The 71,813-nt window shown below is 44.3% G+C and overlaps 4 protein-coding genes and 1 pseudogene across 4 annotated transcripts; 1 reads left to right on the forward strand and 4 right to left on the reverse strand.

Annotated features, from left to right (window-relative positions):
* Positions 1-15,614: 15,614 nt before the first annotated feature.
* On the reverse strand, positions 15,615-16,558 carry LOC132583545 (olfactory receptor 5V1-like; annotated as a pseudogene).
* A 2,070-nt stretch (positions 16,559-18,628) lies between these two features.
* Positions 18,629-27,481, reverse strand: LOC132583547 (E3 ubiquitin-protein ligase TRIM41-like). Its single transcript, XM_060255172.1, has 3 exons — positions 27,037-27,481; positions 26,027-26,193; positions 18,629-18,641 (listed from the first exon to the last, which is right to left on the reverse strand). Exons 1-3 carry the CDS (start codon positions 27,478-27,480, stop codon positions 18,629-18,631), a joined length of 624 nt encoding a protein of 207 aa, XP_060111155.1. The 5' UTR covers position 27,481.
* Positions 27,482-39,914: 12,433 nt separating this feature from the next.
* On the reverse strand, positions 39,915-40,865 carry LOC132583548 (olfactory receptor 10AG1-like). Its single transcript, XM_060255173.1, has one exon. The coding sequence runs from the start codon at positions 40,863-40,865 to the stop codon at positions 39,915-39,917; it is 951 nt and encodes a 316-aa protein (XP_060111156.1).
* Positions 40,866-50,132: 9,267 nt separating this feature from the next.
* On the reverse strand, positions 50,133-51,092 carry LOC132583549 (olfactory receptor 6F1-like). Its single transcript, XM_060255174.1, has one exon. The coding sequence runs from the start codon at positions 51,090-51,092 to the stop codon at positions 50,133-50,135; it is 960 nt and encodes a 319-aa protein (XP_060111157.1).
* Positions 51,093-64,847: 13,755 nt separating this feature from the next.
* LOC132583550 (olfactory receptor 6C74-like) lies at positions 64,848-65,801 on the forward strand. Its single transcript, XM_060255176.1, has one exon. The coding sequence runs from the start codon at positions 64,848-64,850 to the stop codon at positions 65,799-65,801; it is 954 nt and encodes a 317-aa protein (XP_060111159.1).
* Positions 65,802-71,813: the final 6,012 nt, after the last annotated feature.

Genomic DNA, 71,813 nt, shown 5'->3' on the forward strand with positions numbered 1-71,813 from the left:
TGTTGGACTGGATGGGCCACTGGCCTGATCCAACATGGCTTCTCTTATGTAGACATTTGCCTAAGACAGATGAGCTACAGAAGCATAACAATAGCGGAAGAAGCATTTGTGAAGGATCAGATGTGTTTGTGAAAGACTTAGGTTACAATGGTTGGCAATCCACTGGGAGGATTGGGGAGGACAGGGACAGGTGTACCAGTGTCTCACCAGTACACAAATACAATGCCATTGCTGACCAAAAAAACCACCCTGAAGTGATGTCATGATGTCAAGACAGTGCTCTAGGATACACCAAAGTTCTGTTTTGAACTATATAGTTTGAGGAAAAGCTTAGAGGGGCCCTCAGATGTCATGATATAACTTCCCTTTTTCAGAGGAAGTGACATTGTACACTGGTGCACATGTTTGCACTCCCCCAACTCCCTGTTCCCCCCCCACACACACACACTGGTTTTTGTAGCAGGGGGAAACAGGGTAAATTGCTATCTGCCTAACATTTGTACAATTCAGCATCAAAAACCCATTAAGTATAAAATTACAAATATAAAAAGCAGCACAAAGTATATTGATCCTCCTTGTTTCGCAATGCATGTACTTGTGACAAAACTAGTAGTTCTACCACAAAAAAGCACAGTATGTACGTGTTTTGCACAACCAGAGGTAAACCTGCCGTGGGTCCTAACTGAAGGCCATTAGGAATATTGCTTTCTTCATATTCTGCTGTTTGTTTCTGCTAATCCCCACAGTCTTCCACAATTTCCCCAACCCATCCTCATAAAGAAATATCAGTGAAACATCCTTCATTCAAATACAAAGCTTAAAGACTAACGTTCAGCGGCCACAATCATCCCAGGGCCACTTCACTTTAAAAGATGCCTGCATGGATGGCACTGTCACATATTTCTTTATGTTGCTGCTTGTATTAAAGATTATTATATGCTTCTTATGTAAAACATTTGCAGTTGCTTTATGTCTATGTAGAATGATTCAAAATGTTTTTTTGAAAGATGGGGCATTAACTAGAAGTAGGCTCTATAACAGGGGTGGCCAGATTTGCTTGTCACATAGAAGAAATGTCAGATGTTTGAGAGCCGCAAGACATGAACATGAGGAAGAGAAAGTGATAGAGCAAGAGGGAGGGAATGAGGGAGGCAACTTTAAATGCGTTCTCCAAGCCCCGCATCTTGACTGGCTTGACTTGGAGAAGGGAATGCCTTCTGCAAGCTGGCCAACAGGGCGGTGGGGGCTTTGAGAGCCGCATGTAGCTCCTGAGTCGCAGTTTGACCACCCCTCCTATATAATTTAACCCTAAAATTATGTATTAGAATCAGTTTTGCTAAGCTGACCAAGTTCTTTGTGGTACTCAGATCAATGTTTACACTGGGCAGACTGGTATTATGGGTAACAGATTACACACAGCAATTGTGACAAATTCTTAGAGCAAGAGCTGAAATGATCCAGGCCTACCTGGAAACTATGGCTATTACCTTAATAGTACAGCCTCTTCTGGTTACTCAATAACGAGGTGAATGGTTCCTCAAATAACAAGGCTAAGGCACTCAGTACAGGTTGACATTAGTTAACTAGTGATAAACAGGATAACAGATTCTCTTCAGAGTTGATGGGCTCAGAAAGGCTAAAAAGGAAAAGGCATTTTCTTCACCACATCATAAATCTTTCTACTATGTGCCTGATTACTTGAAAGTCCACACTTGCACACATAATGTGAAGGTGGACAGAGATATCTTTTTAAAGAATGTGGAGGAGGAACACACTGGAAAGTGAGTGTCTCAATTCACAGCAACTCAGAAACTGTAATATAGATTGAACACAACTCAGCAGGCATGAAATGCACCCTAAGTTGCATATAAAATCCAACTTAAGATAAATTACAAGTTAAAATTTACAAATTATAACAAGATGGTAAAACATTAGAACATAAGAACATAAGAGAAGCCCTGTTGGATCAGGCCAGTGGCCCCTCCAGTCCAACACTCTGAGTCACATAAGAACATAAGAGAAGCCCTGTTGGATCAGGCCAGTGGCCCCTCCAGTCCAACACTCTGTGCCACATAAGAATATAAGAGAAGCCCTGTTGGATCAGGCCAGTGGCCCATCCAGTCCAACACTCTGTGTCACATAAGAACATAAGAGAAGCCCTGTTGGATCAGGCCAGTGGCCCCTCCAGTCCAACACTCTGTGCCACATAAGAACATAAGAGAAGCCCTGTTGGATCAGGCCAGTGGCCCATCCAGTCCAACACTCTGTGTCACATAAGAACAGAAGAGAAGCCCTGTTGGATCAGGCCAGTGGCCCCTCCAGTCCAACACTCTGTGTCACATAAGAACAGAAGAGAAGCCCTGTTGGATCAGGCCAGTGGCCCATCCAGTCCAACACTCTGTGCCACATAAGAACATAAGAGAAGCCCTGTTGGATCAGGCCAATGGCCCATCCAGTCCAGCACTCTGTGTCACATAAGAACAGAAGAGAAGCCCTGTTGGATCAGGCCAGTGGCCCCTCCAGTCCAGCACTCTGTGTCACATAAGAACAGAAGAGAAGCCCTGTTGGATCAGGCCAGTGGCCCATCCAGTCCAACACTCTGTGCCACATAAGAAGATAAGGAAGGAAGGGAAGGGAAGGGAGGAAGGAAGGAAGGAAGGAAGGAAGAAAGAAAGGAAGGAAGGAAGGAGGGAAGGAAGGAAGGAAGGAAGGAAGGAAGGAAGGAAGGAAGGAAGGAAGGAAGGAAGGAAGGAAGGAAGGAAGGAAGGAAGGGAAGGAAGGGAGGAGGGAGGGAAGAAAGGAAGGCCGCCCCCCCCCGCTTTCGGCCCCCTTACCTTCTTCCAGGGCGGCGACGAGTCCGGCGGCGGCGGCGGCGAGGCCGGCGCTGGCCGCTGGAGGGCAGCGGCGCAGCCAGGCAAGCCCGGGGATTGCTCGGCGCCTGGGCCGGAGGGCCCAGCCGCCAAGCAGGTGACGGGGGGCGGGCGGGGAGCAGGAGAGGGCGGGGATTGGGGGTGGCGGGCCTTGGAGGCCTCAACCGGCTGGCCGAAGCCTCCAAGGAGGTGAGCGGGACGCGGGTGGCGACCAGGAGAGGGCGGGGATTGGGGGTGGCAGGCCTTGGAGGCCTCGACCGGCCGGCCGAAGCCTCCAAGGAGGTGAGCGGGACGCAGGCGGCGGGCGGGGACCAGGAGAGGGCGGGGATTGGGGGTGGCGGGCCTTGGAGGCCTCGGCCGGCCGGCCGAAGCCTCCAAGGAGGTGAGCGGGACGAGGGCGGCGGGTGGGGAGCAGGAGAGGGCGGGGATTGGGGGTGGCGGGCCTTGGAGGCCTCGGCCGGCCGAAGCCTCCAAGGAGGTGAGCGGGACGCGGGCGGCGGGCGGGGACCAGGAGAGGGCGGGGATTGGGGGTGGCGGGCCTTGGAGGCCTCGACCGGCCGGCCGAAGCCTCCAAGGAGGTGAGCGGGACGCGGGCGGCGGGCGGGGACCAGGAGAGGGCGGGGATTGGGGGTGGCAGGCCTTGGAGGCCTCGACCGGCCGGCCGAAGCCTCCAAGGAGGTGAGCGGGATGCGGGCGGCGGGCGGGGACCAGGAGAGGGCGGGGATTGGGGGTGGCGGGCCTTGGAGGCCTCGACCGGCCGGCCAAAGCCTCCAAGGAGGTGAGCGGGAGGCGGGCGGCGGGCGGGGACCAGGAGAGGGCGGGGATTGGGGGTGGCGGGCCTTGGAGGCCTCGGCCGGCCGGCCGAAGCCTCCAAGGAGGTGAGCGGGATGCGGGACGCGGGCGGGGAGCAGGAGAGGGCGGGGATTGGGGTGGTGGAAGGAAGGAAGGCTTACCTCTAAAGGGCGTGGATGGCCTCCCTTCCGGCAGGCAGGCAGGCGGGCGGGAAGCGCGCAGCGGCGGCTGGTGCAGTGCTGCTGGCGGCGCTGCTGGCGGCGAGTGAGGGAGCCTGCACGTGCGCACGATGGTGTGGCGGGCCCTACGCATGCGCAGAGCCCGCCACCCCGCTGTGCGCACGCGCAGGGACGCTGGCTCCCTCACTCACCGCCTTCCCCGCCCGCAGCGGCCAGCTGGCTAAACCGGGACGTTTTAATGGTCCCGGTATAGCCAGGGCGGGAGGCGGGAAATGGGGGCCAGACCCAGGAAAGTCCCGGGCAACCGGGACGGTCTGGCCACCCTACAAGGAGGGGGATGAGTGGAAGATGGCGTTTAACACACCCATGGGACAGTTCGAGTACTTGGTGATGCCATTTGGACTACAAGGGGCACCCAGGGTCTTTATGAACTTTATAAATGAAGTGCTCAGGGAATACCTGAACAAGGGAGTGGTGGTGTACCTGGATGACATCATTATCTATTTGAAAGATCTACCATCCCATGTGCAGCTAGTCAGGAAAGTACTCTCCACCCTGTATCAGCACAAACTGTATGTGAAGCTGTCTAAATGTGAATTCCAGCAGACAGAACTTGATTTCCTGGGGTTCAGAGTGTCCGGGAGGGGTTTGGCGATGGACCCAGCTAAAATACAAGCGGTGTTAGACTGGGAACCCCCGAGAACACATAGACAGCTTCAATCCTTCCTCGGATTCACAAATTTTTACAGGGGGTTCATTCATGGGTTCGCACAAGTGATGCTGCCCCTGATGGACTTACTTAAGACTAAGGGGAAGGGGCCGGAAGCTAAAAAACCTGGTGCCCGGCTGCCGTGGTCACCCAAATTCCAGGCAGCCTTTGATGAACTAAAAAGACTGTTCACTAGTGAGCCGGTGCTCGCCCACCCGAATGAACTAAAGCCCTTCGTGGTCCAGTGCGACGCCTCCGATGAAGCCGTTGGAGCCATATTGATGCAGAGGGACAACGAGGGGAGGTTGAAACTGTGTGCTTATATCTCTTGAAAATTCTCACAAGAGCAGCGCAACTGGTCAGTCTGGGACAAAGAGGTGTTTGCAGTCACGTTCGCCTTAAAGACCTGGCGGTCCTGGCTAGAGGGGGCGAGAGTGCCATTCGAGATCTGGACTGACCATAAAAATCTAGAGGCACTCACGGGCTGACGGAAACTGACCACCAAACAAATTCGGTGGGCTGGATTCTTCGATTTCACCTTCCGGCACATCCCCGGCTCAAAAAATTTCTTGGCCGATGCCCTATCACGGCTGCCCCAACATGAGAGTCAGAGAGAAGAAGTCATAGACTCCATCATTTCTCCTTCAGCCGTCGCTGGGGGGGGGGGGGTGACCACTCGTTCTGGGAAGAAAACAGGATGAGAGGAACCTTGGGAGGGCAATAGACTAATTGAGAAAACTGAAAAGGAAGGGGAAGGGAGACCGAATTGTAAAAAGAGAGGGAGGCTTCTGGTACTATGAGGGGAAGCTGTATGTGCCCAAAGCCCTCCGCCAGGAAGTACTGCAGCACTGTCACTGTAGCAAGCTGGCTGGCCACTTCGGCTATGTAAAAACGTTACACCTAGTGAATCGCCAGTTTTGGTGGCCACAAATGAAGAAAGACATTTCCGAATTTGTAGGATCATGTCCCATTTGTACGGAGGCAAAACGGAGGGGAGGGGGAAACAGCCGGGGCTTCTCCAACCCACCCCCATAGCCACAAGACCATGGTCAGTGGTATCAATGGACTTTATAGTGGAGCTTCTGGCTTCACAAGGGAAAACGGTGATTTTGGTGGTGGTGGACACTTTTTCAAAGCAGGCGTATTTTATTCCTTGCAAACAACTCCCCACCTCCAAGAAACTGGCTTATTTGTTCTTTCAGCACATTGTTAGACTACATTCATTTCCAGACAAGGTCATTAGTGAGCGCGGGCTGTAGTTCGTTGTCAACCTCTGGCGGGTGTTTTGCAAGGTGGCGGGCATACAGCAGGGGCGAAGTTCCGCCTACCACCCACAGATGGACGGACAGACAGAGAGTGTGAACGGCCTTCTTGAGCAATATCTAAGATGCTACGTAAATTACCAGCAACCAAATTGGGTGGAGTTGCTCCCGTTTGCAGAATATGGATACAATAACAGCTTGCACAGTTCCACCAAAGCATCGCCGTTTCAGATAGTGAATGGCTATGAAGGGAAACCGTTCCCATTGCTACCCAGTCCTGAGGGAACAGTGCCACCTACCTCTTGCCAACAATGGTGGGAGGACATTAAAAAGAGCTGGGCAGTCATCCAGGAGAATTTAGAAGTGGCCAAGAAAGACTATAAAACCTATTTTGACAAAAAAACACTCCCCAGAGTGTGACTTCAAAGTGGGGGAGTGTGTGTTTCTATCCACCAAAAACCTGCCGCTGCTACAGACTTGCCAAAAGTTGGCATACAAATTTCTGGGTCCATTCAAGATAAAACGGGTGATAAATAAAGTGACTGTAGAATTGGAACTGCCTAAAATGTTTAGTAAAATTCACCCTGTTTTCCATTGCAGCCTTCTTCGCAGAGATCCTGGAATTACATCATGGCACCCCTGCCCTCAAGAGCCCACACCTATTCAAGTGAAGGGTCAGAGTCACCATGAGGTGCAGGAGGTGCTGGACTCAAAAATAAAAAGGGGGGTATTGCACTACTTAGTACGTTGGACATATTTCCCTCCAAGCTGTGATGAGTGGGTCAAGTCATCAGACCTTCGGGCCCTCCTCCTCCTCAAAAGATTTTACCTGCTGCACCCAGACAAACCCCGAGCAAGAGCTTAGGGGGGGGGCAGTATGTCAGACACTGGAAAATTACTCTGAGAAATATTTCGCTTAGTTAACTGAAATTAAATGCTTAGCTTAACTGACTCCATTTTCTAGCCTCTGTTACTAACCATGGGAAGGGACCTTGCATATCAAAGTAGAAGCATAGTTGTTACTAACATTGGTGTGAATTCCTGTCCCTGAAACTAACAAAAGCAACTTTCCTTTGAAGATAAAATGCCTCCGGGGAAGGGCGGTTTGGCCATTCCTGTGAGATCAAGGACCACTCGGAGATAAGAGAAAGTAACTGTGTGAAATGTATCACTTCAGGCATAGAATGCATGGGAATGTAGTTTTGTTTAGAAACCTTTGATGTGCAATTCCTTAAAGTAACTCCTCATGGCAAGACTGTATCAGTTCCAATCTTTCCACGCTCAGAAACTATGAACTCTCAATTAAAGCCTTAACTTTGTATCGAATGGAGTCTGGTTGATTTGAAGTTCCATTGTCTGACAGTCTTTCTCAATCGGATTGTTTGGAATAAATACATTATTCTCGGGAAAATGTTCATCTTAATTGCAGCTGTTCTCCCAAGCAATGAAAAATAAAGCTTATTCTACTTTATCATATCTTTATCCATTTTACGCCATAACTTTTCATAATTATTTTTAAACAGATCACTGTTCTTCATTGTTATTTCCACACCCAAATATTTTACTTTAGAGGTAACCTCACATCCCGTTAGGTTCTGCAGTTCTTTTTGTTTATTTACCTTGCATATTCTTACATAAAAGTTTTGATTTTTCTTTATTAACATAAAGTCCCGCCAATTCTCCAAAATTTTGTACTTTAGCTAACAACAAAGGTGTTACTTGTATAAGATTTTCATTTATAAACATTATATCATCTGCAAATGCTCTATATTTATAGGTAAAACCTTTAATTCTCATTCTTTCTATTTCTTCATCCTCTTGTATTTTCATCAGTAAGATTTCAAGAGTCATTGTAAACAACAATGGCGAAAGCGGACAACCTTGTCTTGTACCTTTGCTAATTTTCATTTCATCTGTGAGATCTGCATTTATACATAACTTTGCACGTTGTTCAGTATATATTGCCTTTATCATTCTTATAAAGTTTTCCCCCAACTTTATTTTTTCCATTACTGCAAACATAAAGTCCCAGTTCAGATTATCAAAAGCTTTCTCTGCATCCACAAAAAATAATGAAACTTCCTTCTCTGGATGTCTCTCATAATATTCTACAATATTTACAACAGTTCTAATATTGTCTCTTATTTGCCTTTTGGGAAGAAAACCCGCCCTTTGAGAGAGCCAGTTTTGTGTAGTGGTTAAGTGTGCGGACTCTTATCTGGGAGAACTGGGTTTGATTCCCCACTCCTCCACTTGCACCTGCTGGAATAACCTTGGATCAGCCATAGATCTGGCAGAAGTTGTCCTTGAAAGGGCAGCTGCTGTGAGTGCCCCTCTCCAGCCCCACCCACCTCACAGGGTGTCTGTTGTGGGGGAGGAAGGTAAAGGAGATTGTGAGCCCACTCTGAGACTCTTCGGAGTGGAGGGCGGGATATAATCCAATATCTTCTTCTTCTTCTTCTTGATCTTCCTTTATAAAATTCTGCCAGGATTCTTGTGTATATCTTATAATCATTATTTAATAATTTTTTAATCATTATTTAACAACTTTAGATAACAGCCTGATAGTGGTCAACACAGCAGCAGCTGCCATCGAGAAATGGCCAGCTCAGGGATTCCAGTGCTCCTGGGGAGGGGGAGGTATGGCGGTGGGGAACAGATGTTATAAGGAGGAGGACAGAGACATGTCAGTGCTCGGCCCCCCTCCAATCTGCGTCCCATCCCGAGGGTGACAGGTAGTAGGGCCAGGTGTAACCCGCCTCCGTCATTGGTGTTATGCAACACCAGGTCCATCAATAACAAAACCTCAATTCTTCGAGAGTTTATGCTCGAACAGAATATGGACCTGGCTTGCGTGACTGAGACCTGGATCCGGGAGGGTGATACAGTGGCCCTCTTGCAAACAGCTCCCCCAGGTTACTCAGTCTTCCACCAATCGCGGACTAGCCGGCGGGGGGGGAGGAGTGGCATTATTTGCACAGGAGGCTTACTCCTTCAGGGCGCTCCCGGCCCCAAAGATTGAGGGTATTGAATGTGCCGGTCTGGCGTGGGAGGCTAGAGAGGGGTTGGCGATCTGGCTGGTGTACCGTACACCTAACGCACCAGCCAACGCCTTACCCGTCCCTGCTTGAGGCGGCGACAGGCTGGGCTCTGGAGCACCCAAGACTGATAATCCTGGGTGACTTCAACGTCCATGCTGATGACCCGTCCTCCAGTCAGGCGATGGACCTAGTGTCTTCCATGGCGACACTGGGACTCTCTCAATTTGTTGTAACCCCCCACTCACCAGGCCGGACACATGTTAGACCTGATCTTTGTGGCTGGGGTTACAGTGAGCGATATAACCGCAGAGGCGGTGCCATGGTCGGATCACTTCGCCCTCAAGGCCATGTAGATATGCCTCCCCAAACCTGTTTAGGCGAGGAGCCGATTATGGCTCGCCCGTGGAGCCAAATGGACCCGGAACGGTTCCAGATGGCTCTTCGGGACCCCTGGCCCTCTGGCGACTCCCTCGATGGCCTGATTGAGACCTGGAATAGCAGCTCTCTAGGGCCATCGAGGAGATCGCACCTCGGCGCCCTCTGCGACCTCGGACTAAGCTGGCTCCGTGGTATACCCCGGAATTATGCCAGCTGAAAACAAGGCCTTAGACGGCTAGAGAGGCAATGGCAGCGTACTCGTGACGAAGCGACTAGAACATCTTATAGGAAGTTTATGAAGTCCTATGAGATGGCAATCAAGACCGCAAAGAAAACATACTTTGCGGCTAAGATTGCATCTGCAAATTCGCGCCCCGGCCCAATTATTTAGAATAATTCGGAACCTTACTACATTGCCACAGGGCAACTCAAAAGCTAAGGAATTGGAGATTGGCTGCGAGGCTTTTGCGAAATTTTTGCTGATAAGGTCCAATCGCTCCGCCACGACTGCCCTGCCAATTTAGATGCAGTAAGTGAACTCGAGGCCCAATGCGTGTCTTCTGATTTAACCCTGGATTGCTTCGACCCGCTCAGCTTGGAGGAGGTTGACAGAATTCTTGGCACTGCACGATCCACAACTTGTGATCTGGACCCATGCCCCTCCTGGCTAATTAAGGCCTGCCAGGAGGAATTAAGATATCCTATACGGGATATTATAAATTGATCCCTTTCAGAGGGTGCTTTTCAACACTCCTGAAAGAGGCATTGGTCCACCCTCTCCTGAAAAAAGCTTCATCAGACCCGACCGAATTGGCACACTATCGACCGGTCTTAAATTTGCCCTTTTTGGGCAAAATAATTGAGAGGGCTGTGGCATTGCAGTTACAGGATTTTTTGGAGAATGCTTCCACCTTAACCCATGCCAGTTCGGCTTTTGCCCGGGCCATGGGACGGAGACAGTCTTGGTCGCCCTCATGGATGACCTCCGACGACAACTGGATCGAGGCGGCTCGGCAGTATTGCTGCTGCTAGACCTATCGGCTGCGTTCAATATGGTCGACCATCGGCTGCTGACCCGCCGCCTCGCCGACGCAGGAATTCGGGGGCTAGCCTTACAGTGGCTCTCCTCCTTTCTTGAAGGTCAGGGACAAAGGGTGGCAATTGGGGGGGGAGCTGTCTCAGAGACACCACTTCACTGTGGGGTACCTCAGGGGGCAGTCCTCTCCCCTATGTTGTTTAACATCTTCATGCGCCCCCTTGCCCAGATTGCACGGAGGTATGGGCTGGGTTGTCATCAGTATGCAGATGACACCCAGCTCTATCTACTGATGGACGGCCGGGCTGGCGATGTCCTTATAAACCTGGACCGGGCGTTGCAAGCCGTGGCTGACTGGCTCAGGCTGAGCGGGCTGAGGTTGAATCCAGCGAAGACTGAGGTCCTTTGCGTGGGCCGCGGCGGACTGGGAGGGGAGATTACCCTACCGGCTTTTGACGGTGCGTCACTGATACCAGTGCGCAAAGTCAAGAGCCTGGGAGTGCTACTGGAATCCTCCTTATCAATGGAGGCCCAGATAGCTGCCACTGCTAGATCTGCCTTCTTTCATCTCAAGAGGGCGAGGCAGTTGGCTCCCTTCTTGGAGCGCAGTGACCTAGCAACTGTGATCCACGCAACGGTCACCTCGAGACTAGACTACTGCAATGCCCTCTACATGGGGCTGCCCTTATACCGAACACGGAAACTTCAGGTAGTCCAGAACGCGGCGGCCAGGCTGCTATTGGGACTACCACGGTGGGAACATGTGTGGCCTGGGCTGCGGGATCTGCATTGGCTGCCGGTTGTGTACCGTGTTCGCTATAAAGTGCTGGTCATCACCTTTAAAGCCTATATGGCCGAGACCTGCCTACCTAAGGGACCGCCTCTCCCCATATGTTCCCCAGAGAGCACTGAGATCCAGCTCTCAAAATCTTTTAACAATCCCTGGGGCCAAGAGAGGCTAGATTGAAGACAACCAGGGAGCAAGCCTTCTCAGCAATGGCCCCTCGATGGTGGAATCATCTTCCAGAGATGGTACGAGCCCTGCGGGACCTGAATCAATTCCGCAGGGCTTGCAAAAACATTTCTTTTCCAGCTTGCCTTTGAAACAGAACCTGGCTAAACTGATGTGTAGCCACCCAGCCATCTTGTGGATATTATGACTCATAGTAATTTAGCACCTATTTTATCTATTTTAACTAATTTATTATGTAATTGATTATATTTAAAATTGCTGTTTATACTGTATTGTTTTATTGAATCATGGAATTCCATGCCTGTGAACCGCCCTGAGCCCGCCTTTGGCGGGGGAGGGCGGGATATAAGAATAAATTTATTATTGTTGTTGTTGTTGTTGTTATTATTATTATTATTAATGAAATTGGTCTATAATTCTTTACATTCATGACATCTCTGTCTTCCTTTGGAATCAGCGAAATTACAGCTTCTTTCCATGTATTAGGTATTTTCCCATCTGATCTTATCGCATTTATCAATTTTTGAAGGTTCGGTACTAGTTCTTTTTAAGCATTTTTTTAAAAATTGCCATATATCCATCTGGTCCAGGTGCCTTTCCAACTTTCATTACATTAATCGTTGCTTTAATTTCTATTTTTTCAATTGGATCATTCAAAATTTTTCCATATATTTAGTTAAGGGTGCTATTTTGATTTTTTGCAAATACATTTTGATCCTTTCTTTCTTTACTTTAACACCCTTAAATAAATTAGCATAATACTTAAAAATTCTCTCTTTATTCCATCTTGATCCACCTTCTCTTTTCCATCAACCACAATTTTGTTAATAATTTTACTTTCTCTTTTTTTCTTCAGTTGCCAAGCCAAGTACTTTCCAGGTTTATTTGCTTCCTCAAAAGATTTCTGTTGTAATTTTTTCAAATTCCATTCCATTTCTTCACAAATGTCTCATTTGTGTTTGCAATATTGTAATTATAATTTTCTTTTTTCCCTGGCCTTTTTCTTAATTCACCTTCTTTTTTCTTAATTTCATTTTGAATGTCCAAGATCTGTTTATCCTTTGCTCTCTTATCTTTATTATTCAGTGTTATTAATATTTCTCTCATTACTGCTTTATAAGCATCCCACACCATCTGAAATTCTATATCTTCTTTATCATTTATTTGGAAGAAAGCTTTAGTTTCACTTTCTAGAGATGTCACTATTTCTTTATTCTATAGTAAATCTTCATTTATTCTCCATCTTCTCGACTTTTTAGACAATTTTGTAATCCACATTATTGGGTTGTGGTCAGCTCCTTTGGTACCCCACAACATGTCAATTCTAGAAAAAAAAATTATGTCTGGCTGAAAAAAAAAAGGTATAGTCCTGTACTTCAATATTGAACTTCCTCCATATATCCTCCAAATTCTCTTGTTTAACCAGTTCAAAAAAATGATTTTGGCAATTTCCATTCTTTATCAATTTTTTTCTTCTCAGATCTATCTAGTGTGTTCTGAATTGTTCCATTAAAATCCCCCATCAACAAAATTTGCTCATAAGTTACTTCATCAAGATGTTGCATAATATTTTTAAAGAAAATGTTTTTTGCACCATTTGGAGCATAAGTCCCAACAATAAAGTTTTTAAGCATTCAATAAAACTTCCACTGCTATATATCTTCCATCATTATCTTTAAAAACCAATTTCGAGTCTAATTCTTTTTAAATATAAAAAATTACTTCTCTCTTCTTCTGTTTAGCCAATGTATAAAATTCTAGTCCCAATTGCTTATTCCATAAAAAATTATAATTCTTTTGTCTAATATGCACTTCTTGTAAACAAACTATATTACAATTTAGTTTTTTTATCCAATGAAATGTTGCCCTTCTTTTTTGTGACGAGTTTAGTCTATTTACATTCCAAGATATCAATTTGTAATCCATCATGGTGCAAATTCTTTATTTTCTCCATAAAATCTACGGAGTTCCTGTGTGTTTGTAATTGTAATCCTTTTCCCTTGAAGTTCAAAGCTCAAACCTTCAGGTATTATTCATCTGTATCTCATTCCATTGTCACGCAATTTTTCTTTCAGTCTTTTATATGCATTCCTGTCAGTTAACACTTGTCCTGGCAACTCTTTCATAATTCTTATTCTGCTACCTCCCAATATCAATGTCTTTTCAAAATTTTTGTTCATGATTTTTCCCACCATTTCTATTGTCATAAATCTTAGTGCAACATCTCTTGGCAGATTGTTCTTTTTTGCATAAATTGAATTCGCTCTGTACATATAATCATACATATTTCTGTTCCCTTCAGGTTCTTCCTCCAAAAATTCTGCAATTATTTTTATTATATATTCTTTCAAATCAGATTCTACATCTTCTGGTACACCTCTCAGATGAATCTGTATCTTCATCAACTTGCAGTCATGCATTTTCACCTTTCTTGTAATTTTAACAAGGTGGAATCATGTGTTTTCACTCTCTCTTCCATCTCTTGTACTTTTTTTGTTATTACTACAGTCTCGTTTCTGAGATTCTCTATCTCTTTTTTAAATTCTTTTTTTTTTAGTCCTCAATATCCTTTCTTATTTCTTTTTTAGAGGCAGTTATCATTTCTTTCACCCCCTTCATTATCCTGGCTTCCATTGCACCTAATTGGGCTTGCATTTTCTCCATTGAAGCAGATCTAGTACGAATTTGCTTTGGGTCTGACATGTAAAAAAGATCAAAAATTTTTATCTCACCAAATTAAATTTGGACCATCAGGTTTAATAAAGTGAAGCTTACCCTTTCCAATGAACCCAATTTTGCCACCCTCTGAGCCTCCCAGGCTCAGATATTAATGTTTAAAGTTTTTATTTTCCCCAAAATGGCAGTTGCGACTTTTGCTTCACTTTAAAAATTTTTCCTTCTTTTCCTTTTATCCAATTCAAATCTTCTTCACCACTGTCCAATAGTCCTTATTTTAAAATTACCAACTCAATTAACTCCACCAATTTTTAATGTCCCAGTCACTTTAAAAACGTTGTTAAAATTTTGTCCTCCCAACAATGGCTGCCGATGTTTCTCTCTGGTATTATAATCACTTCTCTTACTTCCTTCTTCTTCCTCTGGTACTTCCTGCTTTTCCTGCCACCAAGTCCCGTTTCACTGGTAGCGAAATCTCACAATGTCTGACGTACTTCCTGTGTTGACTGTGAGTGCTACAGATCTATGACGATGGGGCTACTTCTTCAACCGCAGATAGACTAAACAATAAATTCCTTTCTCCTTTTAGCACTGTCTTTTAGGTTTACAAAGTTCAAATTTAGCCCCTTTTCTTCTCCTTTCAAGCTTCCATTATATCCAGCTCCCACCTTTTAATTTTGTTTTGTTAAGCTTTAGTTAGACCCGGAGTGAAAAGATAGCAATCAATACCTTTTTTTTTTGTAGTTTATCCAAATCGACACCAGTCTTTTGTAGATTAGATGTTTAAAGTTGTAAAAGAAGACTCGGATCCTGTCGAGCTGAAGTCAAATAAATGACTCTGGAAACCTCTGTAAATGATGAATATGAAACTTCTCTCCGGAGATCCCTCAAAGCCTCAAAGGAGCCCCCTCTGGGACTCCCTTTCTGCCAAGGTAAGTCTCCTCACAGTATCTGTGCATATCTTGGACAATTCTCTAGTTGAGAAAAGTAGGCAGAAGGCATTAGTTTGCCTTTTACTACCCCGAACAGAAGTGCCAGCCTGCCCCCATTAAGAAAAGCAGCTCAGCTTGCCATTTTCCAATCCCGGAAGTCCCCCTGCACTTGATTGAGTTCAGTTCTATTCTCAAAATGGTTTACATTTCCATAATAGAAAATAATGACTTTTTTTGTGTGTCATGGGGTTTTTAAGTGGTGTATTTTACTATCAATATGAAGGATTTGCTTTACAGAACTTACTTATACCTGCCCAAATACGTGGAAGAACAGAATTATTGTTAGTCTAAAAATGGTTAAGAGATGCCCTTTTATTAATAGGGGGAAATATAAATGTAATTGTCCTTTCTAATCTTTCTCCTACCCCAGGCAGAATAGTTCATGCTATCCTAATCTCATTAGATCTTAGAAGCTAAGTAGGGTCATCCCTGACTAATATTTAAATGGGAGATCTACAAGGAATACCTGGGCCAAGATGTGGAGGCAGACAATGGCAAAGTATGTCTAAATGCTTCTTGCCATGAAATGCCATAAAGTCAGCTGTGACTTCTTGGAACATTTCACTATTAGCATTCTTCCTCTTGTCCATAGTTACAATCAAATGAGTGTAAATCAAGTAAGCAATGAAAATAACCATATAACATGTTTAGGCACCTACTGAGATGCTGCGGCCATCATTAATGAGCAGCCATTCTCTTTGAAATTTTATTTTTCCTTCACTTTCCATGAAAATTTGTTTTTTTCTAAGAGAGGAATGCAGAAACATAGCTTTTTGAGTGCCACTTTGACTTCCTTGTTCTTCAAGCTGTAAATAAGAGGATTTAAAAATGGTGTCAAGACAGTGTAGAAGAGTAACAGGAATTTTCCTGTATCAAAATGTTGACTTGACTTGGGTTTCAGATATGCTGTGATTCCAGAGCCATAGAAAGACATCACCACTATTAAATGGGAGGAGCATGTTGAGAAGGCCTTCTGCCTTCCCTCTACGGATGACATCTTTAGAATGGTGGAAGCAATGCATATGTATGAAATGGAAATCAAAGTAAAGGGGTTTAAACCAAGAAACACTGCCTCCAGCAAGGAAATGTGCTCATTTATAGAGGTGTTGCCACAGACCTGTTTGACCATAGCAGGAAAGTCACAGAAGAAATGATTGATTTCATTGGAGTCACAGAAAGAAGAGGTGAACACCAGGACAGTTTGGCCAACTTGCATTGGGATTGCAGCCAGCCAGGAGGATGCCACCAACCCAGAGCACACTGTATTACTCATAATGACAGTGTAGCGCAGAGGGTGACAAATGGCAACATAGCGGTCGTATGCCATGGCAGCCAAAAGAAAACATTCTGCTGACCTGTGATGAGGAAGATGTTCATTTGAAAGGCACAACCAAGGAATGAAATGGTTTTATCCTCTGATGACAAGTTTTCAAGCATTTTAGGGACAATAGCTGAGGTGTAGCATATCTCCAGAAAACTCAGGTTCCTGAGGGGGAAAAAAAAATGGGGCTGTGGAGTGTCTGGTCAACCAATGTGTCAATAATTATGAGAGCATTCCCAGTGAGCGTTGACAGATAGACAGTTAGGAAAACAGAGAAAAACAAGACCTGGCATATCAGAGAATCTGAGCAGCAGGAAGTTATTTGCCATGCTATAATTTCCTCTCATTTCTTAATCTGGTAAGAAAAAAAAGTAAACAAAGCAATAACTTAATAGCAACTCATGAAATGAGACTTCTAGCATTTCTAAACTTAATGCCATCAAACAAAACAGTAACAACAAGAGACCAAAAACCAGTCCTCTCTTCTGTTGGTAATTATTGAAGCTGTGTATATTCTTAGTTGGATATTGTACTATAGCAATTTTATTATGTTGGATTCCCTGTGTAGGCAAGGCAGTCCAGGAGATGAATGATAGCTATGGGGAAACAGCAGTACAATCTTCAACAAAGTGTGGATGCAACTTCTATTTGAGATGAGGTCTACGTATTATTTAAAGTGTTAGTTATTTCATTTATATCCTGCTCCCAAAGGGAGAAAGCAGCTTAGGTTGTTTTCCTCCATTTTTTACCTTCACAACAACCCTGTAAGGTAGGTTAGGCTGAGAATATGTGTCTGGCTCACTCATCAAGCTCCCATTGCAGAGTGAGGATTTGAATCTGGTTTTCTGAGATTCTAGTCTGACACTCTCACCACTACACAATACTGGCTGTCTTAGTGGTCTTACACTAGATCTAATGGTCTTAAATGAGACTGATGCTGACTGAATGTTAGAAGAAAATTTCAGGTGGTGAAAATATTTAAGACAAAGAAACCAATTACCAAGGGGCAGGGTGGATTATCCTTTCCAAATGTAATCAAACAGAAGCTGGACAGCAATCACTTATTTAATACCTGCATAGGTGCTATTAACAGCTGTGATAGAGGTAGAAGCACCAGTGGGATGCCAGATGTTGGACCTCTGCCTGGCATTCAGCTTTGAAAGACACAAGAGTTTTGTGGAAACAATAAAAATAGAGATAGCAATCTTACAAAAATGAATGCATTTTTTTGCATTAGCACAGAGTAGGGATCCTATTCTGCCTCACTATGAGGTGAACTATATAGAGAACCATGAGGGAGGAACAACATCCCCCCTTTATTTCAAGACAAGTACTTTGCTCTTCCTGATTTGTTGTATGGTTTTCCTGCATGCTTCTGCTATTTATTTCCCCTTCCAATCAGATCTTACATGTGAAGCAGAGGAGGAAGAACATGAAGTCAATGAAGAGGGGGGAAATGGCTTTGCCAAAAGTCAAAAGCCAACAAAGGAAGTAAATGGAGTTCTATCCAGAAACCAATTTCTTTAACAGGGAATTTCCCTGTTAGCAACTAGGAGGAGGCAATCTAATTTGGATGTTTTATTACAGCAGCATTTCTTCTTGGGGGGGTGGGGTGGCGGGGTGGCACGGCTCTGTTGCAAAACACTACTTGTAAGTCATGTTTCTGTCCACATAGAATTCAGGAAATATCTAGCCTTGTGAGTCTCAGTTTTCTCTTACTCCTGTATATAGGGCTGGCTCGCCCATTAGGCAAACTAGGTGGTTGCCTAGGGCGCCAAGAGGAGGGGGTGGCAAATTGGGGTCTCTCTCCCCCCCTCCGGTGCCCCAGGCAAGTGCTTAGCTTGCCTCCCTCCCCCCCCACCACTGCCGCAGCCGCCGCTAGCCCCCTCCGGGCCGCTGCCACCACCTGCCGCCGCCCGGCATCACCCCTGCCACCCCACCGGCACTCCACTTGCCTGCCTGCTGCTGCTAAAAGTGGCGGTGCTCTGCTCGCTCCCTTCCCCCTGCTCACCATGGCTAAAAGGAAGCTCTGCCAGCTTTGCAGCTTGCGCCTGTGCATTTTGTCTCTTAACAAAGAGACAAGGGGGGGGCAGGCGGGACACCTGTGCATTTTATCTCTTAGCAAAGAGACAAAGGGGGGTGGGGGTGGGATGGGATGGGATGGGAGGGGAGCAGGTAGGACGCTGTGCCAGGGGGTGGGGGTGTGACACAACTAGGTCCTGTTTGCCTGTATATCTGGGTATATCTCTGCAAATATCTGCTCCACCAACATAGTCTCAATGAGTGTATCATGCTGAAGGACTTGTACTTCAGTATGCCAAGTTGTGTTGACCCTTAAAGACTCCTCCAAGGTTCTAAATATCTGGCTTCACTGCCATCAGATGGCATGCAGAATAGACCTACAGGTGCCACCTGTGGAAGATTTGGAGGGAGTTGATAGAGAGGAATTGAGGGTAGTGAGGACAGGCACTCCAGTGATTTTGTGCTGGAAGTGACATCACACACTTGTATGACATTGACACTTTCCCATTTCCCCCTCTGCCTCCCAGAGTCCTGTGGAGCACTGCTGGGGAGAGGGGGTAATCACCTAGAGGTCTCCTACTGTAGTAGGAAACCTGGATCTCTTTAATAGCACCAATCTTTGCAAACTTTGGGAATGGAAGGATCCTCTAGTTTCCCTTCCTTCCCTTCTGCATGAATACAGAAACTGGAATACTAGCAGCCAAACATAAAACATAATATGATAAAAGCATTAAAAAATAATATGATAAAAGCACATATGTGGTCCTTGTACACAGAAATCAGAGTGAGATCAAAGGAACAGTGATAATATACAATCCTCTAACCCTCTAAAATTTATCCATAACAATGGTTAAACTCAGGATTGATATTTCAGAAATAATTATTTTGGTCACAATGGTTAAACTCAGGATTGATATTTATATCTTGGAATTACATTTTTCAGAAATAATTATTTTGGTCACCTAGGTTGGGAGTTCCTCCGCTTTGTTCAAGTAATACACATCAATATGGTGATCATGGCTGAGCTCCTCATGGCAAAAAGGTTTAGGTATCCAGGAACTAAAAGAGAAGAACTTAAGAGAAAGCTCCTTCTTCTTCTCCAAGGATTATATAATTTATCTTCTGACACCACACCATAGTCAGTCTCTTTCTTTCTACAAAAAAAGTGATTCAATCTAGTTTTTGGGTTTTGGCCATGAAGGTCCCATGGAAAACACAGGCTATGGTTTTGACCATGCAGGTTCCATGTGGAATGTAGACTGCACTAAGAGAAGAATTGATGAGACTGGTGAATAAAAAACCAGATAGATAAAAACAATATGCTTCACAATATGCTCAATAGTTCTCAGATTTTAGCATCTCATAACTATTTATGCTTTACTGGGAGCACCAAAAGGAAATGCGATAAATACCTCTACAGTGTGAAAAGAAGGAACAGTAGTTTGCAGTGGTTCAAATTTCTGTGTAGCTCTGGAACCAGGGAGCTTTTTTCATCTATCTTCAATCTTTTATCATCTATTTTGGCTTCTTTTATGTCTCACGCTTATCCAAAATAGGAAGACTATTTTGGGTTATTATTTATCACTGAGTAAGTAAATCTCTCAAGATGTATTGACTAATTGTTGCAAAGAAAGTGCTGATTATTAGTTTCACATCCAGGATTGGTGAAAAACAATCTATATTCAGACAGAAATGGCATGGGAATGGTGTATCATCCTTTGGGACAGTTTATTGTCTGGAACAAGAATGCATGAGCGGAAAAGAATAGATACTAGGGATGTCAGATTTGGACTTGTCCAGGAAATGATGTTCATTGGAGCACATGCTTACAAGACTTTTCTCAAACTTTGGGGGCAGTCTGGGAAATGAAAATGCCGCCCAGAAACTCCAACATCAGTGGGGTAAACTCCCAGGCAATGGAAACACCAGCCTTGGAAGCACCAATAGGGGCCCTCCAAAGGTTGACAAGCACTGCTGTCTGCCAATAGGAGAACTCCCATTCTGCATTATGGGAAATGAAAACTACATAAGCACAAGGCAGGGACCAAGAAACCACCATAAGGCATTAAAGAGAACAGATGACATTCGGTAGAAGCCTGGAAAGCAAATACAGCTAAGTCATACATCATTTGGGGAAAAAAACACTCCCTGGCTGGAAACTAGCCAATATCTGAGGAAACATGGTTGAGAGGTACTATAAGCAAGACAGATTTTCCAGAAAGAAGTAACTGGGGTGTGTAAAGGTGCTGATGAATTAATATAAAGGAGAACAGGGAGGATGCTAGTAGCCATGGCTGAAATTTAGACCACTAGAAAGCATAAGAACAGGAAGATCTGCACATCATGCCATTCTCCAAATCCCAGAAGGATAAGCTTTGTGATTGCTGTCTGGTTTTCCTTCATTGTGTTTCCTGAGTCAAATATACACAATGAAGTTAGACCTTGAAGTATTGCTTGAATACAAGAAGCCAAAGTGTTTTAAAGGGCATGAATTTCTTCAGTAGACATTATATTTTCAGTTCTGTCAAGGACAGTCTTACCTCTGGGGAACATAAGAACATAAGAGAAGCCATGTTGGATCAGGCCAACGGCCCATCAAGTCCAACACTCTGTGTCACACAGTGGCAAAAATTTTATATACACACATACACTGTGGCTAATAGCCACTGATGGACCTGTGCTCCATATATTTATCTAAACCCTTCTTGAAGGTGGTTATACTTGTGGCCGCCACCACCTCCTGTGGCAGTGAATTCAACATGTTAATCACCCTTTGGGTGAAGAAGTACTTCCTTTTATCCGTTTTAACCTGTCTGCTCAGCAATTTCATCGAATGCCCACGAGTTCTTGTATTGTGAGAAAGGGAGAAAAGTACTTCTTTCTCTACTTTCTCCATCCCATGCATTATCTTGTAAACCTCTGTCATGTCACCCCGCAGTCGACATTTCTCCAAGCTAAAGAGTCCCAAGCGTTTCAACCTTTCTTCATAGGGAAAGTGCTCCAGCCCTTTAATCATTCTAGTTGCCCTTCTCTGGACTTTCTCCAACGCTATAATATCCTTTTTGAAGTGCGGCGACCAGAACTGCACACAGTACTCCATATGAGACCGCACCATCAATTTATACAGGGGCATTATGATACTGGCTGATTTGTTTTCAATTCCCTTCCTAATAATTCCCAGCATGGCGTTGGCCTTTTTTATTGCAAACGCACACTGTCTTGACATTTTCAGTGAGTTATCTACCACGACCCCAAGATCTCTCTCTTGGTCAGTCTCTGCCAGTTCACACCCCATCAACTTGTATTTGTAGCTGGGATTCTTGGCCCCAATGTGCATTACTTTGCACTTGGCCACATTGAACCGCATCTGCCACGTTGACGCCCACTCACCCAGCCTCAACAGATCCCTTTGGAGTTCCTCACAATCCTCTCTGGTTCTCACCACCCTGAACAATTTAGTGTCATCCGCAAACTTGGCCACTTCACTGCTCACTCCCAACTCTAAATCATTTATGAACAAGTTAAAGAGCATGGGACCCAGTACCGAGCCCTGCGGCACCCCACTGCTTACCGTCCTCCACTGCGAAGACTGCCCATTTATATTCACTCTCTGCTTCCTATTACTCAGCCAGTTTTTGATCCACAAGAGGACCTGTCCTTTTACTCCATGACTCTCAAGCTTTCTAAGGAGCCTTTGATGAGGAACTTTATCAAAAGCTTTCTGGAAGTCAAGGTAAACAACATCTATCGGGTCTCCTTTGTCCACATGTTTGTTCACCCCCTCAAAGAAATGTAACAGGTTAGTGAGGCAAGATCTTCCCTTGCAGAACCCATGCTGAGTCTTCCTCAATAACCCGTGTTCATCAATGTGCCTACTCATTCTGTCCTTGATAATGGTTTCTACCAACTTTCCCGGTATTGAAGTCAGACTGACTGGCCTGTAATTTCCCGGGTCTCCTCTGGAGCCTTTTTTAAAGATGGGGGTGACATTTGCTACCTTCCAGTCCTCAGGAACGGAGGCAGATTTCAATGAAAGATTACAGATTTTTGTTAGAAGAGCCACAAGTTCAACTTTGAGTTCTTTCAGAACTCTCGGATGTATGCCACCCGGACCTGGTGACTTATTAGTTTTTAATTTGTCTATCAGTTGTAGGACCTCTTCTTTTGTCACCTCAATCTGACTCAGGTCTTTCAATACCCCTTCCAAAATTAGTGGTTCTGGGGCGGGCAAAAAGTTCTCATCTTCCACAGTGAAGACAGAGGCAAAAAATTCATTTAGCTTCTCAGCCATTTCCCTATCCTCCTTCAGTAATCCTTTTACCCCATGGTCATCCAAGGGCCCCACTGCCTCCCTGGCTGGTTTCCTACTTCTAATATATTTGAAGAAAGTTTTATTGTTGGTCTTTATGTTTTTTGCAATATGCTCCTCATAGTCCCTTTTTGCCTGCCTGATCACAGTCTTGCATTTGATTTGCCACAGCCTGTGTTCCCTTTTACTAATCTCACTTGGACTGGTTTTCCACCGCTTAAAGGAGTCCTTCTTACCTTTTACAGCTTCCATTACTTTGTTTGTAAACCACGCAGGCCTTTTCTTATGCCTGTTTGTGCCTTTCCTAACTTTTGGTATGTATTTTATCTGAGCTTCTAGGATTATAGTTTTAAATAGCACCCAAGCTTCCCCAAGGGTTTTGACCGTATGTACCTTTCCTTTCAGTTTCCTCCTCACATGCCTCCTCATCTCAGTGTATTTACCCCTTTTAAAGTTAAACGTGGTTGTGGTGGTCTTTTTGGACAACTCCCTATTTATACAAACGGTGAAATTAACAACATTATGGTCACTGCTCCCAAGTGGCGCAATCACTTTTACATCTCTCACCAAGTCTTGGGCATTACTTAGGACCAAATCCAGGATCGCCCCACCTCTGGTAGGTTCTGAGACCATCTGCTCCATAGCACAGTCATTGAGAGCATCAAGAAACTCAATCTCTTCTCTCGACCAGAACACATATTGACCCAATCAATCTGCGGGTAGTTAAAATCACCTATTACGACACAGTTTTTATGTTTAGCTGCTATCTTTAAGTCTTCCATCATATTATAATCGTCCTCTCTCTTTTGATTTGGTTGGTGATAACAAACTCCCATAGTTAAATTTCCTTTTGGGCCCTCTATTTCAACCCAAAGCATTTCTAAAAGTGAATCTAATTATCTGATCTCAGTCTTACTGGACCGTATATCCTCTCTGACATACAGAGCCACCCCACCTCCAACCCTTCCCTCCCTATCCTTCCGATATAGCTTATATCCAGGAATCACCGTGTCCCACTGATTCTCCTCATTCCACCAAGTTTCTGAAATTCCCACAATGTCTATGTTTTCTCCCAACACTAAACATTCCAATTCACCAATTTTACTTCGAACACTTCTAGCATTTGCATACAAACATCTATAATTTCCCAGGCAAGCTAGGCCCGCCACCTTCCTCCTGCCGCCTCGAGACTCTGGCAGACAGTCCATACTGTTTGTCACCTTCACAGTGGACAACTCTGGTCCTTTACCCAGTAGAAAAATAGCAGCTAACCCTTCATCTCTTTGAGACGAGTCCTCCCGAACCAGAGACATTTCATCTCCTGTCGGCTTTCCCCCAAGATTTAGTTTAAAAACTGCTCTGCCACCTTTTTGATTTTAAGCGCCAGCAGCCTGGTTCCATCCGGGGACAAGTGGAGACTGTCTCTTTTGTACAGCTCCCGCTTGTTCCAGATAGCATCCCAGTGCCTAACAAACTTCAACCCTTCCTCCTTGCACCATTGTCTCATCCACACATTGAGACTTCTAATTTGTGCCTGTCTCTCCTGCCCTGCACGTGGAACAGGTAGCACTTCTGAGAAGGCTACCTTGGAGGTCCTGGCCTTAAGTCTCCCACCTAGCAGCCTAAATTTTTCCTCCAGGACCTCACAACTGCATTTCCCCACATCGTTGGTGCCAACATGCACCACGACCACAGGCTCCTCCCCAGCACTGTCTATCAGTCTATCTACTACACGCGTAATGTCCGCTACCTTCGCACCAGGCAGGCAAGTCACCATATGGTCAGTACGCGGTTTCGCCACCCAGCTGTCTACTTGCCTAAGGATCGAATCACCAACTACCAACCCCCCCCCTCTCCCCCTGCTCAGGGATGGTTCCTTGGCGCGAAAGGATACTTGCTCACCAACTGAAGAAGAGGTCCCTTCTAAGGGCGCATTCCCCTTGTCCTCAGCCCGGTGCCCTGTTCCCTCTCGACCCTCATGCTCTCTGGCAGCAACAGGGCTGCTATGTTCAGAGCGGGGCTCATCTAATACGCCCCCGAGAGTCCTCCCCAAGTGCCTAACTGACCGTCTCTGCTTCTCCAGGGCAGTCACCTCGGCCTCAAGGGTACGAACTCGTTCCCTGACGACCAGGAGCTCCTTGCATCGAGCACACACCCAAGACTTCTGTCCTTTGGGCAGATAGTCATACATGTGACACTCAGTGCAAAACACTGGAAAGCCCCCAACCCCCTGCTGGCATTCTATCTTCATGATATATATATTAAAATATACAGTCCTCTTTAAATGCTGTTTGTTTAAGTGGCTCCCCTTCTGGAGGGTCAACCTACCTTACCTCAACTTGCCTCAAAGTATGGAAAATTCCCCAGAGGGGATCAATAGACAGTAATGGGTTGATAGAATATGGAGGTAGGAAATTTAGTAAAATCAAAACACAAGCAGTGGTAAAATTTTCAAAAGCATATATTGTGAAAATTGGTTGCTTTAGTTTTGTTCCGAATGAGTTGGGTGGGAATAAAGAAGAGTACAGATACACAATCACAGATTTTTGCCTGGGTCCCCAGTATCATTAAAATTACCATTGATTCTAGTTCCATGTGAGAAATCCCCACTAAAATGGAGGTTTTCTTCCAGAAATTTAATAATTAATGCTTCCCTCAATCCAAACCTGTTATTAATTCTCTATATTCCAAATAACTGTAATATCCTTTAAAAGGCAACTTGTACACATGTCTGGCAACTTGTACACTTGTCAATATATATATATGTAGGTATCAGCAGACAAAAAATGAGCTGGAGGGAAATCCTGCTCAATACTCTCCAATCCCAGGGAAATGCACACATGTGTATATATATATATACACATGTGTGCATGAACACATGTATGTATGAGAGAAGGACCACGTGAAGTGGAGAAGGATGAGATGATCATACATAGTGGAAACCAACTAGGGTTGCCAGGTCTGACAAAAACACCAGTGGGAGAATGGGGGGCGGGGAATGCTGCAGTATCTAGAAGTGACATAGCCACACTGGTGATGTCAGGAGTGGCATGCCTACATTACCCAAAAGTGCTGAAAACGTGTTGGGGGGTGATGTTCTGGTTTTTGGACAAACTTCTGTGGTAAAAAAAAATACAGCATTGCCCCGACTTGTCAATATCATTTCTGGGTAATGTAAGCATGCCACAATTATTTCTGGCAACATTGCTTTTTGGGGGGGTGGGGGCGTTCCTTCCATTGGCCATCTGGCCAGCAACAGGCAGGAGCCCACAAAACAAGGGGATCCCCTCCAGTGGTGGGATTCAAATAAATTAACAACAGGTTCTATGTCCTAATGGACCATTTTAACTATACCAAAAGATATACTGAAAGGTAGTTTAATAATTCACGCATTAAGTACTGCAATAAGAACAGTAAAAGAGGTAAAGACAACTAAACTGTTGTTAATTTATTTGAATCCCGCCACTGCTTGTACTCTTGGGCAGCTTCCTCCGCAGGAATGATGTCGTGATATTGGTGCTCCTGGGACTGCTCACAGACCACGCAGATGGGGGCTTCATGGTCCTTGCAAAAGAGCTTCAGCGGCTCCTGGTGCTTCTGGCAAACTCTTTCCTTTCTAGCTGCCACGACTCTCTGGTGCCAAAAACCAAAAGAACTGCATTTGTCTTATTTACCACCCCGTATCTCTGAACTGTCACAATTTGCAAATGCGCTAAATCCTCAGCTGAGGGCTCCCCCCTCCTCTAAGAAAGAGATGTCAGGTAGCATCTGGGACTCCTGCAAGAGGAACCCAAAAATGAAAGCAATTGGAACATCTGGACCCAAATACTCTCCAGAATACATCTACATTAACTAGAATGGAAGTGAGGGTTTACTATAGTAGTTTTCCAGCTATCCCAAAATGACTGCCAAAGGAGGCAGAGCCAAACACAAAATGGCCACTGCAGCAGGTAGATCTACACAAAAATCCTCTCCCATCTCGAGTCTAGACTTTGCATACCTCCCAGTTCCCCTTTCTTCTTCACCCACAGAATAATCAACATGTGGTATTTATTGCTGCAGAAAGTGGCAGCGGCTACAAGCAGAGGCAGCTTCAAGAAGGGACTGAATAAACATATGGAGCAGAGGTCCATCAGTGCCAATTGCCAGAAGGTACAGATGGAACAGCCTCCCTAGGGCAGTGATGCTCTGTATTCTTGATGCTTGTGGGGCAACAGAGGGACGACTTCTGGAGAGTTCTGGCCCCACTGGTGGACCTCCTGATGCCTCCTGGGTTTTGGCCACTGTGTGATGCAGAGTGTTGGACTGGATGGGCCACTGGCCTGATCCAACATGGCTTCTCTTATGGCCTTACATCTCATGGTGAAATGGAGTATAGTAAGAGCATGGTTGAATCACACCAAAGGAGGCAGTGGCTTAGCTCCTTATCCAGGGAAAGCAGGAATTCCGCGTTGAAGATGCACCGAGATTTCTTACCTCCTTCTCTCCAGAAGCATCCTCCAAGGGAGTCACCTGGTGACCTCGGTGCTCCTGGGATCTGCTGCAGGTCACGCAGAGGGCGGCTTCATCCTCCCCGCAGAAAAACATCAGGGGCTCCCGGTGCTTCTCGCAGACGCCCCCTTCCCCTTCTCCCCCCTTCGCTTCCGCCCCCTCCCCTTCCAAAGGGCTGAATTTCTTAGCTATTTCGACAAAGTTGGCCAGCAGCTGGTTGGGGCGGAGGTTCCCCTGCTGAGCTGCTCCTCTGCATTGGGGGCAGGAAGGCTCTGCAGCAGCCCCCGCCTCCCCCCAGCTGCGGGTGAGGCAGGCTCGGCAGAAGTTGTGGCCGCACTGGGTGACGATCACCGGGTCCCTGAAGAAGTCCAGGCAGATGGAGCAAGAGGCTTCCTCGCAGAGCTTCTTCAGGGGACCTTTAGCCGCCATGGCTGCCCCCTTGGCCAGGGGAGAGAGAGAGAAGAACAGAATCGGTTTCGGTTTTTCCTGCGTTTCCCAAAGCAGTGAGGAGGGCGTTTCCCTGCGAGCGAATGACTCTGCCGCCGGCACCCAATCAGCGACCAGCCGAGCAATGCCCCCCAAGAAAGAGTCGCTGGGAAAAGAACAAAGCAGTAGATGGGGGGGGGGCTCTTTAAGACCAACTAAATTTTGTTCCGAATGTAAGCTTTCGTCTGCTCTGAGCAGACTTCATCAGACAAAATTGCAATGGCAAGCCATCTTTAAATATAGAGAAAGTAGACAGAAAGAATGCCGCTTTTGCACTTCTTTGCTGGCGTTTGGACTAGGCGCCTCGGAGGGAAGCGAGGGAGACTGAGGGGTCTGGCAGGGGAGACATCCCAGTGTCTGGGGAGATGTTAGAGGTCCCCGGCAAGTAGGGGTGAAAGGCACGGATCGGGCTGCTGAGTATCTCAATATCTTCCGGTCTCAACCTTTCTTATCTTAACCTCCCAACCATGCTCTTGCCAAAGAACTTGGATCCCAGCAACAAAAAGTGCACGTTTTCTGAGAAGGACATCTGTATGTTTACAGGCATTGTGTTATTAACATTTATGATTTATGATGTTTTACGGACACACAAATGGCAGTAGTGCTGTTTCATTGCTACAGTTTTAGAACACAAACAAACGCTGGTGGCGGCGGGGGGGGGGGGGCGGTTAACAGCAGGCGCCCGACCAACAAACGGTTCTGCCGAACCGATAGCACATTAGGTATTGGTTCGATAGAACCGGTGCGAACCGGCTGAATCCCACCACTGATCCCCCCCAAAAAACCTGGGGAATGGCAATTCGATAAGCAATTCCCACCACAACCTACTCTGTTAAAAACATGTAGGAAATGTAACCATCTGTTTACAAATTAAACAACCACTGGATAGTCCTAATCAGGGCCTTAGCCAGTATTTAAAAAGTCAGGGAGGGGCTTTTAAAAAGTTGGGCAACACCCTTTTCCATCAGTTGCAGGTCTTGTCATTTATCAGAAGCTTTCTGGGTTAGGGGCAAAAGCTGGAAGCTCTGAAAGTGGTCAAGTCAAAGCAGCCAATTCTAAAACTTTGAAGTAAAAAAGGGATTGCACCTTGCATGTAAGCGTGGGTAGGGGGGGGTCCTTCCACTTCCCTCTCCCCCACCCCGGTGCTTTGCAGCCAGCAACTTCATAGTTCCCCTCCCTGGCCCATTCAACGTGGCTTCCTCTGCCTCCCTCCTCTCCACCTGCGGTTTTTGCTGCTGCAGTGCACTGAGCCCTGCTCAGCTCTCCCAGTTCTGGTTGCTGCAGATGACGCTTTGCCAGCTCAGCTATGGCAAAAAGGAAAAAGGAGGCTGTGCCTTGGAAGGGTTCCCTGGGAGTTGGGGGGCTCTGCCTGGAAGTCAGGGGGCAGTGTCCTCACAGGCCCATTGTGGCTACAAGCCTGGTCCTAGTACTTCAGTTTCAAAATTAATCCTTTCTATCATGCAACTAGCAGGCACCTCTCTTAAAGCATTCCACCATGGCCCAAAGTATGTTGGCACATTAAGGCTGATATATATATCTATATATATATCGATAGATAGATAGATAGATAGATAGATAGATAGATAGATAGATAGATAGATAGATAGATAGATAGATGATAGATAGATAGATAGATAGATAGATAGATAGATAGATAGATAGATAGATAGATAGATAGATAGATAGATAGATAGAGATATAGATATAGATATAGATATAGATATAGATATAGATATAGATATAGATAGCAAGAATTCATTGCATATTAAGCCACACACTCTCTGATGTAGCCAATCCTCCAAGACCTTATAGAACTCTTCTCACAGGGTTTTTATTCCCCCCCCCAAAGATGTAAATTAGGTGGACAAGACCATCTTCAGGAAAAATGTGTTCTTATAACCCAGTCTTGCTAGCAATAGAACAATTAACAGACAGCTTTTATTACATTTTATTGGTTTTCCATGCAAACTCTCTCATTCTAGCATCACTGTTTTATTGGTTTCCCACACAAATGCTATCCAGACCAAATGTTTATTTATTTTATTTATTTATTTACATTAAACTTTTATCCCGCCCTCTCCGCAAGCGGACTCAGGGTGGCTCACAACATTCGAAAGAACAATGTTCTTTCTATTTTGCTATTTTGCCATTGGATCCTAACTTTATACCATTTTTCATTTTTAACCACTGCCCATCAGCTGTAAATAGCTCTGCTCACTGTACCCCATTCCATTGTCTGATGAAATATGCATACATACAAAAGCTTACATTCTGAATAAAACTTTGCCAGTCTTAAAGGTGCTACTGGACTCCTACTTTGTTCTATTGTCTCATCATCAGTTAGTCGACATTTATTCCATTACAGATGCATGTGTGTCTAAACTTGATTAAGAAGTATCAAGTTTAATATTCTATGGTTCTATACAAATGATTCACATAAAGAAACATATATTAATGCAGTTCCATTTGTGCAAGATTGCCTGCAGCTTTCTAACTTTACAAGCTCATGTGTAATTTTCATGCTCAGAAACAGGTTGAACAAGAGTTTGCAAGCATAAATTCAAGTGTAGATTCAATGTTTGAATTAGTGCAAGCAGCTATTGCCCCCCCCCCCCCCAGTCGGAATAACAAGGCAAACACTTTAATTTTTGGGTAATAAAACAGGGCAACTTTATTGAACATTTTTCTATGGCATGAGGCAACCTAAAATGCTGGACAGGCCAAGGGAAACCCCTGACCCTTCCCTGTCTGGCAAGGGCAAGCCACCCAGCCCCCGGCAGTAGCCAGTTTGCATTGGCTAATGCCAGGCTGGCTAAGGCCGGGTTTACCCTCCACCCGGTGCAGGCCTTAACCGAGGAGGGAACCCTATAGCGAGCATCACAGCAGAGAGCCATACAGCCCAGCTGCCATTCCATCCTGCCACTTCCCCTCAAACAGCGTAAACCAAGGGTGCTCACCAGTGTCCTAAATCACCCAAAGCACACTCCAGCCACTGACAATGCCAAGCCTCAGCTTAGGCACTTGCACCCACCGGGTGGCCCAGAGCCACCCGAAGCCCCAGCCGTAGCTCATGCTAAAAGGCCTTGTTGCCCTTCACAGACAGGTGGACCCTGTCCTGCCGATACAGGTCCGCCAACTCCGACCTTATAGCAGGATGCGGAAGGTAAACACCCAAGCCTCCACACAAGGCCTTCTGAAGGGCCCTGTTGGCCTTGCGTCTGACCCTTTCAATCCCTGCTGGATCCCAGGCCGCCCTCCAAACCCTGTGAGGAAGTATGGCAGACCACAGAATCAGCCCCCTGCTTTGTACGATCTGAAGATCCTCACTCGCCTGCAAAGAAAGGGCCCTCCCTTTCAAAATGCCAAGAAAATTGCCACCAAGGTGGGCCACCAAAACAGTCCTCCCTTGAAAGAGAAGTGGCTGGAGCCCGGACCAGCATAGCCTATGTGGAATGAGTGTATCCCAAATTTAACCCCATCAAGCCCAAGCTTCTCCAGGGTCCTCGTAGTTACAGTCCAAAACTGAAACTTGGTTAACAGGGACTGATTTGCGTGGCGGAATAAGGGATCATCGTCCTCTCCTTGAGTAGCAATATACCACTTTAATGCGATCACTGGGCAGAGTTCCTGCTCCCGACATAAACCCAGAGCGATCATCACACCCTTCTGTTTCTGGTCGGTTTTTGATCTCCATACCCTAAGAGATACTTGGTCCCCTACAAATTTAATGTCACCCGAATGCAAGGCACGATCAGCACTATCTTGGCGCGAGCTTGCAACTAGCTCACTAACCCTGAAGGCCCCAAAGAAGGCCACCAATGCCGCTGCATGAAACAATCCCAACTCGAAAGTAGAGGTACACATTTTGGGTCACACTGAATGCAATCCTTTTAGAACTGCTGAGGAAATGGATTGCCTCGTGTCCGGTCGAGGATCTTGCTCATGCTCCCACCCCTCTAACATCTTCTGTAGTCTGAAATCACCCGTGGCCTCTGAAAATCCCTGGATTTTACTATTAAATGCCAAGGCAGCCATACTTGCCCTGATGGACTTAACCACAAGCCCCTTACCTTTCAAGTGGACGTAGAAGTGCATGAGATGTGAAGCTGGGATAGGCCAAATTGCACGCAACCCTACCTGCTCCCTAAACATTTGAAACTGCAGGACAGAGCGGTTATATGCCTTCCTGATACTGGGTGCCAGAGCTAACTGCATTGCATGGTTAGCCTCAGCTCTCCAAGCTGCCACATGTCCGGGGGCATCCGTGCCGGCCAAAGATTGGCCTATGGTGCAAGCTGCCGAAATTGCTCCATCTGCCGGTGAGACAGAGTGTCCGCCACACCATTGCAAACACCAGGCACATGCTTTGTGAGGAATAAAATATTCAGACGCAAACAATGTAATGTGAATGCTCTGACCAAATCATCACTGGGGCAGATTTGGAAGTAAGAGTGTTAATAATGTGAACCACTGCCTGGTTGTCTCACCAAAAATGAACGACATGATTGGCCAGTTCAGCCCCCCAAAGCTGAACTGCTACCACTATTAGGAAAAATTCTAAAAAGTTCAAATTTCGGCATAGCTCACTGTTCAACCACTCCCTAAGCCATCCTTCCGTGCACCAATGTCCAAGGAAGTACACCCCAAATCCAATGGATGTGGCTACATCAGAAGTGATCTGCAGATCAGCTTCAATCTCATGTCATCCCGTCAAAAGGAAATGCCATTAAAGGATGACAAAAACTGCTCCCACACCTCTAAGTCCTGCTGCATTCCACTGCTAAGCCTGATCCAGTGATGAGGAAGATGTAAAGCCCCTATGGCATCACACAGCTGCCGCAGGAAGGCCCTGCCCAGGGCCACCACTTTGCATGCAAAGTTAAGGTGGTCAACGATCTGCTGAAGTTCCAATAGAGAAATCTTCTGCCTACCTTTCAGTGCAGCCAATTTCAGCCTCAGGTCTTGAACCTTCTCCACTGGCAGCCATGAAGCTTGCCGCACGGTGTCCAACTCGATACCCAAAAAGGTCAACACCAATGAGGGGCCCTCCATCTTTTCATGGGCCAGCAGGACCCCAAGGTCCCTAGCCAGCCCTACAAATGTATGGAGCAGCCGTGCACATTGGCCTGACCCCCCCGGGACCACAAGCAAAAAATCATCAAGGTAATGGACCAAGTTAGCTGAACCAGCCTTCCTCCATAAGGCCCATTGCAAAAAGGAACTAAAACGCTCAAAGACCGCACATGATATAGAGCAACCCATGGGTAATGTCCTATCCATGTAATATTTGCCCTCGGATATAAAATCCAGTAGCTCAAAGTCGTTGGGTTGCACCGGGAGGAGGCGAAACACTGACTTAATGTCACATTTAGCCATCTCTGCCCCCACCCTGCAAGTCCAAACCCCTTTGACTGCCTGGTCAAAGGAGGTGTACCAAACTGAACAAAGGGAATGGCATCATTCATCGACCCCCCTTTTGGGTAGGACAAGTGATGAATGAGGCGAAATTCCCCAGCCGCCTTCTTGGGCACCATGCCTAAAGGAGATATCCACAGATTCAGGACAGGAGGGCTATCAAAAGGGCCTAGTACTCGGCTCTCTGCACATACCTTCGCTATCTTGTCCCTCACCACATGTTCCAACCCGTGAACTGAATGTAAATTCCGGGACATAGAGGATCCCCTGAGGTCCTGAAATGGAATATGAAACCCTAACACGAAGCCCTCCCACAAATACTTCCCGTCAGCTACCCTGGGGTACTCAGTCAAAAGGTCCTTAAGTACCCTCAGCCTGATTGGACTGGGACACTTTCCCAGATGCTTGGGTGCTCCCCCCAGTCCCCAGACGCTTACTTCCAGCTCTTGGTTTTGATTTGTTGCATGCCGAGAAAGCATGGGACCCCCCACACAGTGGACACTCGTGTTTGTATTTGCAAGTTTTTCTATTGCACATGCCCTGCAACGTGTACTCCCAACACAGCAGCCGGGGTTGAACTGGCTGCCCCGCTGCTGCGTGGGGACCAGCTATGCTCGCCTGCTTACTCACGAGATGGCCACTAGTGGACCTGTCGCCACTATTAGGCTTTGCCGGTGACATCAACTGCAGTCACAGCTGCTGGTTGATCTGGTCCCAGGGTATTGCCGGGTTCAGGTCAGCCCTCATATGGAACTCCTCATCGTACTGCAACCAAGCAGCATCAGAGAAGTCCGTATAAGCCTTATAGATGATGTCACAGTATTGAAATAGCGGTGCTGCCCGTAAAAGCTGAGTACGTGCAATCACCCTTGCATAAATCAGAAACCGTAGCAACCAGTTCGTCCAATTCTTATCCACCTTTCTCCACTTCAATTTCTCCTTGTCCTTATCCTCTAATTCGTCTTTGTCCTTCTTCTCAAGCTCCCTATAAAAAAGGCTAAAAACGTCAACATATTCCCCCCTTAAAATCTTTTCCCCGGTGGCCACTGTCAAGTGGTCCCCCAGGGGCATGGTGGTGTCTCCAAAGGGGTGACACTGAAAGGGGACTGCCCCATAGGAGGTCGGGGCCAAACCCCATCCTCCCCATCGAGATGCAGGCCAACCGGCCGGCCATTGGCTATAGAGGTGTTGACCCCAGGGCAAAGATCCAGACAACATCTGGTTGAGCCCCCTGCAAATTGGACTGTGTAGCAACTGTTGAGGAAGGCTGAGTATGCCCCCAGGGAAAATACTGACCTTGGGCAAACGGGGCCAAAGCCCGTGGAACACAGGGCTGGTTAGGTAACTCCCCCAAACCACCCAATCCAAACATAGCCGTAGAACCCACTGGACCAGGCATGTACAGGGACCCCCAACCACCTTAGGGCCACCCACTACTGGGCCCTGGACTATTATGCTTACCCTCTGAGTCCTCTGCATTCACAGCAACTACCACCGGAGCCAGGCCCACCCACCTGGGGCAACTTGCAGCATCTGGAGTGTTGCCTTCTCCATCAGACTCGGAATCATTCTTGTCAACCGGGTCATGGCTCGGTCCTCCTGAACTGCCTGCCCGAGCAGTGCTGCCCTGCAAAGCAGAAAGATGTGCCAGTACCTCCTGTTCAAAGGCCCTAGTAGATGCCCCTGCTGCCTTACGGCCCTTAACAAGTCTCGTTGCCCCCGGGTCCAGACCCTGCTGTTGCTACAGTGCCCCAAGCTGATCCATAATCACCCACCTGGTGAGCACCTCCTCCTCATCCCCAGGCACAGGATTCGCTGCGCACTTCCTGGCAGCGCCCTTAAGGGACTGCTTGCCCTTTAGCATGCCCTGACACTTTTTAGGAGCCATCGGCCCATGCCAAAACCCCTGAAGCAGAAAGGGAGTGGGAAAATGAGGGTTGTGGTTCCTTTCCCCTTTCTTATATATATATGTAACTGCCAGTCCCACACCCTCAACACCCTGGAGACTAGTCTTTAGCCCATCACTGCCCCAGGAGATGGCTGGGAAGAAGGCCCAAGGAACAAAGTGTAATGGCCGCCTCCCACCCAGCCGGCTTAGAAGCTGGTAGCCAGATGGGCTGGGGGGGTGTTGAGAACTCCTGGTGGCCCCCGGTTAGAGTCAGATGACCCAGGAAGCTCCTCAAACCCTGACCACTATAATCCCCAATAGGAGAAAAGCCGGTCCCTGTGAGGCCCCAATCCAAAGCGGAGGGGTGAAGAGGACACCCCACTGGGCGGGGAAGAAAGGAGAGGGACCCAGCAACTCAGCCGCACCACCCGTCCGAGGACCACCACCAAACCGGAAACCAACTCCCGATCTACGAGCCATTGGCTTGCCATGCAACACACTCTCAGCCCACCGACGAGGAGCACTAGCAAGTGTCCTTCCCTGGCTGAGAGCACTTCAAACTGCACCATTCAGGGTCTGGGCTGAATGCCCCCAAGCTCTGCCCCCCATCCAAGCCCAGATTGGCGGGAATGTGCACTCATATCAGTGTGCAGCCAGGTGGTCATGTAAATGTTACAACCACTGGAAACTGAATTTGACTTAAAAATGCTAAAAAAGTAATGCATGTTGTAGAAACTCAGATGATAGGCTAGGATAAATTTTATCCTTAACGGTAGTATACCGATTACTACATCACAGTGTGCTAATGTACTAAAGAGCCAATTTCTTTTATTTGTTTGTTTGTTTATTGCCATAAAGAACAGACTGATTTATGATGACCCCACAGGGTTTTCAAGTCAAGAAACATTCAGAGGTGGTTTGTTATTGTTTGCCTCCACGTCACAATCTTGAAGGTCTCTCATCAAAATACTAGCCAAGGCCAACTCTACTTAGCTTTCAGGATTTGATGAGATCTGGATAGTATAGGGCAGGGGTGGCCAACGGGTGCTCTCCAGGTTTTTTTGCCTACAACTCCCATCAGCCCCAGCCAACATGGCCAATAGCTAAGGCTGATGGGAGCTGTAGGCAAAAAACATCTGGAGAGCTACCATTGGCCACCCCTAGTATAGGGTAATTTCAATCTACTGATGACAACAGATTTCAAGAGGATTGAGGGTATAATGGATGAAGAAATATAAGTAGGGAATAGTAGGTCAATGGAGCAAGTAGAGCAATTAAAGTATTTAAGAGTTAGGGTTTGTAGAATCTTTCGAGCTCAAGTGCCGTGTTCTACTGGAGAAAGTTTTTCTTCCAGACGTTTCGTTCTCAGCTGCGGAGAACATCCGCAGTGGCGTTGCAGCCGGAGCAGGCGCTCTGACCTCGCCTGCTCCGGCTGCAACGCCACTGAGGATGTTCTCCGCAGCTGAGAATGAAACGTCTGGAAGAAAAACTTTCTCCAGTAGAACACGGCACTTGAGCCCAAAAATTCTACAAACCCTAATGATGTTACCAGCCGTGAAAACCTGAAATCTTTGATATTTAAGAGTTATATTTCAAGTGAATCTTTCTTTGAAGGTGCATTTGGAGTCTGTTATAAGAACAGTCATAAACAGTGGGAAAGCTATTTTTTTTTAATTCCTCTGAGGGACAACGTATTCCTGCAGCAGGAATATGCATTTAATATTAAAGCATTTAATATTAAAGTTTCTGAGCAGTGTGGATTCGTGTGGTAACAGACAATACTGATGGACCATTGCTAAGATTTTTACACAATATACTGGAAACATTGAAAAGTGTGACAGAAATAGCTTTGAGAGCCCAGATTGGGGACATGACTTTTGAAGCAAAGGCTTAGTGGAAAGCATTTAATCTGAAAAGTGTGGATGGGGTACTAGCCAAATTGATGGTATCAAGACTAATGCTTGAATTGCCCAGGATTTTCAAATTTGAAAAGTGAACCATTTTTTTCTTTGCTTAAGGAGAACTTTATCTTTTTAGAAGCAAAGACTTTTTGGTTACCAAATGATGGTTTTATGTTGGTTTTATGTTGTAAGCCGCCCTGAGCCCGCCTCGGTGGGGTAGGGCGGGATATAAATCGAATTAAATAAATAAAAAATAAAAATAAATAAAAACAAACAAGTAACTTTGTGGCTAAATTTTCGGTGGCTGTAATAAAAAGATGTTGTAAATCAGATACTCTCTCTTAGGTTTCTCTTTTATTGTGTGACGGCTCATAGTTCATGACTTTTGTCACAAACGAAGAAATTGAGAATAAAAAGCTTCATGCAGCCATCAATGCAGTTTGACTTCCAGCTACTTGCTTATCAGCCTATGCTCTGAGCCAATGTGCTTTTTATGATTTGCATGGCACTGCTTGAATGTTGGGTTAGAACAAAACTTTATTATGAGTATACAAAATCCCCACCACCCAAAAAAATCTACCAGGCAAACCAATGAAGTATAGAATACTGTTTTAATTTTGAAAAAGGCTGCACACTACTTTAGGTCTCATTGTGGTGACACAGAAGATGAAATATAAGTTCTACATATTAAAAAAGATATATGTCACAGAATAGTGTGTAGTTTGGAATAATGTACATCTAAACATGAAACATTCATTTTCCCAAGTTTGTTAAATGAACCATTTAGATGAACATTTTTTTTTCTAGTGGTCCCAGGTCACATGATTTATTATCATCATCATCAGGGGTTTTGTTGTAGAAAAACCTCAACAAAAACTCATTTGCATGTTAGGCCACACCCCCTGAAACCAAGCCAGCCAGAACTGCATTCCTGTGCGTTCCTGCTAAAAAAGAAAAAGCCCTGATCATAATCATCTTCATCATCATCATTTATTAGTTGCTATTGGGCAAAGTTACTTAAAAGAGAAAACCATACAAACACTATACAACCCCCAAAGCACATTTCTGAATTAATTTAAAATTAAAATCAGTTGTAAAAAGGAGGGAGAGCCTTTTGCCTCCCATTGGTAGAAGGGATTTTCAGAACAGCAATACTAAAACATATATTTATAATAACATCCTCCCCCCATTCCTTTTCTGTTTAGGTACCTTAAGTATGTAGTCAGTAGGCAGAACTATATTTATACCAACCCTAAATCTATCCTTTTTGCTATGCTTTAAAATGTGTCTATATCCCCTTAAAATTCTGTTATCTGTTATTAAGGAAGAATAAATATTAAATTTAAGGACCAACAGATTCTGTGGCTAGGAACATCACACCATTTTGTTTAATTTAATAGGTGTAACTTTGTAATGTTTTCAAGGACAGTGTGTGCAAGGTTGCCTTAGATGGGTTGTTCATTCAATTTAATGAAATAGAAGAAATAGCCCCAGGTAGATGACCAGATATCAGTTGTAATTTTGAGAATCTCCAAACCCCACATGGAGGTCTGCTTGGGTAAGGACTACTCAGCCTACTCAGAACAGAAACCTTTTCTCTGTATAATATATGTATTTTAAAATTAATGGAGACACATTAACTTCAGAAAATATTTAAAGGGATAAGAAGTCTCTAAGTAGAAAAAGAACCCCGTTGATCAGCACATCATGATATCACTGAATTAGTCTTACCAAAACCAGAGGGAGCATATGTATTGTACTGTGGAAATAGTGCAAAAAAAATAAGACATTTCAGCAAAGATAAATGGATTGGATCCAGTGTTCCATTGGCTCAAGGGTCACAGATCTTTCCCATTCTCTGTCCTCTGTCAAGCAATATGTACTGGCAGAGTCCCATTCCAACAAGAGATGTTCGCCCTCAGAGGGATCTCTGAGACAATATTATTTTGGAGAGTCATTGGAGAGAGTTCAGCAGCTTTCCTCTCCAGCTCTTTTGAATAACAATCCCAGAGTAATAAACAGATAGAATGTGTGTTTGTGTGTGTGTGGGGGGGGGGGGGGGGACATGCACACAGGTATGTGTAAGTGAGAGGGGATGTAAAGTGGAGAAGAATAAGATGGTGATACTTTGTGGGAAGCAACATGCTCCCCAAACCTACTCCGTTAGAAGCAGGTGAGAAATGTAACCATCTCTTTCCAAATTAAATAACCACTGAATAGTTCTAAATATTTATGCTCCAAAATCCACCTTAATTCCCCACAAAACTTTCAGACACCTCTCTTAAAGCCCAATGTACTTTTGGCACAATAAGTGGAACTTGTAAGAACAATGTTGAAGACAAGGACAGAAGAAGGTTAAGGAATTAAATATAATTTAAAATTCACACAATTTCAAACAACCTTTTTAATTGGTTGGTTGGCATTATCACTAATAAATGAGAAATTGAAGCATAACACACCAAAGCAGTGATACTGTTTCCTTTTTATACTTTTGCTCCTCGCAAATTGAACAACACAAACGTCTGATATTTTGTACCCTTATTTGAGTTTAGTTCTATTCTCAAAACAGTTTAAATTTCCATAATAGAAAATAATGATGTGTGTATGTGTGTGTCAGAGGGTTTTCGAGTGGTGCATTTTTACTATCAATATGAAGGATTCACATTAGATAACCTTTGTAAACCTGACCAAATACATGGAAGAACAGAATTACTGTTAGTCTAAAAATGGTTAAAAGATGCCTCATTATTAATAGGGGAGATATAAATGTTATTGTCCTTTCTAATCTTTCTCCTAACCTGATCAGAATAGTTCAGGCTAACCTAATCTCATCAGAACTTGGAAGTTAAGTAGGGTCATCCCTGGCTAATATTTAGATGAGAGATCTCCAAGGAATACCTGGATCATGATGAGGAAGCAGGCAATGGCAAACCATTTCTAAACATTTTTTTCTTTGCGATAAAAACTCCACAGGGTTCCCATAAAGTCAGTTGTGACTTCTTGGCACTTTCAACCACTAGTATTCTTCCTCATGTCCATAGTTACAATCAAATAAGTGTAAATCAAGTAAGCATTGAAAATTACCATGTAACTTGTTTAGACACTTACTGAGATGATGTGGCCATCATTAATGAGCAGCCATTCTCTATGACATTTTATTTTTTCCATACTTTCTATGAAAATTTGGGTTTTTTTAAGAGATGAATGTGGAGACATAGTTTCCTGAGAGCCACTTTGACTTCCTTGTTCTTCAAGCTGTAAATAAGAGGATTTAACAAGGGTATGAAGACAGTGTAGAAGAGTGACAGGAATTTTTCTGTATCAAAAGATTGACTTGACTTGGGCTTCAGATACACTGTCATTCCAGAGCCATAGAAAGACATCACCACTATGAGATGTGAGGAACATGTTGAGAAAGCCTTGCTCCTTCCCTCTACAGATGGCATCTTTAGAATGGTAGAAGCAATGCATATGTATGAAATGGAAATCAAAGCAAATGGGATTAATCCAAGAAATACTGCCTCCAGAAACAATATATGCTCATTTATAGAGGTGTTGCCACAGACTAGTTTGACCACAGCAGGAAAGTCACAAAAGAAATCGTTGATTTCATTGGAGTCACAGAAAGAAGAGGTGAACACCAGGACAGTTTGGCCAACTTGCATTGGGATTGCAGCCATCCAGGAGGATGCAACCAACCCAGAGCACACTGTATTACTCATAATGATGGTGTAGCGCAGTGGGTGACAAATGGCAACGTAGCGGTCATATGCCATGGCAGCCAAAAGAAAACATTCTGCTGCCCCTGTGATAAGGAAGACGTTCATTTGAAAGGCACAACTGAGGAATGAAATGGATTTATCCTCTGACAGCAGGTTTTCAAGCATTTTGGGGACAACAGTTGAGGTGTAGCATATCTCCAGAAAACTCAGGTTCCTGAGAAAGAAAAACATGGGGCTGTGGAGTGTCTGGTAGACCAATGTGACAATAATTATGAGAGCATTCCCACTGAGAACTGACAGATAGACAGTTAGGAAAACAGAGAAGAACAAACCCTCCAGTCCTGGCAAATCAGAGAATCCCAGCAACAGGAAATTATTTAATGTGCTTTGATTTCCTTTCATTTCTCAATCTGGTTAAAAAGAAAAGAAAAGAAGCAATAATTTAACAGCAACTCATGAAATGAGACATCTAGCAATTCTAAATTTAGTGCCATCAAACAGGAAGCACTATGTAACTGGACCATACTTGAAGTTTTATACATGATTGGGTTTTACAATGAATATCATCTACAGTGTAGCAGAAGCAAAAAAGAAAAAAAAGTCCCATCTTCTGTTGACAATGATTGAAGCTGTGTTCACTCTTAGTTGGATATTGTACTATAGCAATTGTATGATGCTGGATTTCTCTGTGTAGGAAAGACAGCCAGGAGATGAAATTGCTACAGGGAAATAACAATGCAATATCCAAAGAAGTGTGGATACAGCTTATATTTAAGATGAGGACTACGTATTATTTTATTTTGTTACTTCTTTCTGTTATAGCTTGCTGTTCTCCCAAGGGGAGATAGCAGTTCAGGTTGTTCTGTTCTCCATTTTTACCTTCACAATAACCCTGTGAGGTAGGTTAGGCTGAGAATATGTGACTGACTCACTCAGCAAGCTCCCATGGCAGAGTGGGAATTCTAACCTGGTCCTCCAAGATCATAGTCTGACACGCTCACAACTACACAGCACTGGCTGTCTTCGTGAGCTTACTCTAGATCCAATGAGCTTAAATGAGACTGATGCTAGCTGAATGTTAGAAGAAAAAATCAGGTAATGAGAATACATAAGGCAAAGAAACCAATTACCAAGGGGAAGGGTGGATTATCTTTTCATCAGGCTTTTTCCATACCTGCAGAACTGCTAGTAACAGCTATGATAGAGGCAGACGCACTAGGGAGCTGACAGATGTTGAACCTCTGCCAAGCATACAGCTCTGAAAGGTGCAACAGTTATGTGGGAACAAGAAAAATAGAGACAACAACCCTGCAAAAGAGATGCATTGCATTACATGAGCACTGAGCAGGGAATCTGTTCAGCTTTACCATGAGGTGAACTGCAGATAGACTACCATGAGGGAAAAACAATACCCCCCCCTCTTTATTTTAAGACTAGGACTTTACTGTCCCTGTTTTGTTCACTTGCTTTCCTCCATGCTTCTGCTATTATTTTTCCTTCCCATCAATCATTACAAGTGAGGCAGAGGAGAAAGAACAGACCTGTCAATGAAAATGGAAAGAGTGGCTGTAGCCAAAAGTAAAAGCCAGAAAGGGACTTCCGGGATCCGTCATCTTGGCGTCAGAGCTGCCGCAGATCTCTCTCTGTGGCATCTCTGAGTCTGGTCGTTGACACCCCCACAGGGAAGGCCTGGAGGGCTTTCTCTAGGCATGGGAACCCCACGGTGGGGAGGGGGCCAGTGGCAACTGCCCCCTATACTTGTCGTGCATCCTGAGGCTCTGCGGCTATGAAAGCTGCTTATCAGCAGAAAAAGAAGAACTCCCGATTGCTTTTATGCTTTCTTTTTCTCCAGTACAGTTTCAAATAAACATATTTCCACTTCTAAAGCGATGATTCTACTTAAGAAGTAGGTGTTTTTTCCTAAATTTACCCCCTGATGGGTCACTTTGCATAACTACAAAAGACTAGCTCACGGATTATTGCAAGCGGCCTCGGATCGACAGGAGTAGTTTTAACCTTTTGAATTGGACTGAATATAAGTACTGAAATTGACCCGAACTTTAATTGGATATATATTACAGAGATTATCAAGAATTTGCAATATGATTTGAACACAAAGGAGATATACAAGAAAAAAAAGAACTCTGTCTCTTTTATCTGACTCTAACTGAAAGAATTTCTTCAACAGGAGGGAAGTGAAAATACAATCTGACTTGAGAGACTGACTTTTGAAAGTATAACCTGAATATGGCACTTTTTAATGAAATGGCTCATGAAAAAGATATTTGCTCAAATCTCAGATCTTTAAAGGAAGATTTTATTTCACTTATGCAGCTTCTTGGAGATTACTTTATGCTCATTGCTAATGATTTGAGCGAAGAAGATCCTACAACTAATGAAATAGCTAATCTACAGGAGTTCAGCATTAAAGAGAGCGAATTGATGAAAGCAGAAGGGGAAATTGTTATGCGAAACAAACAAAGGCAAAAGAAGATGGTCTCTTATGACGGACTTTCAAAACCACTCAAGCGGAGAAGGGAAAATGGCAATGAATTCTTCTTCCTGTGGTTGGGGGGGCAGGACATACTGAGAAGAGTAAAGCTGCACTTCAAGCAACACATCTGGATTAGGAAAGCGATCCGTAAAAAGGTTTTTGGTTTTTCCATTTCTGCTTTGGTGAATGGCTGAATAAAGAACTCTGACTAAGAAGTGAAAGATGTTACTTAAAAGACAAGCTGTGGACAAAGGGGCTGCCTCAGATACAATTTGGGTGTAGAAAGCAAAGGAACTTAAAGGGGTTTTTAAAAAGTTTTTGGGAAAGAAGGACTTTGGAATTTTGGGTTTCCCTTTCGTCTTTTTTCCTTTGTTTTTTCTCCTTTCTCTCTTTCTGCTGAATAAGCAAATACGTAATTAATACAGATGTTAAAATTTAAAAGATTAAGAGAGATCTTGAAGAAATAATGTTAATGAGGTTTATTAGCATAACTCTTTAGATAGTAGATCTACTCACATTTTGCATATTTAGGGAGACTGCTTCTAATGATGTGAGAATAGGATCAAGGGTGAAAAGCCAGATAGTATAAAGGTTGCAGAATTTGATAGTTTTCGTAATATGGTAGATTTGCTACTAATATGTTAGCAGGAGAAATAGTTTAGATGGAGATAGACAGTTGTATTTGATGTATCTTATGTAATTTGCTATGAACAAATAAATAATTTTAAGTGTTCCTTTTAATCAGGTTTTTGCTAAATCAATAAACTAATCTGTGCCTATTATAGGTTTAAGTTAAATCAGGAAATCTGACGTTGAGACAGTCTTATAAGAATTTTTTTATGAACTGGTTATACTTAATTTGTGTTTAAGAAGATTTGTTTGGTCTAATATTGCTTTACTAGTTTATTATGAGAATTACTTTTTTCCCCTTTATATTGGTGAGAGAAGATAAGAAGTAATACTTAAGGAGATTTTTATACTTGTAGGTAGGAAGATTTGAGTAATATCTTGGGAGGTGGAATTATATTTGTACTGGCTTCTGTTTCTTTTTGTCCCACTCTTTAAAGTTTCCTTTTCTCTCTTTTCCCCTCTTTTATGTATCATCTGCAATGCTTCTTTATTGTAGTTTAAATCAATAAAACTTTTTAAAAACTCAAAAATCAAAAGCCAACAATCAAAGGATATAAGTGGAATTGCTTTGCAGTTTGTGTTTGAAGACAGAGGGGAAAATTCTGTCAAGAGACCAGGGTGAATTTTTTTAACAAGGAAATTCTCTATTAGCAACTAGAAGTATGCAGTTTAATTTGGCTGTTTTATTACAGCAGCATTTCATCTTGAGAGAAAGACAGAGAGAGCACAGCTTTGTTGTGAAACACTATTTGTAAGTCACGTTTCTGTCCACATGGAAGTTAGGAAAGATCCATGGCCTTTCCAGGTCTCTGCCTTGTGAGTCTCAGCTTTCCCTTACTCCTATATATCTGGGAATATCTCTGGAAATATCTCCTCCGCCAACATAGTCTCTAAGAGGGTAGCTTGCTGAAGGACTGGTACTCTGGCATTCTGAATTGTGATGGGCCTTAAAAAATCATCCTAGATTCTAAATATTTGGCTTCACTGCCATCAGATGCCATGCGGGCTAGACCTAGAGTCACCACCTGTGGAGGACTTGAAGGGAGGAGACTCAGAGGAATTGAGGGGTAAGGACAGGCACAACAGTGATTTTGTGCTGTAAGTGTCATCACACACTAGTATGATATTGACACCTTCCAATTCCCCCCGTCCCAGAGTCCTGTGCTGTGGGAGCACTGCCTAATCACTTAGACGTTTCCTGCTGTAATAGGAAACCTCCACATCTGCAAACTTTGGTAATGGAAGGATCCTCTAGTTCCCCTTCCTTTCCTTCTGCTTGAATTCAGAAATTGGAGTACTATCAGACAAACATAAAACAGTTCAATAATATGATAAAAGCACATACATGGCCCTCATACACAGAAATCTGAGATCTAAAGAATGGTGATAATATACAATACTTTAACCCTGCTCTAAAACTTATCCATAACAATGGTTAAACTCAGGACCGACACATTTCAGTTTACTGAAGACAATAGATTCCAAATGATTTGAAAGTGTGATAGATGAAGAAATATAAGTAGGGAGTAGCAGGTCTGTCTAAGAATCAAGTAGAGCAATTAAAGTCTTTAGGGTCGTTTTCGCACTCACCTTCAGCCGGCGCGACCCCCCTCTTCACCGCGCAGGATCTGCGCGAATTTCGCACTAAACACTGCGGAGCAGCCAGAAAAGCCGGAAGCTCCCGTCGCAAAAGCCGCGCAAACGCCAAACTGCTTTTTGGCGGTTTCAGTTTGAGCGGCTTTTGCGCCGGGAGCTTCCGGCTTTTCTGGCTGCTCCGCCGGCTGAAGGTGAGTGCGAAAACGACCTAGGAGTTCTATTTCTAGAGTATTTCTCTTGGAAGGTGCATTTGAACTTTATTATAAGAACAGCCATGAGTACTGGGAAAGCTATTTTGAGATTTTATTATTCCTTTTAAGGCCAATATGTTCCTGCAGCAGTTAAAGCATTTGATGCTAAAGTTTCTGGTCAGTTTTTATATGCTGTAGGGGTTTGGATTAGTGTGGTAACGGGTAATATTAATGGGCCATTGCTAAGATTTTTACACAATATACTGGGAACTTTGAGATGTGTGACAGGAATAGCTTTGAGACCCCAGATTGGGGATATGACTTTTGAAGCAAAAGCTTGGTTGTAAGCATTTAATCTGAAAACTAGGATGTTGAATTTGAATTTAGAATCAGGTCTTCATGGATTAGTTATGCTAGATCATCATTATGAGTGACTGGGGAAATACATGGAATTTATATTTTTATGGCTGGTGATGATAGATACCAATGATATGATAGAAACTATGAGGAGTTGTGAATTGAGTCAATCAATTAAAAGACATTTGAGGGATCTTGATTATAAGACTATGTTGGTTAGAGTCTGCAGAGAATGTTTAGCCTTCCCCCAAATTATGGTACTCTTCACACAATAGAAAATACTATCCATTTTAATTATCTCTTCCCAAGTATAGATGGGCATTTATGCTTGTTCATTTGAATGCTTGGCATTGGTGGCACGGTTAAGGTTTAATGGTATTTCTTTCTTTCTCTAATAGACTCTGTGGATAGGGTACTAATGAAAGATTGTATAGATCATCAGGGCTTTTTTTGTAGAAGGAACTCCTTTGCATATTGGGTCCCACATCCCTGATGTGGCCAATCCTCCTGAAGCTTACAGAAAGCCCTGTACTATGAGCCCTGGATTAGGAACTACCAGAAGTTCAAACTGGTTTTGGAGAGGTAGAGGAACTAGAGATAATATTGTAAACATTTGCTGGATTATGGAGAAAGCACAGAAGTACCAGACAAATGTCTATTTCTGCTTCATTAACTACACCAAAGCATTTGATTCTGTGGATCACAACAAACTGTGGCAAGTCCTTAAAGAGATGGGAATACCAGACCTCACATGTCTCCTGAGAAACCTGTATAAGGGTCAAGAAGCAACTGTCAGAACAGGATATGGAACAACTGGTTTAGTTGTTGGTTTAGATTAGGGAAAGGAGTTCGACAAGGATGTATATTGTCAACCTACTTATTTAATTTATATACGGAGTACATCATGCAGAATACTAGCCTGAATGAAGCACAAGCCAGAATTAAGATTGCCGGGAAAAACAACAACAACCTCAGATATGTGGATGACACCACTACTGGCAGAAAGTGAAGAGGACCTAAAGAACCTCTTGTTGAGGGTGAAAGAGGAGAGTGCAAAAGTAGGCTTGAAACTCAATATCAAAAAACTAAGATCATGGCATCTGGTCCCATCATGGCTTGGCAAATAGAAAGAGAAGACATGGAAGTAGTGACAGACTTCACATTCCTGGGATCCAAGATCACGGCAGATGGAGACTGTAGCCATGAAATTAAAAGAGGCTTGCTCCTTGGGAGGACAGCTATGGCAAACCTAGACAGTATAATAAAAAGTAGAGACATCACCCTGCCAACAAGAGTCTGTATGTCAAAGCAATTATATTCCCAGTAGTAATGTATGGCTGTTAGAATTGGACCATAAGGAAGGCTGAGCACAGAAAAATAGATGCTTTTGAGATGTGGTGCTGGAGAAGACACTTGAGAATCCCTTGGACTGCAAGAAGATCAAATCAGGGAAACCGACCCTGACTGCTCCTTGGACAGTTAGATGCTGAAGCTGAAGCTCAAATACTTTGGCCACCAAATGAGAAGGAAGCACTCACTGAAGAAGACCCTGATGCTGGGAAAAGACAGAAGGCAAAAGAAGAAGGGGAAAGCAAAAGATGAGATGGCTGGACAGCATTAACTAACGTGAATTTGAATGGACTTCAGAGGATGGTGGAAGACAGGAGGACCTGTGTGACTGGGTCCATGGGATCACAAAGAATTTGACTCGACTGTGCAACTGAACAACAACAAAAGCTCTTGAATGATTGGCTACATGTAAAGGAGTTACTGCTACAAAAAAGCCCTGTAGAACATATTTTGGACTCAGAATTTTCATATTTGAGGGCTGAACTGATTTTTTCTTTGCTTAAGGAAGACCCTATCTTTTTAGAAGCAAAGACTTCTTAGTTAGCAAAGTATTAAGATGAACAAGTAACTTTGTGGCTAAATTTTTGATGGTTGTAGTAAAAATACGTTGTAACTCAGATACTGTATCTTAAGCTTCTCTTTTAGTGTGTGATGGCTCATTGTTTATGACTTTTGTCACAAAGATAGTAATTGAGAAAAAAAAGTTTCATGCAACCATCAACTCAATCAGACTTCTAAAAAAAAAAATAAGGTAGTCCCCTGTGGAAGCACCAGCCGTTTTCGACTCTGGGGTGATGTTGCTTTCACCACATTTTCACGGCAGACTTTTTACGAGGTGGTTTGCCATTGCCTTCCCCAGTCATCTACACTTTCCTCCCAGCAAGCTGGGTACTCATTTTACCTACCTCGGAAGGATGGAAGGCTGAATCAGTCTGGAGCTGGCTACCTGAACCAGCAGTTGCACCATCCTTGGGCTTCTTTCCTTCCCGACTCCATAAATCAATTCCCCAACAGTTGCTGCACAGGCATGTTTTGACCCGTGCCTCCCTCCAATTCCCTGCACATCTTCCTGATATTGATTTTTAAAGGTCAGAAAGGCATGAGGAAAATTGGAGAGAGATATGAGTCAAAATGTGTCCATGCTGAAACTGGTGAGGAATCCATTGTTTGAGCTGATGAAAGCAGAAGCCTGAGGACAGTGAGTGCTACTGTGGAAAAGGTCAAAGTGTGTACTCAGTAGGCAGAACTATATTTATACCACACTATAATGAAGTATCCTCTGATTCACAAAGTTGTATACATTTGTTAGTCTTTGAATTACTATAGGATTCTTCATTCTCTTAGGGGGTGGAACCTACCCCATCTTTCCCCTTCACTGAACAGTCTATTGTTGTTGTTGTTATACATTTCCTTTTGTCTCACTTCTGTAGTCTTTCTCCAAGTTAAAGAATCCTCCTCCAACTTAGGCGAGTACTCTTCTGTGGGAGGAAGAGCAACTTAAGTTGGAGGAGGGCAACTTAAAGAATGGCTGGATTCACCCACTATACTTTAAGATGTATATTCTTATAGGTAACAAAAAGCAAAAGAACAATAACCTCTGATGGCACATAAAACTAAACAAGTACGAATCTGCTTAGTCCTTGGGTGGATCCCCCATATACATTGCATATATTTCATGGAATAGAAATGAAGGCTTGCATCACAGCACTCCAGTGATCCAAATCTGGAGTTTTTCTCTGATGTTAGAGAGACTAGTAATATGTATGGAAAACAATAGAATCAGATTTTTTTTTTCAGATTCAGATTCAAAACCTTTAATGGCATGCTAAAAAATAAATAAAATACAAACAGTACCTAAAATGAGAGAAGGTAATTAAGACAATATAATGGAGAAACAATGCATTTAAACAGAACTGATCAAATATTCATTGCCTTTGCCTAGATATATAATAGCCCTTATGTAATAGAGTCAAAATAAAAGGAAGGAAGCAAATTAAAAACCCATGATAAAACAAAGAAGATTTATTAGGCTGGCATCATTGCAGAAGAGTGTTATTGATCAGAAAGGCTCACCTCGGAGAAATGATTCATTTCATTGGGACTATAATGCCATAATCATAGTGTTAAACACACAGATAACTATAGACATAGTTACAGTGTCATTGATTCAAATGGTGGCTGCTAACTGAATATGAAGCTACCTTTCACAAGAGTTGATAAGGCAAAGACTTGCAGATGACAAAGAAAAAATAAAGTTGCAAAAGCATCCTTTGAAAGAAATGGCTTGGACCTTAGTCTTAAGATAGGACAGTTTGGTGGAGCTGTAGAACATTTTTAAGTGTGGTGTGATGTTCACAGCCATAGCTAAAAAAAAGTTCACTGCGGTCAAGAAGATTCCAGAAGAAGAAGCACTGTAAATCATTTATGGTTGTTGTTTTTTTAAAGTAAGACTGATTTCACACTGGGCGTTTTTGCACTGACCTTTTACTGGCGCGACCACCCTCCTCACGCCAGCGGATCTGCAGGGATTTCGCACCAGAAGCGCCGGCGCAGCCAAAAGAGCCGGATACTTCCGTCGCGAAACCCGCTCAAACGTTTTCCTGCTTCTTGGCGGTTTCCGTTTGAGCTGGTTTTGCGACGGAAGTTGCCGGCTCTTTTGGCTGCGCCGGCGCTTCTGGTGCGAAATCCCTGCAGATCCGCCGGCGTAAGGAGGGTGGTCGCGCCAGTAAAAGGTCAGTGCGAAATCAGCCACTATGTTTGTTCCGGGTTGGAGAGCCCTTTTGCTACAGGGGCTTTACTCCATTTTTGCACAAGTTGCCCTGGAGCTGCGAGTTGCCACACTGTTATTCTGCAGCAAGCAGAAACCGCTTGTCAACATATCCTGCTTGCTGCGGAATAGCAGCGTGGCAACTCATAGCTCCGGGGCAATTTGTGTGAAAATGGAGTGAAGCCCCGGTAGCAAAGGGGCTCTCCACTCCGGAACAAGTATAGTGTGAAATTGGTCTATCTCTTTTGTCTCCCACTTCCCTTTAGATCTGGTGAAAGAGACCATCACACTTTTAATTTCTGATTCACAAATCGCCCTTCCAGAATCTTTCCAACAGCCTTTCTCAGGGCTTCCCTAACATCCTTGTTTCTCAGGCTATATACCAAAGGGTTGACTATGGGAGGCAAGACTGTGTACAAAAGAGAAAATATTTTGTTAATGTCTTTCATGGTTTCAATTTTTGGTACTATGTACACAATCATTAAGGCACCATAGAAAAGAGAGACAACAATCAAGTGAGAAGAGCAGGTGGAAAAAGCCTTTTGCCTTCCAGTAGTGGATGGAATTTTCATGACGGCAGCAATAATATATATATAGGACAATAAAGTCAAAAGAAATGGTGGAAACGTAAATATGATAGCCATGATTACACTGACTCGTTTGATGAAACTGGTATTACTGCATGATATTTCAAGGAATGATAGAGACTCACAAAAGAAATGATCAATTTCATAGTGATCACAATACCAAAGCTGTAACATAAAAGCCAGATATATTGAACTAAACACAATCCCATTGATCCAGGACCCAGCTGCTAACTGGATACAAAGCTTTCCATTCATAAGAGCTGCATAATGAAGGGGTTTGCATATAGCTAAGAAACGATCATAAGACATTACACAGAGAAGATAACATTCTGTACCAGCTAGGCAAGCAAAGAAATATAGCTGTGTGATACATTGTTTGAAAGATATGGTTTTGTTCCCTGTCAAGAGACTAGACAGCAATCTGGGTAGGATGGCTGAGCTGTACAGCATCTCCAGGCAGGATAAATTTCCCACAAAGAAATACATGGGAGTATGTAGATGCTGATCTGTCACCATCAAGAGAAAGGTGAGGAAGTTGGCCAATATAGTTAAAATGTAGATCACCAAAAACAGCAGAAATAGAAAGATTTGAAGGTTGTGGAGTTCCTCAAATCCCAGAAGGATGAAGTCTGTGATCAGTGACTTGTTTCCATGCATTATTTTTGATATCAAATACATATAGTTATTGCAGGTCCTGAAATTCAATTTGATATAACATAAATAAGAAGTATTATATAAGCATACATTTGTTATGTATCTTTCCTTTTAGGATTAAAGTAAGGTGAACAGTTTTTATTTTAAATGAAATTGATAAGGTAGGCAATGGGTGTACAGCCCTCTGATACTACTGATTTCTACGTGCTTTCTTTGTTGTAAGTGTTAAAAATATATATTGCCCCACTCCTCTGAGTGTTCATACCAAAGCTTCAATAAAATGAATATAAATTAGAGCAAAATGTAGATTCAGAGGGGAAAACCTCCAACAACTTATGTTCCAGCATTCAGGATGCAGCTATTGCAATTTCTAGATTCCTCGGAGGAAAACGTTGTGAAAGCAATGTCACCTCAGAGTCGGAAACAACTGGTGCTTGCACAGGGGACCTTTACTTTTCAGAGGAAGACAAGATTCAGTTCATGGACAAAGGAGGACAGTATAGACCATGTAGCTGCCTGACCAGAAGAAGAAAATGAAGGTTCTGTAGCGTAGGAATAGAGTACTGGAGTAGAAGACTGGCTTACATTTCTCCATTGTTAATCCAGTTTTGAATAGGGGGAAAAAGGCAAACAGAATGATTCTTTGGTAGTTTGAAGCTTTTTACCTACAAGGACTCCCTGACCTGGATAGCCCAGGCTAGCCTGATCTGACAAAATCACAGAATCTAATCAGTGTTGGCCCTGGATAGTATGGGAGCCCATCAAGGAATATCTTGGTAGAGACACAGACACAGTCAATGGCAAACCATTTTTGATGTATTTTGCCTTGAAAACCCCATGCAACTTGACAGTAGTTTCCACCATCATCTACAAGGACATACTGAAAAGTTCCAGTTTACCAGCAAAAAAGACAACTAAGGAAGAGAGGCATAATCACACTTTATAAAATTATGCATCAGGTGGAGGAAATGCATATATAAAAATTCAAGATATCAGACAATGGGTCAGATCCAAATTGAACTGGCAATGCCTACCAATTCACACTTTCTGCTGCAGACTCCCTTCATGTCATGCCCCAAAGGCAGCATTTTGAGATTAGTGGACTGCAATGGAAGGAGAGAGGCAGAAAAGTCCCATTTCATTGATGGGTTAATCTGGATTCAGAATGATAGGAGATAACATATTTGCAGTTTTACAATCATGTTATTTTACAGGGAGGTTAAAGAAGATTATGAGGTAAATACCTAGAACAGGAAGAAAATGAGAAATTCTAACAGTTCTGTCAAATATTCTAAAGCATGTTCTGCTTTCTTCATCTGTCTTTGTAGAAGCATTTGTTAGACCAGCTTTCCTTATTTTTCCTTAATATTCTATTTTTTTTGTTGCTGATGATTCTATCCTCAGTTTCTTTCACATCTCAAGCTTTATGCAAAAGGAGACTTCTCCCATTTATTATTTATTATCTAGCAAAAATGCAAAGGGTCTCAAGAGATGTTGACTAATTGTTGAAGTGGGAATGTTAATAATGCAAACATCTACATTGAAACAAAATAATATGGAAATGTTGAATCATTAAAGGAAGTCTGTGGATGTGATAGCCATTTGGACCTTGTGTCCTGAACTTGAAACTTTTGGTCTATCATAGTCAATCAGTCAATTTATTTCTTATGGTCTACGACCAGCACAAATCATTATATACACTGCTCAGAGTTTTAAAAGTGGTCCATCAGTTAAATGGGATATAAAAACTAAAATAGACAGTTAAGAAACTAGAGTATTACATAAAATATCCTTATGAACTTTACAGGCAGCAGCAAAAAACCTTGCACAAGAAGCTGTACTCTGCACTTTAATGCCCATGAGAAACCTCCTTAAAAGCTCAGAGTCAGAACAGTTTGGGAACTTCCTGACCAAAGGGAGAATAAACTTAGCATGTATTTCTTGGTAAAACTGACAAGAGAACAAAACATCTCAGTTGTTTCTACTATGCCAGCACCTTTCTACCAAAGGAGTCCTTCTATACCTTCCTTCTAGCATTGCCAAAGAGAGTACATTCCATCTAGCTAAAGAAAATGCTCTTCTATGGAGACTCCAGTGACATAAGATATGCTGCTAGAACTATGATGTATCTGATGTTATCTGGTGCCAAAAAGTTTGGTGCTTTATTGATGTCACACTGTCGTTCAGTGTCTAGCACCCTCTTTTTGATAGTTGCAATTGCCTGGTCTAAACCCATCATTAGAAGGGTCTGTGAAGAATACCCTAGAGATATTAACTTTCAATTAACCGCAGTTAACCAGGAGGATTGAAAGCAGTCCCTAAGGATCAGAGGTGTTAGTCCTTGAGGAACATAGTTTAATTTGAGCCAGAAATTGATAGAAGCAAGGTTTACCCTGGCCTCTACTTTAATTAGCCCAGATTCTAAGTGCAAGCTTGCTTTAACTTGGCAGTTTAAAAGCTGCCTTTATAAACTTTGATTGGACTCTTTCTAAAGGGACAAAGTTGAGGGAAGATGGTCCTAATACTGACCCATAGAGTAGCTGAGATAAAGTTTTGGCTTGGTATAATCTGAGGGGAACAGGGACATATTGCCCTCCTTTGGAATGGAAAAAAAATTAAAATAGCCTGAGCAGACTTTTGGCCAATCGCAGTCACATACTCATGGTGTGCATTCCTTGCCCCTAATGACTGTAATTCTACCCCAAAATATTTATGGCTCCTGACCTCAATCCTGTGTTCATTGATGTTCCAGGCCCAAGTTTTAGGCCTCTTCCCAAAAGATTTGTTTTTTGGTAATTAATTATCAACTGGTTTTCATTACAAAAAAGGCTAAAAGCCTGCAGGGCTCTTCTAAGACCCACGGGAGTTCAAGAAAGAATTACCATGTAATTGGCATATAGGAGTTCAGAAATCTTTCTATTAGCTAAAGTGGGGAGAAGAAAATCAGGGTTACTCAGGCTACTAGTCATACCATTAATATAGAAAATAAATTGCAAAACACAGCTTTGTTTCACTTCTTTTGATGTTGATACGGAGTTAGTGAGATGACCAGTCCTGTTGCATCTGACTTTAAGAGATGTGTTGGAATATAAAACTTGCATTAAATGTAAATGTATTCAATTGATGGATGTAATCTCAAGTTTCTCCCAAAGCTTTACCCTTGATATGGAATCAAACTCAGTCTTTAAGGGCGTTTTCGCGCTGACCTTAATCGGCAGTGACGCCCCTCTTCACCGCGCAGGATCTTTTGCGCTGCAAAAGCCGCGGGACTTTGCGGCTCTTCCGGGTGCTCCGCGGCAATTGGTGCGAAATCCGCGCAGATCCTGCGCAGTGAAGAGGGGCGTCGCTGCCGATTAAGGTCAGTGCGAAAACGCCCTAAGTCATTAAAAGCAGCATGTAGAGAAACTGCTGTGCTAGCAGCATATTTTTCAATTAGATGTTGCATAATTAAACAATGCCCCAGAATAGACCTTCCCTCCCTAAATCCAGCCTGTTCTTTGACCAATAGATTTTCTTGGTCTATCCAGATTTTAAATTTCTCTAGAAGGTAGACTGCATAAAGTTTTCCAATTATGCTGAGCAAGTTGATTGGTTTGTAATTGGATGTAAATTGTAATTTTTCCTTTTTTGAAGAAAGGAATAATTATCGCATGTATCCACTCTTCTGGGATTCTCCCTGAGTCATCAACATAAATAAATAATGTGACCAGAGGTGGGGGCCCACCAATCAATATTACTTTTCAGCTCAGGAGGGATGTAATCAATACCAGGGGCTTTCCCACCCTTAAGCAGATTAATCAGTGACAATTTCATTCATGGAAACAGGAGGCCATTCAGGAAGGTTAGCAATGTTCTGCAGAGATGTTTCTTGAGGGACCTGTGCATGTAACTTCCAGAAATATGTTTCCCAGGTTCAAGCCATAACTGGGGAATCTAACAGAAAAGTTTCCTTAACTGAAAATTTGGATGTCAGTTTCCAAAAAAATCAAAGTTTTTTTTTTTATCTTTTGCTGCCTGAATTAGTTGTGCCCATGTTACCTTAATATTGACTTTCTTCTTCTGGACCACTATATGTTTATAGATTGTCTTTTTTTCTACTAGATGGTGATGTAGATTCAAGGATTCAGACCATGGGCTGGAGTGCGCGGTGAGGCTGGATCGTGGAGCCGAGTGTGCGGTGCCGAGGATGCCGGCAGCAACCAGTCGGCTGAAGGAGGCTGCCGCAAAGACGCAGTGTGGTGTGGCTGGCAACTGCTATGGGCGGAGTTTCCCACTGGCTTTTCAGGTGGAGTGGTGGATTTTCCTCTCTCCCGGGGCATTCCATTCCTGTGGGCACCCTCCCTGCATGCTGCCGACATTTGCTGGGGCGCAGATGTTCAGCTAAATTGACAGCCGGGAGTCTCACGACTACGAGACCCTGTTTGGGGCTCAAGTGGCGTCTGGAGGCCTGGTGCACTGGATTGCAGGGCGGTTCAGCTGCGACCTGAGACAGCTGTGGAACCTGTGGCAACCCTCCAGCTGGGAATCAGAAGGGCTTAATCCAGATGGCTGAGGAGGATACGGGGGAGGTCTTACCCCCCCCCAGGTCACCTGAGCTGTCCAGTGTCCATCGGGCCCTTAGACAACACTACTGCACTTTAAAAAAACTGCATCTAAGACTGCACTTCAAGAACACTTTATGAGCAGCTGCACTTTAAAAAACAATCTGCACTATAATAAAAAGGATAACATCTGACATTTTAATATTACAGCACTCTTACCTAATGACTTCTAACCTTCCATACTCACTAAAATGAACATAGAATTATATTGCTGACCACTAAATTAATTGGGAAAAATTGTATTAGTTAATTGGATTATTGTTAATTATTTAGCTTTGATGAATTTTATATATTTTTAGCAAATTAATTGATGGGAGATATTAACTGGGAGGGGTTTATCTATTAAGGAGCTACTAATTAATTTTTTTTAAAAAAATAGCTAATCAATTAGAGGGGAGATTACAGGGTTGGGATTTTTAAATTAATTCACTATTAGATTAAAATATTAGTGAGCTAGCCAAATTTGAATAGTGAGTGAACGGTGGGGTTGGAAGTTTTAACATCTAATAGGGTGGTGAGGGAGGTTGTATCCATGTTAGTGAAGGCCACACTGGATGCCCGTGAGGATGCCCGACCTGGGGATTCCAGTACTCCTGGGGAGGGGAAGGTATGACGGTGGGAGCAGACAGAATTATAAAGGAAGGAGGCTGAGACAAAATAGAGTTCGGCCCCCTTCCAGTCTGCATCCCATTCCGACGGTGACAGATAGTGGGGTCAAGAGGAATGGCCCGACTCCGTCATTGGTGTTATGTAATGGCAGGTCCATAAATAACAAGACCTTGACCCTTAGGGAGTTCCTGCTTAAGCAGGATGTGGACCTGGCTTGTGTGACCGAGACCTGGGTGCAAGATGCAGAGACTGTAGCTCCCTCCCAGATGACCCCCCCAGGATACTCGGTCTTTCACCAATCACGGACTAGTGGGTGGGGGGAGGGGTGCCTCTATTTATACGAGAGGATTACTCCTTCCGGGCTCTCCCAGCTCCAATGATCAATGTTATCGAATGTGCCGGTCTGGTGTAGGATGTGGGGGAGGGGTTGGTGATCTGGCTGGTGTACCATCTGCCCAGCGCCTTACTATCCTTGATGGAGGCCGTGACAGACTGGGTATTGGAATACACAAGGCTTGTGATCTTGAGGGATTTCAATGTCCATGCCAATGACGCAGCCTCCAGTCAGGCAATGGACCTAGTGTCTTCCATGGTGACACTGGGACTCTCCCAATTTGTTGCAGCACCCACTCACCAGGTGGGGCACATGTTAGATTTGGTCTTTGCGGCCGGGGTTCTGGTGAGCGGTATTACCGCTGAGGCAGTGCCATGGTCAGACCATTTTGCCTTCAAGGCTCGTGTAAATGCTCCATTCCAACCCTGTATGGGTGGAGAGCCTATTTTGGCTCGCCCGTGGAGTCTGATAGACCCTAAGCAGTTCCAAATGGCTCTGCGGGATCCCTGGCTCCCTGACGATTCCCTTGATGACCTTGATGACAGCTGATTATCCAGGGCCATCAATGAGATCGCACCTCGACGCCCTCTGCGCCCTTGTGTTAAGCTGGCTCCGTGGTATACCCTGGAGCTATGACAGCTGAAACAAGAGCTCAGATGGCTAGAGAGGCAATGGCGGCACACTTGAGACAAAATGACAAGAACATCTTATAGAGTGTTTATGAGGTCCTATGAGATGGCAGTCAAAGCCACTGAGAAGGATTACTTTGCAGCTAAGATTGCGTCTGCAAATTCACACCCGGTACAATTGTTTAGGATAATTGGGAACCTTACAACACTGCCTCAAGGCAGACCAAATGCTAGAGAATTAGAGATTGGCTATGTGGCTTTTGCAAAATTCTTTGCAGATAAAATCACGCCGCTCTGCCACGACCTCCCCGCCACATTGGATACAGTACAAGAACTCGAGTCTCCGTGCCTGTCTTCTGGTTCAGTTCTGGATCACTTTGACACACTTAGCTTGGGGGAAGTTGATGGAATCCTCTCTACTGTACACCCAACAACTTGCGATTTGGACCCATGTCCCTCTTGGCTAATTAAATCTTGCCAGAGGGAACTTAGATGTCCTATACGGGACATTGTAAATAGATTCCTCTCAGAGAGACATTTTCCAACACCTCTTAAAGAGGCTGTGGTCTGCCCTCTCTTGAAAAAGATTACATCAGATCTGGCAAAATTGGCACATTATTGGCCAGTCTCAAATTTACCATTTTGGGGTAAAATCATTGAGAGGGCAGTAGCATTACAGTTGCAGAGTTTTCTGGATGACACTTCCATCTTAGATTCTCACCAGTCTGGCTGTCGCCCGGGTCATGGGATGGAGACAGTGCTGGTCGCCTTGGTGGATGATCTCCAGAGGCATTTGGATCGAGGTGGTGTGGCGGTGCTGTTGTTGTTAGAACTGTTGGCTGCATTCGATAAGGTCAACCATTGGTTACTGACCCGCCGCCTTGCCAACGCAGGGATTCGGGGGCTGGCCTTACAATGGCTTTCCTCCTTCCTTGATGGATGGGGACAAAGGGTGGCAATTGGGAGAGCATTGTCCCAGAGGCACTCATTAGATTGTGGGGTGCTGCAAGGGGCAGTGCTCTCTCCGATGTTATTTAACATCTACATGCGCCCCCTTTCCCAGATTGCCCAGAGTTATGGGCTTGGGTGTCATCAATATGTGGATGACACCCAGTTCTATCTACTAATAGACGGTCAGCCTGACTGCATCCCAAAAAATCTGGACCTAGCGTTGCAAGCCGTGGCAGGTCGGCTCAGGCTGAGTAGGTTGAAGCTAAATCCAATGAAGACAGAGGTCCTTTGCCTGGGTCATGGCAGTCTAGGAAGGGAAATCCCCCTTCCAGTTTTTGATGGTGCGCCAATGAAAGTGGTGCACAGGGTCAAGAGCTTGGAGGTTCTACTAGAGCCTTCCTTGTCAATGGAGGCCCAGATAGCAGCCACTGCCAAATCCGCTTTTTTCCATCTTAGACGGGCAAGGCAGTTGGCCCCCTTCCTGGAGCATCACAACTTGGCAACAGTGATCCATGCAACGGTCACCTCGAGATTGGATTACTGGAATGCCCTCTACATGGGGCTGCCCTTGTGCCGAACCCGGAAGCTGCAGCTGGTATGGAATGTGGCAGCTAGGCTATTAGGGCTCCCAAAGTGGGAGCACATACAGCCGGGGCTGCGCGAGCTGCACTGGCTGCCAGTTGTATACTGGATTCATTACGAAGTGCTGGTCATTACCTTTAAAGCCCTATATGATCGAGGACCTACCTACCTTAGGGACCGTATCTCCCCATATGTGCACCAGAGAATACTGAGATCAGGTGCAAAGAATTGGTTGACAATCCCTGGGCCAAAGGAGGCCAAACTGAAGAGTACATGTGAAAGGGCCTTTTCGATCGTAGCTCCACACTGGTGGAACCAACTACCGGATGAAGTGCGGGCCCTGCGGAGTCTTGATCAATTCCATAGGGCCTGCAAGACTACCCTTTTCCGAATGGCCTTCATTTAATGGCCTTCATTTAGTCTACTATATCTGGTCATCAAAAACCACTGAGGAGAATATTCAGAATATAGCACTGCAAATGTTAGTTTTAATTGTAATTTGATTATTTTAATTATAATGGTTTTATTTAGCAAATTGTATATTGTATTGAAATAATGGTTTTATATTGTAAATTAAAATTTCATATATGTTGTGAGCCGCCCTGAGCTTGCTTTGGCGGGGAGGGCGGGATATAAATAAAAGATATTATTATTATTATTATTATTATTATTATTAGCATGGTATGCAGAAATAAGTGTATTTTTTGCTTCCACGTATTCCTTATCAAACCATGATTTTGAATACTTTTTTGCTTTTATTGACTGTAAGCCGGTGTCATGAATAAATAAGGGTTTCCGTTTCTGAAGTAAATTGTCATAATGGATCAGTGGATCCTGACCTGATATAGATTCTATGATCATTGATAGATGCTGTAATGTGGTTTCTTCCACTAAAACCCCCTTCAGCCTCTGCTGAAGATACACCATCCATTTGGCATGGCATCCTGACTTTAATAAAGGTGAGATATGGGTCATTACCTTTAAAGCCAGATATGGGTCCTTGATTGGATTTTAAGATGGAACTGAGAACATATTGGAAAAAAGGTAAAGTAAAAGAAGTAGATGATCTCCCACAAGCTCTGGGAGCACCTGAAAAGTCTTAACAAGGGGAAGAAGGGTTTTTGTTGACTAACAAGTAGTCAATGGTGCTGCACCCTGTTCTTGCCATAAATGTAATGTCCCCTGGATGATCACCTACAGTAGAGCTATTCAATATGAAAAAAATTAATTATTTGGACATATTAAAAAAGGCATAAGTCAGCATAATTTGCTGCACCATCTTTGGTGGAATGTGGGTAATGTGTATAAATCTTGTTGATGGCTGAAAATGCTTTGAACATAGCATGGAGAAATTGGTCATTCTGGCCCAATCTGGCATTGAAGTCACCTCCTATAAGAACCTTGCCAACTGGGTTGGCTACAATAAAGTTTTCTATATACTGTTCTAAATTGGCCCAGATGGTTGTGGTACTTGTCTTGCTTCCTTGCGGAGAGAGGTAGACATTAACCACCAGTAGTGTTTAAAAGCCAAATTGTAAAAGTACAGCCATAGCTTGCTGGTTCAATGACTGTAAAGCTGTGCACTTTACATTTAATGAGGTAGATATTAGCAGGGGTCATTTTGTAGAAAAATAGGCGGTGGAGCTTATCCAGGGATTGTTATGAAGCTGCACATGCTATTCAATGGATAAGGAGGTGGAACTCTCAGAAAAGTGCAGGAGCTGCTCTCCTTTGAGCTCCCACTGAATCTGAGGCCTGAATATTAGGATTCCCATTACCCCTTTTAGCATCCGTGGACCTAAACCTGGAGTTGCCCCAACATTAAAAGAATGATATCCATTTGACAGAAGACAGGAATGTCCCTCACTGAAATGGTCGATTGGCTGACTGCCAGTAGTGCCGACCCTCAAGGTAGGCCAGAAAGCACCCCAGAAGCAGAAGGGGAGGCAGATCAAGCTGGGCCAGAAGGGGAGACAGGCAGTACTATGAGGCAATCTCAGAGATATGGACTTTGTAAATGTCAGACGATGGAATTTTAAATCAGCCAGACCTTGAATTGTTGCAAAGTTAAGCTTTATTTGATAATCCATAAGTATCTGAGTGAAGGAGAAGATTGAGACTGATACAATGCGGCCTTAGGAGGCTGGCGCTGCTGGAGCAGCGCCCCGAGGCTGGCGGGCCTTGGGGGGCTGCTGGAGCATCCTGGCCAACTGGCCCCGCCAGCGGGGGATCTGTCAGCGCCGGTCCCGCTGGCTGGCCTCGTCCGAAGTCCCAGAGTAGCAGCTGGTCAATCTGCCTCTGCACCTCTCAGGTCATGAGAGTGGTGTTCGTGTGGACCTCGTCCCTGAGGTCTCTTTGCATCGCTCTCATCTCCTTTTTCATCTTTTCCATGATTTCCTCCCCCTTCAGGGGGCTCCTGTTTTCCCCCTTTGAATCAGTCCCTCTGCCCCGCTCTTCGTCCGACCCAACAGGGTCCTTCTCCCTGTTGTCACGGTCCTGGTTGCCTCTGCTCCCCAGGTTTCCGCCCTGGCCGGGTCTGGTCAGTAGGTTCTCATGGTGCCCTGGGGCCTCATCCATCAGAGTGGTCGATGTTCTCGGCTGCCACTTCTGCGGGGTGATGGACAGCATCTGGATGTGGAGGGGGGACCCTCCTTTTCTCCGAGCCCCGGTGATGTGCCAGGGGGGAGTTTTGACTTTGCTTAAAGGTTCAGCAGGTTCTCTGTCATCTGGAACTTTTTCAGCCATCTGACTTAAAAGTGGCCGGTTCAGATAAGCCTTAAACTGGGATCAGTCTCAAAATGTCAGACGATGGAATTTCAAATCAGCCAGACCTTGAATTGTTGCAAAGTTAAGCTTTATTCGATAATCCATAAGTATCAGAGTGAAGGAGAAGATTGAGACTGATACAATGTGGCCTTAGGAGGCTGGCTATATTGGGATACATCAAAGGGAACTATACAGAGCTACAATTCTAAACAGGGTTGAGGTGAGGTGCAACAATTCACATGGTCTGTCCCTCTTATCTCATTGTTGTTGCTATTCTTCCGGGGATAGTCAAGCAACTTTCCCTGGAGGTGCCTTATCTTCAAAGAGGGGAATTTCTGCCTTTGTTAGTATCAGGGAAGAGAAAGGTTCACACTGAGCATTGGTAATATCTGCATTCTCTACTTTGATATGCAAGGGCTTTTTCTCATGGTTAGTAACACAGTTCAAAGATGGCTACAGTTCAGCTAAGCAGTTTACCAGTAAAGTTACATCAGCTGACAAGAGCGTCTGTTGTCCAAGTTTCTTGTATCAATATTATGTCATAATTCCGCTGGAAAAATGAATGCTCCTTTCTACAGCGGGCCCAGCCTGCCACATTCCTTGATATAATTTTCAAGGTTTTTATGGTGTCTGACATGTGCTGGTCTGGTGCCCATCAGTCTTGGGGTTCTCCTGTTGGTAATTGTTGGTAATTATCCTAGGGTTACTTGAGCTGATGTGAAAATGTCTCTCCTGCATTTTTCAGAATTCTAAAATTGTGTTAAAGTACACATGTTTCTAGAAATCCTTTGGCTTGCTAGTTCAAAATGTAACTTTGCTTGCAGATTCCAGATGGTACACTTCTTTGTCCTCTTCTTGTTTTTTGCTTGCATCTAGCAGTTCCTGTAGCAAGAACAGGACTGCTGGCTGCTGCCTTAACATTAGGAAGCTGATTTCAATTATCCAATAAATGAACTCTAATACATATATGCTATATGCCTAATCAATATGTCTTCCATATTCTAATGTGATTCTGAATGTAGAATATGATTTCTTCTTGGCAGAGCAAGCAAAAATGTACAAATAAGTGTTCATGTCACAAATGTTATGTAAAATTATGGAAGATGGAGCAGTGTTCCAACTTGGAACAATGTCAAGTATGCTTTAAAAAAAAACTACCTAAGTCCATAGCATTGTTAATGTTTATCAAAGAGCACAGAGTTATACAAAGCAGCTTAACAGCCAGCCTGGCTTTTTATTCATTGTTGTCTGTTTCATGAGTCCCCAAACTTTTTGAGCCTGTGGGCACCTTTGGAATTCTGACACAGTATAGTGGGTGCAGCCAACAAATGGCTGCCACAGAAGGTGGAGTCAACCACAAAATGTAGCCCACAGCTTACTTTCAGTCGCACAAGGAAGATCCTTGTGTTGTGATGCAACTGTTACCAAATAAAAACTGCACAGCCAATCAAATCTCCAATAGCCAATCAGAAGTCTCACTGGACAAAAGCCCCACATGGCTTTGTCAACTTTCTAAAAATACTTGTTGAGTGCCAGAAAAGGTGTTCCTGGGCACCATGGCACCCAGGGGGCACCAAATTGAGAATCATTGGCCTATTCTGACTGGCAGTGGTTCTCCAGGTTCTCAGAGAGACAGGTAAAAAGTTTCTAGTGGCCCAAACCCTCTGAAACATTTGAAATTGCTTAGGTACTTCATTAGTGGGTTGTTTTAGCTGTTGCTGGTTTCAGTAGTTGTAAAACTGCCACATAAACAAAATAATAAATTCTTTGGGGAGAAAATCCCTGTAGTTAGAAAGTTTTATACGTACATAAATTACTTCTACATGCAACTGTGTGAGCAGAATTGCTGTTATGACAATCCAAACAACCTTCAAGTGAGTAAGAGATTTAAAAAAAAATGAGAAAAAAATAAACTCATTTCCATAAACCATTGCAAGTATAGTGAGACCTTTTGAATGTGACAAGGTCAGTTTCACTGGCTGCTTGTTTACCCTATGCAGCTGAAATTTCCTAGCCATCATCTTGGTATTACAGGTAAACAGGATGATTTCAGCACGTTTGTTCCTTGATCTCCTCAATAACTGGAGTTTCTATCACACTACAATTACATAATTGAGGTTATCAAGTTCAATTCATATATTTCTTCTCCAGCTAGCATTCAACATCTGTAGAGGGAAATCAATATATGTCAGCCTGAAGTAATAAAGTTAATGGTTTCTTTTCAGAAGACAGTCCTAGCAAGTCTTCAAAACAGATGTTTCCATTGCAGAAGTTTGAACTTAAAATTGTAACTAAAATAACTTAAAATGTCGCTATAACAGATTTTTTAAAAATGTATATGTGCCTAAATCCATCAATGTATAGTAATTAGTATTCTATTGGCTGGAATCAATCCTAAACAGAGTTTCACTCTTCAGTAGCTTTAGAAGGATGTAACTCTGTCAGGATTGCACAGCAACAGTGCAATCATATCCAGAGTTTTTCCATTTCAGTGGACTTGTACTGGACATCAGTGAGCTTATCCTGGAGAAACTCTGCATGTAATTCATATGTAGTGGCAGAAAAATAGCTTTTAAGAAGTCTATCAGTAGTTCTTTATTGAAAGTGCTCATTCTTTTAATTATGTCAGCAACAACAGCAACAACAATACTGTCTTCATGCTTGAAATCAATTATCTTGAAGTGCACTAGATTTGGGTTCTTTGTCCCTCCAAACCAGTTCTGAAGACTTATCTTTCTACACAACTCTGTTGTTCTTATTATGTCTCTTTGATTCTATTAGAACAGACTCATTTTCCCCCATGTTGCTTTGTACTGTTACTGTTGTCGTGTGTTCTGTTATTTTTTATTTAAAATAATAATTAAAAAGTGGTTGTGTACTGGCTAAAAAGTACCAATAATACAGTTAACATCTCTCTCTTTCTCTCTTGGATCCCAGTTGAAGACTGTTTCACTATAATCTAACAGAAAATGACACTTAATTGGAAATGGTGGCTCACTGTCTTTCTTCTAAGGGACCATCAGTACTTAGAATGTAATGCCTGTATTTTGTGCAAAGTCTGTAGTTGCAGGAACTATGGATTGGACTAGATGACCCTTCCAACTCTATGATTCTATGTCCACATCCTTACCTGTCTGGTTAAAGGAAATGGATGAAGAGAGTAATATTCACTACTTAAAAACAAGTGAAATGAGAGTGGGAAAACTTTAGTGAAAAGAAGCAGATTATAAAACATTTTATGGAAAGAAGTATAAACATAATATTTCTTTATCTCTAGATTTGATCCATGGAAAAGAAGGTGTGGGACAACCAAACTACGGTTACAGAATTTATTCTTCTGGGATTTGGAGACAACCCAGATCTTCAGATATTTCTCTTTCTCATAGTCCTGATTATCTACATGGTGACCATGGTTGGAAACATCCTCATTTTTGCTCTTGTTGTGGCTGACCAACACCTGCACACACCCATGTACTACTTTCTGGGAAATCTTTCCTGCTTGGAGACCTTCTACAGTTCTACCATCCTTCCCAGGATGTTGGGCAGTTTCATGACTGGAAACAGATCCATTTCCTTCATTGACTGTTTTTTACAGATGTATTTCTTTGGTTCTCTTGCTGCAACAGAATGTTTCCTCTTGTCTGCCATGTCATATGACAGATACTTGGCCATCTGCAAGCCTTTGCACTATACAACCCTTATGAACAATAGAGATTGTCTCCATTTAATAATTGGGTCTTGGATAAGTGGTTTTCTAGGAAATAGCATATTGTTTCCTCTGCTGCAGTTAACATTCTGTGGGCAGAATGACATTGATCATTTCTTTTGTGACTTCAACCCCTTGCTAAAATTAGCATGCAGTGACACTCAAAAAATAGTCATTTTTGCTTTCATAATTGCTTGTATATTCACATTGCCTCCTTTTCTCTTGACTGTGACATCCTATGTTTGCATCATTACCACCATCCTGAGAATTCCCTCTTCTGTAGGAAGGCAAAAGGCTTTCTCCACCTGCTCCTCCCATCTCATTGTAGTTACCATTTTCTATGGGACATTGATGATAGTCTATATGCTGCCCAAAACCCAAGCACTGGGAGATCTGAACAAAGTCTTCTCAGCATTTTACACGATCTTAACTCCTATGGTCAATCCCCTCATATACAGCTTGAGAAATAAAGAAGTAAAACAGGCCTTGAAGAAGGTTCAAGAGAAAATAATGCCAGCTAAATTCCTAAGCTAAAGCAAAGAGTGTTGTGAATGTTCAGGTCCTACAGATACTTTTGATCTACAGTAAAATAAAAGCTAGTTTTTGCTTGTACTAGCGTATAAAACATCTGTATTTGATCAGTTGAAAAGAGGAAATGTGTGATCTAGGGATTAAAGTTGAAATGTGTCCACTTCCATTTTACAGGTATGCTAAAATTCAGACATTGGTCATGCCCTCCATTGAGCATTCCAGGAATTTAGCCATGAGGAAAAACTGGTAACTGACAGTATATCCCTGGTTGCAGCTAGAAACTTTCCAGCAATAATTTGTGCAAGCACAATGTTTGAATTTTGGATTGCTGTGTTCATATAACCACTGCTCAAAAGTAGGTATGTGTACATGAGAGAGTTATATTAAGGCCATTTGTCATTAAAAAAAAACTTGACTTGGGAAGGTCCACTGCCATTTTATGTTCTATGTTAGATATTTTTTTTTTGTGATTTTAACCTTTTATTGTATTTTATGCATATTGATGTACACTTCCTTGAGCCCTGTCCTATGGGAGAGGGTAATTTAAGAATTGAAATAATAAATACTATGGCATCATAACCTTTCAGCTCATAGATTTTTCTCTGATAAAAAAAAAATGCAGGCAGTGTATGATTACAATGGCAACATATCCAGTCATGTTTATCCATTCCATAATTATTTAATACTAGAATTACAACTCATATTAGAAAATTAATCCAGAGTAATTTCCAGTGGATCCACTATATTTCCAGATGGAATGAAATGTTAAGTCAAATCATTCAGAAGTGATATGCCCTCCCAAATTTTAAGCAGAACTTTACAAAGTGTCTATGTTCTGTCTACATATCTATCCAGAAAATAAGATTGCAGGATCCAATGGCATCAACTACACAATCTCTGGCTAATCCTCCAATGTGATATAGGCTTTCATGTGCAACAATGCCCCTCTGCTCTGTACATAAGACAAACCAGCCAATCTCTATGCAAAAGAATAAATGCACACAAATCTGACATTAAAAATGGGAGTATCCAGAAACTAGCAGAACACTTCAATCTACCAGGACATTCCATCAAGAACTTAAAGGTCATCATAGTTCAACAGAAACATGTCAAAAACAAAATCAGGAAGCTGCTGTATTGGAATTTAAATGTAAATTTGACTCAGTCAGACTTGAATTGAATAGAGACTTTGGATGGTTATCTCATTACCAGAAGTATGCGGCCCCTTCTCGCCCATGCTGCTGTACGGCGGCATAGGGCGGGGGCCATGTTTGCCTCCCCGGATGGAGTTGAGGCAAACAGACCTCCACCCATCCAGGGATGTCGGGGGGGGGGGGGCGTGGATTGGGGCTTTATCAGTCCCAGCTACGCCTCCAGTGGCACTGTTTTGGGGCGCTTTTGGCTGGAGCAGGAGCGTTTTTCAGCACTCCTGGCTGATCGGGCTGTGGCCTGCGTCGTTGACATCACGGCACAGAGGGAGAACGGGGGCGTGTGGTTTTTAGCCTCTGGGCTACCAGCACAGCTTTTGAGCAGAGCGGAGGAGCGTTAGCTCAGCCCGCTCTTCCCCCTCTTCTGCCCCTCATCATTATCAGGAGTACCTGGGGCTGCCAGCTGGACCCGGCCTATACAACACAGGCTCGACGACAGGTTTTGGAGGCTTCTCCAGTGGTCCCCTGTTTAAGAGGGCCTTCATTGTTGGGTTGGGGGGATTCTTTTTGGAGCGTAGTGCTGTTGTTGCCTGCCACTCCCCCCTCCCTCCCTTGGTGGCACAGGGGTGGGTAAGCAGGCCCCCCCTTTCTTGTATAGATACCCCCCATCAAGTGGTTTTTGAGGGTGGTGGGACTGGCTATGGCCCCCCCCAAAAAGTCAGGGGGTATTTAAGGGCAAGCAGCCCCTTAAGGGAGTGGCTAAGAGGCACACACCTATTGAACGCCCTGGGGAGGAAGAGGAGGCATGCACCAGGCGAGCTATAATTGAGCAGCCTGGTGCGTTGGAATGGCAGCAGGGTTTGGACCCTGGGTCAACTGGGCTAGTCAGGGGCCATAAAGCAGCAAGGACTTCTACCAGGGCTTTCGAGCAGGAGGTTTTGACTTGTCTTTCTACTTTACAGGATATGGCCGCTCGGGGTGGTACTTCTGGAGAGCCGAGCCGGGATCCACCGGACAACAATTCCAATTCTGAGGGAGAGGGCAACACTCCGGATGGGGCAAGTCTCTCTGGGTGAGGCAGGGTTCTGGCACCGGTGGAGGTAGCAGTTAATGTCGAAGATCCAGATGGTAAGCATTGCAGTTCAGGTAATAATAGTGGGTGGCCCTGAGGGGGGGGGGGTTGGGGAGCCCCCTACATGCCAGGTTTGGCTGGCTCTACGGCTATGTTCGATCCTGATGGTGTGTGTGTGTGGGGGGTCACCTAACCTGCCCAGTGTTCCAGGAGCTTGGGTCCCTGGGGTTCAAGGGCAGGTCTTTCCTTGGGAGCCTACTCAGGTCTCTTTGACTGCTGCTGTGCAATCTACTTTGCAGGGGGCTCCGTCACATCAGTTGTCGGTTGGGTCTTTACCATGGAAAAAACAACTTTATAGTCAATGGCCGGCTGAATGGCCAGCAGCGCAATGGGGTGGATGGGGTTTGGCCCCGACTCCTTATGGAGCAGTCTTTTTTCAGTGTCAACTGTTTGGGGACATCGCCATGCCCCTGGGTGACCATTTGACGGTTGCTACCAGGGAAAAGATTTTGTGTGGGGAGTATGTTGATGTCTTTAGCCTTCTTTATAGGGAGCTTGAGAAGAAGGACAAGGATGAACTAGAGGATAAGGACAAGGAGAAACTCAAACGGAGAAAGGTTGAGAATTGGGTTAACTGGTTGCCAGGGTTTTTGATTTATGCAGGGGTAATAGCGCGTGCACAGCCTCTACGGGCGGCACCGCTATTCCAATATTGTGACATTATATACAAGGCTTATACGGACTTCTCGGGTGCTGCATGGTTGCAGTACAACGAGGAGTTCTGTATGAGGGTGGCATTGAACCCTGCAATTCCCTGGAATCGGATTAAGCAGCAGCTGTGGCTGCAATTTATGTCTCCGGCTAAGCCTAACAGTGGTGACAGGTCTGACAGCGGTCATCTTGTGAGTAAACAGGCGAGTGTAGTTGGTCCCCGCACAGCAGCGGGGCAGCCGGTTCAACCCCGGCTGCTGTGTTGGGAGTACATGTCGCAGGGCATATGCAACAGGAAAACGTGTAAGTATAAGCATGAGTGCCCGCTGTCTGGGGGTTTGCATGCCTTATCAGCATGCAATAAATCCAAGCCCAGACCTGGGGGTAAGCGTCCAGGTGGCTGTGGGAATACCCAATCAGCAAACAAAGGGGCCCAGCCCCATCAAGCTGAGGGTACTTAAGGACCTTTTGGCGGAGTACCCTAGGGCTGACGACAGGAAGTATTTGTGGGAGGGCTTTCTTTTTGGGTTTCATATTCCATTTCAGGGCCCCAGGGGACCCTTTCTGGCAAGGAATTTATGTTCAATTCAGGGGATGGAACAAGTGGTGCGGGACAAGATAGGGAAGGAGTGTGCGGAGGGCTGTGTGTTAGGCCCTTTTGACAGTCTGCCTATCCTAAATTTGTGGGTATCCCCTTTAGGCGTTGTTCCGAAGAAGGCGCCGGGGAAGTTCCGTCTCATTCACTACTTGTCTTACCCAAAAGGTGGGTCGGTGAATGACGCCATTCACGATTTCCTATGTTCAGTTCTGTATACCTCCTTTGACCAGGTGGTCAAAGTGATACGGAGTTGCGGTGTGGGGGCGGAGATGGTGAAATGCGACATTAAGTCTGCGTTTTGCCTTCTTCTTGTGCACCTCGATGACTTTGAGCTTTTGGGTTTATGTTCGAGGGCAAGTATTACATGGATAGGGCTTTACCTATGGGTTGCTTTATATCCTGTTCGGCCTTTGAGTGTTTTAGCACCTTTTTGGAATGGGTCCTGTGTAAACGGTCGGGCTCAGCTAATTCAGTTCATTATCTGGATGATTTCTTGTTTGTAGGCCTGCGAGGGTTGGGCCAGTGTGCCCGGCTGCTTCAGTCCTTTTTACGGCTGGCGGGGGACCTCGGGGTCCTGCTGGCCCATGAAAAGACGGAGAGCCCTTTACTGGTTTTGACCTTTCTGAGTATTGAGTGATTGAGCAGTGAACTATGTCGTAATTTGACATTTCTGGAGTTTTTCCAATAGTGGTAGCTGCTCAGCTGTGGGGGGCTGAGTTGGCTAATCATGTTGTGCATTTTTGGTGTGGCAAGCTGGCAGTAGTTCAAGTTATCAATACTCTGACTTCCAAATCTGTCCCAGTAATGAGCCTCATTAGGTCATTCACTTTACATTGTTTGTGCTTGGACATTTTATTTCTTGCTAAGCATGTGCCAGGTGTTTGCAATGGTGTGGCGGATACTCTGTCTCACCGGCAGATGGAGCGATTTCGGCAGCTTGCACCAGAAGCCGAACTTCGGCCAGCACAGATGCCCACAGAGATGTGGCAGCTTGGAGAGTTGAGGCTGACTGGGTAATGCAGTTAGCTCTGGCACCCAGTACCAGGAAGGCCTATAATTGCTCTGTCAAGCAGTTTCAAGCATTTAGGGAACAGGTAGGGTTGGGCATGCTTTGGCCCATTCCAGCGTCACACCTCATGCAGTTCTGCATCCATTTGAAAGGTAAGGGGCTTGTAGTTAAGTCTATAAGGGCAAAGTTGGCAGCTTTGGCTTTTAACAGTAAAATAAAGGGATTTGCAGATGCCACAAGTGATTTTAAGGCTGCACAAGATGTTAGAGGGTTGGGCCCGGGAGCAGGGTCCTTGGCTCAACACAAGGCAACTCTTTTCTCCTTCAGTTTTAAAGGGATTGCATGCGGTGTGGTCCAGAGTTTGTACCTCTACGTTTGAGGCTTTATTGTTTCAGGCTGTGGCACTGATGGCTTTCTTCAGGGCACTCAGGGTTAGCGAGCTAGTGGTTAGCTCGCGCCACGACTGTTCTGGTTGTGCCCTTCATTCCGACGACTTAAAATTTGATGGTGACCAGGTATCTATTAAGGTACGGAGGTCAAAAACTGAAGCAGAAGGGTGTTGTGATCACCTTGGGTTCGTGCCAAGACCAGGAAATTTGCCCAGTGCTTGCATTAAAGAGGTACATTGCCGTACGGGGTGAGGATGCGGGTCCCTTATTCTGCCATGAAGATTGGTCACCATTGACCAAGTTCCAGTTTTGGACGATCACCTCCAGGGCCTTGGAGAAGCTGGGGCTGGGTGGGGTCAGATTTAGGACCCACAAGGGTTATGTTCACCCATTGGACTCCCAATAGAGCCTGGATATGGGTGATGTTGTTCCCAGTGTTGGGATTGTTCACTTTGTTCCTTTCTATTTTCCAGGTGCTGTGATGTGGCGTGAGAGGCTGAGGATTTTGATCACCGATCATAGCATGGTGTTTTGGGTGGCCCACCAGGCGTGGCGTTCATCAATTAGATCTCAGTTGGGGCTCAACAAGTGGGCTGTGGTCTAGTGGCAGAGACGCTGGGGCCTGCGGTGGGCCAGGCTCCTGCCACTCCTATTCCAGGGGAGGACGGGTCCTCCGCAGCATGTTTTGGTTATCCACCTCGATGGCAACGTTCTTGGCTTGCTGAAGGGGAGGGCCCTTTTACTGCAGGCAATTGAGGATCTTCGGGTTATACAGGTGGCCCGAGGTGCTGATTTTGTGGTCCGCCATCCTTCCTCGCAGGGTGTGGAGGGCTGCCTGGGATCCTGCGGGGATCGAAAGGGCTAGGCGCAAGGCCAATAGGGCGATCAAGAAGGCGCTATATGGAGGCCTTGGTGTTTACTTGCCACACCCTGCTATAAAGTCGGAGTTGGCAGACCTATATCAGCAGGACGGTGTCCACCTGTCTGTGAAGGGCAACAGGGCCTTTTTGCACGAACTACAGCTGGGGCTTCGGTTGGCCTTGGGCCAACCGGTGGGCGCAAGTGCCTAAGCGGAGGCTTGGGATTGT

Source organism: Heteronotia binoei, chromosome 15, assembly GCF_032191835.1.
Source record: "Heteronotia binoei isolate CCM8104 ecotype False Entrance Well chromosome 15, APGP_CSIRO_Hbin_v1, whole genome shotgun sequence".
NCBI lineage: Eukaryota > Metazoa > Chordata > Lepidosauria > Squamata > Gekkonidae > Heteronotia > Heteronotia binoei.

Coding starts and splice junctions, on each gene's coding strand:
- LOC132583547 (XM_060255172.1), bottom strand. CDS start 27,480: ATGGCGGCTAAAGGTCCCCTGAAGAAGCTCTGCGAGGAAGCCTCTTGC. Junction 26,194..27,036: donor ATGCTTCTGGAGAGAAGGAG/GTAAGAAATCTC, acceptor TTTTGGCACCAG/AGAGTCGTGGCAGCTAGAAA.
- LOC132583548 (XM_060255173.1), bottom strand. CDS start 40,865: ATGAAAGGAAATCAAAGCACATTAAATAATTTCCTGTTGCTGGGATTC.
- LOC132583549 (XM_060255174.1), bottom strand. CDS start 51,092: ATGCATGGAAACAAGTCACTGATCACAGACTTCATCCTTCTGGGATTT.
- LOC132583550 (XM_060255176.1), top strand. CDS start 64,848: ATGGAAAAGAAGGTGTGGGACAACCAAACTACGGTTACAGAATTTATT.